Source organism: Mus musculus, chromosome 7, assembly GCF_000001635.26.
Source record: "Mus musculus strain C57BL/6J chromosome 7, GRCm38.p6 C57BL/6J".
Taxonomy (NCBI): Eukaryota; Metazoa; Chordata; class Mammalia; order Rodentia; family Muridae; genus Mus; species Mus musculus.
This window is the reverse complement of record NC_000073.6, coordinates 5,779,735-5,851,823: the sequence shown is the minus strand read 5'-3', so window position 1 is coordinate 5,851,823 and position 72,089 is coordinate 5,779,735. Positions and strand designations below refer to the sequence as shown.

General features: G+C 40.4%; 1 protein-coding gene and 1 pseudogene across 2 annotated transcripts; both read left to right on the top strand.

Moving 5' to 3' along the window:
* Positions 25,595-49,479, top strand: Vmn1r63 (vomeronasal 1 receptor 63). 2 transcript variants are annotated; one of them, XM_017312405.1, is made up of 2 exons: positions 25,595-25,652; positions 48,176-49,095. In XM_017312405.1, the coding sequence occupies exon 2, from the start codon at positions 48,193-48,195 to the stop codon at positions 49,093-49,095; it is 903 nt and encodes a 300-aa protein (XP_017167894.1). In that variant the 5' UTR covers positions 25,595-25,652; positions 48,176-48,192. The 2 variants fall into 2 exon arrangements, with proteins under 2 accessions (XP_017167894.1, NP_109667.1); NM_030742.1 differs by lacking the exon at positions 25,595-25,652 and adding an exon at positions 46,379-46,523 and having other exon boundaries at positions 47,453-49,479.
* Positions 25,647-26,180, top strand: Vmn1r-ps44 (vomeronasal 1 receptor, pseudogene 44; annotated as a pseudogene).
* Positions 49,480-72,089: the final 22,610 nt, after the last annotated feature.

The following is a 72,089-nucleotide window of genomic DNA, read 5'->3' as shown; positions in this document are numbered from 1 at the left end:
GACATAGACTAACAGACTGGCTACACAAACAGGACACAACATTCTGCTGCTTACAGGAAACCCATCTCAGGAAAAAGACAGACACTACCTCAGAGTGAAAGGCTGGAAAACAATTTTCCAAGCAAATGGTCTGAAGAAACAGGCTGGAGTAGCCATTCTAATATCAGATAAAATCGACTTCCAACCCAAAGTTATCAAAAAAGACAAGGAGGGACACTTCATACTCATCAAATGTAAAATCCTCCAAGAGGAACTCTCAATTCTGAATATCTACGCACCAAATGCAAGGGCAGCCACATTCATTAAAGACACTTTAGTAAAGCTCAAAGCACACATTGCACCTCATACAATAATAGTGGGAGACTTCAACACACCACTTTCATCAATGGACAGATCGTGGAAACAGAAAGTAAACAGTGACACACTGAAACTAACAGAAGTTATGAAACAAATGGACCTGACAGATATCTACAGAACATTTTATCCTAAAACAAAAGGATATACCTTCTTCTCAGCACCTCACGGGACCTTCTCCAAAATTGACCATATAATTGGTCACAAAACAGGCCTCAATAGATACAAAAATATTGAAATTGTCCCATGTATCCTATCAGACCACCATGGCCTAAGACTGATCTTCAATAACAACATAAATAATGGAAAGCCAACATTCACATGGAAACTGAACAACACTCTTCTCAATGATACCTTGGTCAAGGAAGGAATAAAGAAAGAAATTAAAGACTTTTTAGAGTTTAATGAAAATGAAGCCACAACGTACCCAAACCATGGGACACAATGAAAGCATTTCTAAGAGGGAAACTCATAGCTCTGAGTGCCTCCAAGAAGAAACGGGAGACAGCACATACTAGCAGCTTGACAACACATCTAAAAGCCCTAGAAAAAAAGGAAGCAAATTCACCCAAGAGGAGTAGACGGCAGGAAATAATCAAACTCAGGGGTGAAATTAACCAAGTGGAAACAAGAAGAACTATTCAAAGAATTAACCAAACGAGGAGTTGGTTCTTTGAGAAAATCAACAAGATAGATAAACCCTTAGCTAGACTCACTAAAGGGCAAAGGGACAAAATCCTAATCAACAAAATCAGAAATGAAAAAGGAGACATAACAACTGATCCTGAAGAAATCCAAAACACCATCAGATCCTTCTACAAAAGGCTATACTCAACAAAACTGGAAAACCTGGACGAAATGGACAAATTTCTGGACAGATACCAGGTACCAAAGTTGAATCAGGATCAAGTTGACCATCTAAACAGTCTCATATCCCCTAAAGAAATAGAAGCAGTTATTAATAGTCTCCCAGCCAAAAAAAGCCCAGGACCAGGCAGGTTTAGTGCAGAGTTCTATCAGACCTTCAAAGAAGATCTAATTCCAGTTCTGCACAAACTATTTCACAAGATAGAAGTAGAAGGTACTCTACCCAACTCATTTTATGAAGCCACTATTACTCTGATACCTAAACCACAGAAATATCCAACAAAGATAGAGAACTTCAGACCAATTTCTCTTATGAATATCAATGCAAATGTCCTTAATAAAATTCTCGCTAACCGAATCGAAGAACACATTAAAGCAATCATCCATCCTGACCAAGTAGGTTTTATTCCAGGGATGCAGGGATGGTTTAATATACGAAAATCCATCAATGTAATCCATTATATAAACAAACTCAAAGACAAAAACCACATGATCATCTCGTTAGATGCAGAAAAAGCATTTGACAAGATCCAACACCCATTCATGATAAAAGTCTTGGAAAGATCAGGAATTCAAGGCCCATACCTAAACATAATAAAAGCAATCTACAGCAAACCAGTAACCAACATCAAAGTAAATGGAGAGAAGCTGGAAGCAATCCCACTAAAATCAGGGACTAGACAAGGCTGCCCACTTTCTCCCTACCTTTTCAACATAGTACTTGAAGTATTAGCCAGAGCAATTCGACAACAAAAGGAGATCAAGGGGATACAAATTGGAAAAGAGGAACTCAAAATATCACTTTTTGCAGATGATATGATAGTATATATAAGTGACCATAAAAATTCCAACAGAGAACTCCTAAACCTGATAAACAGCTTCAGTGAAGTAGCTGGATATAAAATTAACTCAAACAAGTCAATGGCCTTTCTCTACACAAAGAATAAACAGGCTGAGAAAGAAATTAGGGAAACAACACCCTTTTCAATAGTCACAAATTATATAAAATATCTCGGCGTGACTCTAACTAAGGAAGTGAAAGATCTGTATGATAAAAACTTCAAATCTCTAAAGAAAGAAATTAAAGAAGATCTCAGAAGATGGAAAGATCTCCCATGCTCATGGATTGGCAGGATCAACATTGTAAAAATGGCTATCTTGCCAAAAGCAATCTACAGATTCAATGCAATCCCCATCAAAATTCCAACTCAATTCTTCAACGAATTAGAAGGAGCAATTTGCAAATTCATCTGGAATAACAAAAAACCGAGGATAGCAAAAACTCTTCTCAAGGATAAAAGAACCTCTGGTGGAATCACCATGCCTGACCTAAAGCTTTACTACAGAGCAGTTGTGATAAAAACTGCATGGTAATGGTATAGAGACAGACAAGTAGACCAATGGAATAGAATTGAACACCCAGAAATGAACCCATACACCTATGGTCACTTGATCTTCGACAAGGGAGCTAAAACCATCCAGTGGAAGAAAGACAGTATTTTCAACAATTGGTGGTGGCTCAACTGGTTGTTATCGTGTAGAAGAATGCGAATTGATCCATACTTATCTCCTTGTACTAAGGTCAAATCTAAGTGGATCAAGGAACTTCACATAAAACCAGAGACACTGAAACTTATAGAGGAGAAAGTGGGGAAAAGCCTTGAAGATATGGGCACAGGGGAAAAATTCCTGAACAGAACAGCAATGGTTTGTGCTGTAAGATCGAGAATTGACAAATGGGACCTAATGAAACTCCAAAGTTTCTGCAAGGCAAAAGACACCGTCAATAAGACAAAAAGACCACCAACAGATTGGGAAAGGATCTTTACCTATCCTAAATCAGATAGGGGACTAATATCCAACATATATAAAGAACTCAAGAAGGTGGACTTCAGAAAATCAAATAACCCCATTAAAAAATGGGGCTCAGAACTGAACAAAGAATTCTCACCTGAGGAATACCGAATGGCAGAGAAGCACCTGAAAAAATGTTCAACATCCTTAATCATCAGGGAAATGCAAATCAAAACAACCCTGAGATTCCACCTTACACCAGTCAGATTGGCTAAGATCAAAAACTCAGGTGACAGCAGATGCTGGCGTGGATGTGGAGAAAGAGGAACACTCCTCCATTGTTGGTGGGATTGCAGGCTTGTACAACCACTCTGGAAATCAGTCTGGTGGTTCCTCAGAAAACTGGATATAGTACTACCGGAGGATCCAGCAATACCTCTTCTGGGCATATATCCAGAAGATGCCCCAACTGGTGAGAAGGACACATGCTCCACTATGTTCATAGCAGCCTTATTTATAATAGCCAGAAGCTGGAAGGAACCCAGATGCCCCTCAACAGAGGAATGGATACAGAAAATGTGGTACATCTACACAATGGAGTACTACTCAGCTATTAAAAAAATGAATTTATGAAATTCCTAGACAAATGGATGGACCTGGAGGGCATCATCCTGAGTGAGGTAACACATTCACAAAGGAACTCACACAATATGTACTCACTGATAAGTGGATATTAGCCCAAAACCTAGGATATCCAAGATATAAGATACAATTTCCTAAACACATGAAACTCAAGAAAAATGAAGACTGAAGTGTGGACACTATGCCCCTCCTTAGAAGTGGGAACAAAACACCCTTGGAAGGAGGTACAGAGACAAAGTTTGGAGCTGAGATAAAAAGATGGACCATGTAGAGACTGCCATATCCGGGGATCCATCCCATAAGCAGCTTCCAAATGCTGACACCATTGCATACACTAGCAAGATTATGCTGAAAGGACCCTGATATAGCTGTCTCTTGTCAGAGTATGCCTGGGCCTAGCAAACATAAAAGTGGATGCTCACAGACAGCTATTGGATGGATCACATGGCCCCCAATGAAGGAGCTAGAGAAAGTACCCAAGAAGCTAAAGGGATCTGCAACCCTATAGGTGGAACAACATTATTAACTAACCAGTACCCCGGAGCTCTTGACTCTAGCTGCATATGTATCAAAAGATGGCCTAGGCGGCCATCACTGGAAAGAGAGGCCCATTGGACACGCAAACTTTATATGCCCCAGTACAGGGGAACGCCAGTGCCAAAAAAGGGGAGTGGGTGGGTAGGGGAGTGGGGGTGGGTGGCTATGGGGGACTTTTGGTATAGCATTGGAAATGTAAATGAGCTAAATACCTAATAAAAAATGGAAAAAAAAGAACTAAAAAAAAAATAAAGAAACTCAGCTGAGCACAATGTAGAGAGAAAAATGATCTTGGCATATCCAGTTCCAATGGATACATCTAAAATACATCTGTACCTAAAGCTCAAAGAACAAGTGGAAAGAAGGAACAAAAAAAGAAAAAGAAAAAGAAAGGAAGGAAGGAAGGAAGGAAGGAAGAAAGAAAGAAAGAAAGAAAGAAAGAAAGAAAGAAAGAAAGAAAAGAAGGAAGGAAAGAAGGAAGAAAGAGAGGGGTTGGAGGAAGGAAGAAAAGAAGGAAGAAAGAAAGGAAGAAAGAAAGCAGTGCTAAGAGGAAAGTTCATAGCACTAATTGCCCTGTTAAAGAAACAGGAGAGATCTTACATGGACAACTTAACAATACACCTGAGAGCTCTAGAACAAAAAGAAACCATCTCATCCAAGAAGAGTAGAAGGGAAGAAATAGTCAAACTAAGGCCCAAATCAACCAAATAGTAACAAAGAAAACAATACAAAGAATCAGCAAAACTAAAAGCTGGTTCTTTGAAAGTATCAACAAGATAGATGAACCCCTAGACAAACTAACCAAAAGGCCAGGAAGCAGTATCCAAATTAATAAAATCAGAAATGAAAAGGGAGATATAACAACAGAAATGGAGGAAATTCAAAAAGCATCGATGCCACTATAAAAGCCTATCCTCAAAAAACCTTGAAAATGTAGATGAAATTGATGGTATGTCACATACCAAAGGTAAATCAAGAGCAGGTAGACTATCTAAACAGGCCCATACCACACAAGGAAATAAAAGAAGCCATTAAAAACCTCTCAACCAAAAAAAAAAAAAAAAAAAAAAAGCCCAGGGCCAGATGGATTTAGTACAGAATTTTACCAAACCTTCAAAGGGCCTAATAGCAATTTTCCACAAATTATTCCTTGAAATAGAAACAGAAGGAGCACTACCTAACTCATTCTATGAAGCCACAATTACTCTGCTACCTAAACAACACAAGGACCAAACCAAAAAAGATAACTCCAGACCAATCTCGCTTGTAAATATCAATGCAGAAACTAAAAAAAAAAAAAAAAAATCTTGCAATCCAAATCCAAGAACACATCAAAACCATCATTCACGATGATCAAGTAGGCTTCAGCCCACAGATTCAACTTTGGTTTAATATATGAAACTCCATTAATGTAATCCACTATATAAACAATCTCAAAGGAAAAAAAATCACATGATCATCACCTTAGATGCAGAAAAAGCATTTGACAAAATACAACACTCCTTCATGTTAAAAGTATTGGTGAGATCAGGAATTCTAGGCTGATAGCTAAACATAATAAAAGCAATTTACTGCAAACAAAGAGCCAATATCAAATTAAATGGAGAAATACTTGAAGCAATCCCACTAAAATCAGGGACAAGACAAGGAGGCCCACTCTCCCCATTCTATTCAATATATTACCCAAAGTACTAGCTAGAATATTGAGACAACAAAAAGATATCAATGGGATACAAATTGGTAAAGAAGAACTAAAGTTATCACTATTTGCTGATGAGATGATAGTATACATAGGAGACCCCAATAATTCTACCGGAGAACTTCTCCCACTGATAAACAACTTCAGCAAAGTGGCTGGACTTAAAATTAACTCAAACAAATCAGTAGCCTTCCTTTATACAAATGCTAAACAGCTGAGAAAGAAATTAGGGAAACAATTCCTTTCACAAAATCCCACAAATAGTACAAAATCTCTTGGGGTAACTCTAACTAAACAGGTGAAAGACGTGTATGACAATAACTTTAAGTGTCTCAAAAAAGAAATTGAAGAAGAGCTCAGAAAACAGAGAGGTCTCCCATGCTTATGGATTGGCACAATTAACAGTAAAAATGGCAATCCTACCAAAGGAAATCTATACATTCAATGCAATCCCCACCAAAATCCCAACACAATTCTTCAAAGACATGGAAAGAGCAATTCTCAAATCTATCTGGAAAGGCCACAAAACCAAAATAGTGAAAATAATTCTTAACAATAAAAGAACAGCTGGGGGAATCACCATCCCTGACCTCAAGCTTTACTACAGATTAATAGTGATAAAAGCTGAATGGTCTTAGTACATAGACAGACATGTTGATCAATGAAACTGAATAGAAGTCTGAGAAATAAAACCACACATGTATAGTCACTCAATTTTTTGACAAAGATGTCAAAAATGTACAATGGAAAAAGGAAAACATCTTCAATAAACGGTGCTGACCTAACAGGCTGTCTTTATGTAGAAGAATGAAAATAGATCCATATTTGTCACCTTGTACAAAGCTCAAGTCCAACTGAATTAAAGACCTCAACATAAAACTAGATACACTGAATCTAGTAGAAGAGATAGTGGGAAAGAACCTTGAACAAACTGACACAGTGGGAAATTTCCTAAACAAAACTCAAATGGCTCCTGCTCTAAGATCAAGAATTGATAAATGGGACCTATGAAACTGGAAAGCTTCTGTAAAGCAAAGGACACAGCCGATAAAACAAATAAGCAGCCTACAGATTGGGAAAAAACTTCACTAAGCCCACATTCGATAGAGGGCTAATATCCAATGTATATAAAGAACTCAAGAACCCAATCACCAAAAACCCAAACAACCCAATTGAAAAGTGGGGTCTACAGATTTAGCTGTCTCTTGTGAGACTAGGCAGGGGCCTAGCAAACACATAAGTGGATGTCACAGTCAGCTATTGGATGGATCACAGGGTCCCCAATGGAGGAGCTAGAGAAAGTATCCAAGGAGCTAAAGAGATCTACAACCCTGTAGGTGCAACAACATTATGAACTAACCAGTACCCCGGAGCTCTTGACTCTAGCTACATATGTATCAAAAGATGGCCTAGTTGGCCATCACTGGAAAGAGAGGCCCATCGGATACACAAACTTTATATGCCCCAGTACAGGGGAACGCCAGGGCCAAAAAAAATGAGAATGGGTGAGTAGGGAAGTGGGGGGGAGGGTATGGGGGACTTTTGGGATAGCATTGGAAATGTCATTGAGGAAAATATGTAATAAATAAAAATAAAAATAAGATTTAGGAAAAAAAAGTGGGCTCTAGATCTAAACTGAGAATTCGCAACTGAGGAATCTTAAATGGCTGAGAGGCTCCTAAAGAAAAGTTCAAAGTCCTTAGTTATCAGAGAAATGCCAATTAAAACAACCATGAGATTCCACCTCACACTATGCAGAATGGCTAAGATCAAAACCTCAGGTGACAACACAAGTTGGAGAGGATGTGGAGAAAGAGGAACACTCCTCCATTGCTGGTGGGATTCCAAACTGTTGCAATTACTCTCGAAATCAATCTGGAGGTTCCTCAGAAAATTGGAAATAGATCTACCTGAAGACTCAGCTATACCTCTCTTGGGAATATACTCAAAAGATGCCCCACCATGCCATAGGGCCACATGTTCTACTATTTTCAAAGTGGCCTTATTTTTGATAGCCAGAGGTCTGAACCCAGATGTCCCAAGACAGAAGAATGAATATGCAGGGTCATGGGTGTGGGGGAAATAGGAGAGTGAAAGAGAACCCGTGTCCTGCCAGAGTTCTGGTGCTCTGGGTAGGCAGGTGTAGGAGGACCATGCATGCTTTCCACGCAGCCCCAGGTGTGTGTCTGGCTGTTTTGAGCCACTTATCCCACACAGTGGGTGCTGGACAAGGGGCAGCCCCATGTACCAGGTTCTCAGTGTCCGGCATCCCACACTAGATAAGGTGGACGAGCTGAGAACAGAATAGGGGCCCCACGGTAGCATTCTGCCCTGGGGATGAACGGAGGAGAGGGCAGGGGGAGAGGAGGATGCACTGAATGGTTGCAGCACAGGAAGGCCTCCTGGGGGGAGGTCAGACACTGCTTGATAGGAGAAAGCCTATCCCATTGTTCAAGCACAGCAGGCCTTGATGATCAGAGACAGTCTATGGTTTTAGAGCTTTAATGTAGAAAGGCAGGGAGAAAGGAGAAGGTAGAACGAGAAAGAGACTGGTTATGGCCATGTGGAGAGAGGGGGAAGGGAAAGAGAGAAGGAAGGCTAGAAAGTAAGAAAGGGGAGGACTTAAAACAGCGAGAAGGGGCCAAGCAGCTCCTCTTATAGTGGACTGGGATATCTTGCTGTTGCCAGGTAAATGTGGGGAGGAACATACATGGCTCTAGTCAGGTAACTGTGTGGGTGCCAGAATGCCAGAAGCTTGGAATATTTTCTGTATGACTGAGTCACAGAATTATGGACAGGCACCTGATTCTGGAAACGTGGCTGACCTTTCTGTCCCTTGTAGAGTTCTCTATTGGGTCACCAGAGCAAGCCCCATTCAACCAACATAGGCTGCCTAACACAGTCCCACATGGATACAGAAAATGTGGTTCATTTCACAATTGAATACTACTCAGCTATTAAGAACGATGATATCCTGAGTGTTGCAAGCAAATCGATGGAACTTGAAAATATCTTAAGTGAGGTAACTCAGACCCAAAAGAACATACATGGTATCTACTCACTGATAAGTGGATATGAGCAAAACACAAAACAAAACAAATCACTATGGGACAGTATACTGAAGATAGAGTCCACAGAATTAAAAAAAAAATCTCAACAAGGTGAAGTGCCCAAGTGAGGATGCCTCAATCCCACTTGGGAGAGAGAAGAAAGCATTCACAAATGGGGAGGGAGGGAGGAAAGTGGGAGGGAAAGTGGACAGGGTAGGTTGGGGTTGGGGGGAAAGGGGAACATGATCTGGTATTGGGTGAGAAAAAAGGACTGAAACACTGAGGGTCAACAAAAAGTGTAAGCAGGAAACCTCAAGAAATAGGAGGTTGGGGGGACCCCCACAAAGTGCACCAGAGACCTGGGAGATGAGAGACTTCCAGGACTCAAAGGGAGAGACCTTATATGGAACACCTGACAGTAGGGAGAGGGAACTTATAGAACCCAGTTCCAGCAGGAAGACAGGACATAAAGTGAGGGATGGGGCTGCCGCCCCAAGTCACATCTCTGACCCATAATTGTTTCTGTCTGAAAGAATTACAGGGATGGAAATGGAGAGGAGCCTGAGGAAAAGAAGGTCCAGTGACAGGCCCAAAGTGGGATCCAGCTCAATGGGAGATTCAAGGCCTGACACTTTTACTGGGGCAATTGAGCACTCAAAAAAAAGGATCTATCATGACTGCCCCCTCCAAAAGACCAAAAACAACAGCTGAGTCAGATGCAGGTATTTGCACCCAACAAATGGACAGAAGCAGTTGACCCTGTTGTTGAATTAGGGAAGGCTGAAAGAAGCTGAGGAGAAGAGCAATCCTGTAGAAGGACCAGCAGTCTCAATTAATCTGGACCACTGAGATCTTTCAAACACTAGAACCCCAAACAGACAGCATACACCAGCTGATATGAGGCCCCCAACACACATACAGTAGAGGACTGCTGGGTCTGTGTTCATTCAGATATGGTGCACCGAACCCTCAAGAGACTGGAGGCCTTAGGGAGTTTTGAGGTCAGGTGGGGCAGGGAGTGGGCGAATCCACGTTAAGACAGGGCTCGGGTGGGGAGGTGGTGTGAGATATCGAGCAGTCAGAGGGTGGATGGGGGGGCGTGGGAATGGAACATGGAGTGTGAAAAATAAATTAAAAATAAAATAAAATAAAATAAAAAAAAAGAAAAAAGCTGGGGGATTCAGCCTATAGCTGAACCCAAACTGAACTCAAGTATCACGAAAAACCCCGAAGCTTGTTCTTGGCCCATACAAAAGGGTTACTCCCTAGCCACTTCCTAACAATATCGAATCAAAGATTAGTCTAATTGGTTTAGATGTATTTACAGACTGTTTGTGATTGTTGGAGTTCTTGCTTAAATAGTCATTCAGTTAGCTTCTTTTTTTTTTCTTTTTTTTTTCCATTTTTTTATTAGGTATTTAGCTCATTTACATTTCCAATGCTATACCAAAAGTCCCCCATATCCACCCACCCCCACTCCCCTGCCCACCCACTCCCCCTTTTTGGCCCTGGTGTTCCCCTGTACTGGGGCATATAAAGTTTGCAAGTCCAATGGGCCTCTCTTTCCAGTGATGGCCGATTAGGCCATCTTTTGATATATATGCAGCTAGAGTCAAGAGCTCCGGGGTACTGGTTAGTTCATAATGTTGTTCCACCTATAGGGTTGCAGATCCCTTTAGCTCCTTGGCTACTTTCTCTAGCTCCTCTATTGGGAGCCCTATGATCCATCCATTAGCTGACTGTGAGCATCCACTTCTGTGTTTGCTAGGCCCCGGCATAGTCTCACAAGAGACAGCTACATCTGGGTCCTTTCAATAAAATCTTGCTAGTGTATGCAATGGTGTCAGCGTTTGGATGCTGATTATGGGGTGGATCCCTGGATATGGCAGTCTCTACATGGTCCATCCTTTCATCTCAGCTCCAAACTTTGTCTCTGTAACTCCTTCCATGGGTGTTTTGTTCCCAAATCTAAGGAGGGGCATAGTGTCCACACTTCAGTCTTCATTCTTCTTGAGTTTCATGTGTTTAGCAAATTATATCTTATATCTTGGGTATCCTAGGTTTGAGGCTAATATCCACTTATCAGTGAGTACATATTGTGTGAGTTTCTTTGTGAATGTGTTACCTCACTCAGGATGATGCCCTCCAGGTCCATCCATTTGGCTAGGAATTTCATAAATTCATTCTTTTTAATAGCTGAGTAGTACTCCATTGTGTAGATGTACCACATTTTCTGTATCCATTCCTCTGTTGAGGGGCATCTGGGTTCCTTCCAGCTTCTGGCTATTATAAATAAGGCTGCTATGAACATAGTGGAGCATGTGTCCTTCTTACCAGTTGGGGCATCTTCTGGATATATGCCCAGGAGAGGTATTGCTGGATCCTCCGGTAGTACTATGTCCAATTTTCTGAGGTACCGCCAGACTGATTTCCAGAGTGGTTGTACAAGCCTGCAATCCCACCAACAATGGAGGAGTGTTCCTCTTTCTCCACATCCACGCCAGCATCTGCTGTCACCTGAATTTTTGATCTTAGCCATTCTGACTGGTGTGAGGTGGAATCTCAGGGTTGTTTTGATTTGCATTTCCCTGATGATTAAGGATGTTGAACATTTTTTCAGGTGCTTCTCTGCCATTCGGTATTCCTCAGGTGGGAATTTCTTTGTTCAGTTCTGAGCCCCATTTTTTAATGGGGTTATTTGATTTTCTGAAGTCCACCTTCTTGAGTTCTTTATATATGTTGGATATTAGTCCCCTATCTGATTTAGGATAGGTAAAGATCCTTTCCCAATCTGTTGGTGGTCTTTTTGTCTTATTGACGGTGTCTTTTGCCTTGCAGAAACTTTGGAGTTTCATTAGGTCCCATTTGTCAATTCTCGATCTTACAGCACAAGCCATTGCTGTTCTGTTCAGGAATTTTTCCCCTGTGCCCATATCTTCAAGGCTTTTCCCCACTTTCTCCTCTATAAGTTTCAGTGTCTCTGGTTTTATGTGAAGTTCCTTGATCCACTTAGATTTGACCTTAGTACAAGAAGATAAGTATGGATCAATTCGCATTCTTCTACACGATAACAACCAGTTGTGCCAGCACCAATTGTTGAAAATGCTGTCTTTCTTCCACTGGATGGTTTTAGCTCCCTTGTCGAATATCAAGTGACCATATGTGTGTGGGTTCTTTTCTGGGTCTTCAATTCTATTCCATTGGTCTACTTGTCTGTCTCTATACCAGTACCATGCAGTTTTTATCACAACTGCTCTGTAGTAAAGCTTTAGGTCAGGCATGGTGATTCCACCAGAGGTTCTTTTATCCTTGAGAAGAGTTTTTGCTATCCTAGGTTTTTTGTTATTCCAGACAAATTTGCAAATTGCTCCTTCCAATTCGTTGAAGAATTGAGTTGGAATTTTGATGGGGATTGCATTGAATCTGTAGATTGCTTTTGGCAAGATAGCCATTTTTACAATGTTGATCCTGCCAATCCATGAGCATGGGAGATCTTTCCATCTTCTGAGATCTTCCTTAATTTCTTTCTTCAGAGATTTGAAGTTTTTATCATATAGATCTTTCACTTCCTTAGTTAGAGTCATGCCAAGATATTTTATATTATTTGTGACTATTGAGAAGGGTGTTGTTTCCCTAATTTCTTTCTCAGCCTGTTTATTCTTTGTATAGAGAAAGGCCATTGACTTGTTTGAGTTTATTTTATATCCAGCTACTTCACCGAAGCTGTTTATCAGGTTTAGGAGTTCTCTGGTGGAATTTTAAGGTCACTTATATATACTATCATATCATCTGCAAAAAGTGATATTTTGACTTCATCTTTTCCAATTTGTATCCCCTTGATCTCCTTTTGTTGTTGAATTGCTCTGGCTAGGACTTCAAGTACTATGTTGAAGAGGTAGGGAGAAAGTGGATAGCCTTTTCTAGTCCTTGATTTTAGTGGGATTGCTTCCAGCTTCTCACCATTTACTTTGATGTTGGCTACTGGTTTGCTGTAGATTGCTTTTATCATGTTTAGGTATGGGCCTTGAATTCCTGATCTTTCCAATACTTTCATCATGAATGGGTGTTGGATCTTTTCGAATGCTTTTTCCGCATCTAACGAGATGATTATGTGGTTTTTGTCTTTGAGTTTGTTTATATAATGGATTACATTGGTGGATTTTCGTATATTAAACCATCCCTGCATCCCTGGAATAAAACCTACTTGGTCAGGATGGACGATTGCTTTAATGTGTTCTTGGATTCGGTTAGCAAGACTTTTATTGAGGATTTTTGCATCTATATTCATAAGGGAAATTGGTCTGAAGTTCTCTATCTTTGTTGGATCTTTCTGTGGTTTAGGTATCAGAGTAATTGTGGCTTCATAGAATGAGTTGGGTAGATTTCCCTCTACTTCTATTTTGTGGAATAGTTTTTGCAGAACTGCGATTAGATCTTCTTTGAAGGTCTGGTAGAACTCTGCACTAAACCCATCTGGTAATGGGCTTTTTTTTTTTTTTTTTTTTTTTTTGGTTGGGAGACTATTAATGACTGCTTCTATTTCCTTAGGGGATATGGGACTGTTTAGATCGTTAACTTGATCCTGATTTAACTTTGGTACCTGGTATCTGTCTAGAAATTTGTCCATTTCATCCAGCTTTTCCAGTTTTGTTGAGTATAGCCTTTTGTAGAAGGACCTGATGGTGTTTTGGATTTCTTCAGGATCTGTTGTTATGTCTCCCTTTTCATTTCTGATTTTGTTAATTAGGATGTTGTCCCTGTGCCCTCTAGTGAGTCTAGCTAAGGGTTTATCTATCTTGTTGGTTTTCTCAAAGAAATAATGGAAAGCCCAAGTGTTTGTTAGATCATTATTCGTAGCTGAGCAGAAATGGAAATAAATTTTCCATGTTTTCTTTGAGAGATTATAAGTTCTGAATTGGTTTATTATCAGGCACGAAGAAGTGCACTCCAGGGGAGATCGAAGGATGTGTTACATGTATTTTCAAGGGGTGCATTATACCATATGGTTTTACACTTACAAAATTCGGATGACATGAAGTCTTTCCAGAATGCTATAATCTTTTCATTTGGAGTTTTGTATTTTCCCATGTGTGGACAAAAACATCTTAGTCTGACGAATCAAACAACTAAAGCCTGCATTTCCCCCCATGAATCCTTTGATTGTTTCAATGTCCATTTGTTTTAAGGCAGATCATGACTCATTGTCTTAGACACTAAGTGACTTATTAGTAGTATAACTTACCGTGCTTCTTTCTGTTGAGTTTTATAGGTAAAAAACCAATTCTGTATATACAGACAAGGATATGTATTGTGCAATCATTAACTAATATAGAGAACTATCCATGTTCATTATTACTGAATTCTAAATAGCTCTTAGATAGATGCTTATATGTCCATCAGGTGATGAATGGATAGGAATAATGTGGTATATTTATACCATGTAATAATATTCATGTGTTAAGCAAAATGAAATTATGATGATTGTACGTATGGTAATTCACAACTTAAGACAAAACTTGCTCATTCCCCTAGTTTGTAGATATTATCGTTAAATCTTAAATGATGTGTGTTCTATTTGTAATACTTCTATAAAGACCAAAAGTCAAATAAACAACTTAGGGTTAAGGAACTTTGGATAGTACACAGTTGTTTAAAGCATTAAAGGGGATAATGGAACATGCAGAGTGAAATTATAGTGAGGGGATGTAAAGACAGTGTATAGAAGAGAATATGGAATTCCGGTCCACTCCAGCAACAGGGTGACTTGCCAGCAGAGTCTCTGGACACCTGCAAGGACCCACAGAGGATTCCCCACGGGATCCTAAGACCTCTGGTGATTGGAACACAGCATCTGCTCCAATTCAATTGTGCGGGACCTGAGACTGCATTAACTAGGGAAGCAGATAACCTGGCCTGATCAGGGGCACAAGTCCCATCCGGGCCACTCCAGCACCGGGGTGCCTTGCCCCTGGAGTCTCCGGACACTCACAAGGACCCACACAGGATCTCCCACGGGATCCTAAGTCCTCTGCTGAGTGGATCACAAATTCTGCCAGGAGGCAGATTCGAACACCAGATATCTGGGCACCTTCCCTGCAAGAAGAGAGCTTGCTTGCAGAGAATACTCTGACCACTGAAACTAAAGAGAGAGGTAGTCTCCCAGGTCTGCTGATAGAGGCTAACAGAGTCACCCGAGGAACAAGCTCTAACCAGAGACAACTATAACAACTAGTCAGAGATTACCAGATGGAGAAAGGCAAATGTAAGAATGTTGGGAGCCGCCCCCACATTCGCCGTCACAAGATGGCGCTGACATCCTGTGTTCTAAGTGGTAAACAAATAATCTGCGCATGTGCCAAGGGTATTTTACGACTACTTGTACTCTGCCTTTCCCGTGAACGTCAGCTCGGCCATGGGCTGCAGCCAATCAGGGAGTGATGCGTCCTAGGCGAAATATAACTCTCCTAAATAGGGAAGGGGTTTCGGTTTTGTTAGTGGGGTGGCTTTCGCTTTTGGGGCTGGGGGTTTGCGCTCCTGGCTCCTGAAGATGTAAGCAATAAAGTTTTGCCGCAGAAGATTTTGGTTTGTTGTGTTCTTTCCTGGCCGGGCGTGAGAACGCGGATAAGAATTGGTGCTGAAATCCGGGACGAAAAAATACAAGAAAACTCGGGACCGGCGCAAGGAAGATCCCTCATTCCAGAACCAGAACTGCGGGTCGCGGTAATAAAGGTTCCCGTAAAGCAGACTGTTAAGAAGGATTCAACTGCATGAATTCAGAACTTTTCAGCTGGGGGAACAGAGTACCAGTGAGTACAGCTTTACAAGGTAAGTCTGGTCTTGAACTTTCTAAGGAAATTCAAGACAGTCTATCAGAAGTAAAGTGGAAAATGGCTTTACAAGGTATGTTTGGCCTTGAATTTTTTCTAGTGTTAGGAGCCCTTTTGTTCCTTTTCACATGTTATCAGGTGATTAAGATAGGGCTGAAAATTCTGGATGAAATTCAGGGCAATCTATCAGAAGTAAAGCGGGGAGAGAGAGTAGGAGCAAAGAGAAAATATGGTACACAAAATAAGTATACAGGCCTTTCCACGGGTCTTGAACCTGAGGAAAAGTTTAGGTCAGGTAAGAATACCTGGGGAGAGATTAGAAGGAAGGAGAAGGAAAAAGAAAAGAAAAAAGATCAATCAGCGGAGGCTTCTAGGAGAAGGAGCCTCTACTCATCACTAGGTGAGCTCAAGGAGCCAGTTTTTAATAGTTCTGAATCAGATGAAAAGGCTATTAGGGCCTGGAAGACGCTCTCCCGAGCAGGTGAAGCCACTGGACAATAATGACAGAGGCAGGCTCTTGCAGCCTACAAGGTCTTATTGTCTACCCTGGAGTTGTAGATCAAGATTGTAAAGGGGAACTTCAGGTTCTCTGTTCTTGTCCTCAAGTTGTCTTTTCTATATCACAAGGGGACAGAATAGCTCAACTAATAATTTTGCCAAGCCTACATGGCTGTTTTTTCTTCCTCTGGTATTCCTAGAGCTGCAAGAGGGATTGGTTCTACTGAAAATGATTCTGATTACTTAATAATGCCTTTAGATTGTTGTCAAATTTTATCTACTCACGTAGGGGTAAACCCTCGTGGCGTCAGGCCATTACAGGTCTGACAAATGGATGTCACGCATATTTCCTCCTTTGAGAGAAATCAATATTTATATGTTTAGATAAGAAGAGATCACCTCCATACCTTAAATGATTTTCAAAAGCTGTTGGGAGATATTAATTGGCTCAGACCTTTTTTAAAGATTCCTTCCGCTGAGTTAAGGCCTTTGTTTGGTATTTTAGAAGGAGATCCTCATATCTCCTCCCCTAGGACTCTTACTCTAGCTGCTAACCAGGCCTTACAAAAGGTGGAAAAAGCCTTACAGAATGCACAATTACAACGTATTGAGGATTCGCAGCCTTTCAGTTTGTGTGTCTTTAAGACAGCACAATTGCCAACCGCAGTTTTGTGGCAGAATGGGCCATTGTTGTGGATCCATCCAAACGTATCCCCAGCTAAAATAATAGATTGGTATCCTGATGCAATTGCACAGCTTGCCCTTAAAGGCCTAAAAGCAGCAATCACCCACTTTGGGCGAAGTCCATATCTTTTAATTGTACCTTATACTGCTGCACAGGTTCAAACCTTGGCAGCCACATCTAATGATTGGGCAGTTTTAGTTACCTCCTTTTCAGGACAAATAGATAACCATTATCCAAAACATCCAATTTTACAGTTTGCCCAAAATCAATCTGTTGTGTTTCCACAAATAACAGTAAGAAAACCACTTAAAAATGGGATTGTGGTATATACTGATGGATCAAAAACTGGCATAGGTGCCTATGTGGCTAATGGTAAAGTGGTATCCAAACAATATAATGAAAATTCACCTCAAGTGGTAGAATGTTTAGTGGTTTTAGAAGTTTTAAAAACCTTTTTAGAACCCCTTAATATTGTGTCAGATTCCTGTTATGTGGTTAATGCAGTAAATCTTTTAGAAGTGGCTGGAGTGATTAAGCCTTCCAGTAGAGTTGCCAATATTTTTCAGCAGATACAATTAGTTTTGTTATCTAGAAGATTTCCTGTTTATATTACTCATGTTAGAGCCCATTCAGGCCTACCTGGCCCCATGGCTCTGGGAAATGATTTGGCAGATAAGGCCACTAAAGTGGTGGCTGCTGCCCTATCATCCCCGGTAGAGGCTGCAAGAAATTTTCATAACAATTTTCATGTGACAGCTGAAACATTACGCAGTCGTTTCTCCTTGACAAGAAAAGAAGCCCGTGACATTGTTACTCAATGTCAAAGCTGCTGTGAGTTCTTGCCAGTTCCTCATGTGGGAATTAACCCACGCGGTATTCGACCTCTACAGGTCTGGCAAATGGATGTTACACATGTTTCTTCCTTTGAAAAACTTCAATATCTCCATGTGTCCATTGACACATGTTCTGGCATCATGTTTGCTTCTCCGTTAACCGGAGAAAAAGCCTCACATGTGATTCAACATTGCCTTGAGGCATGGAGTGCTTGGGGGAAACCCAAACTCCTTAAGACTGATAATGGACCAGCTTATACGTCTCAAAAATTCCAGCAGTTCTGCCGTCAGATGGACGTGACCCACCTGACTGGACTTCCATACAACCCTCAAGGACAGGGTATTGTTGAGCGTGCGCATCGCACCCTCAAAGCCTATCTTATAAAACAGAAGAGGGGAACTTTTGAGGAGACTTTACCCCGAGCACCAAGAGTGTCTGTGTCTATGGCACTCTTTACACTCAATTTTTTAAATATTGATGCTCATGGCCATACTGCGGCTGAACGTCATTGTTCAGAGCCAGATAGGCCCAATGAGATGGTTAAATGGAAAAATGTCCTTGATAATAAATGGTATGGCCCGGATCCTATTTTGATAAGATCCAGGGGAGCGGTTTGTGTTTTCCCACAGAATGAAGACAACCCATTTTGGATACCAGAAAGACTCACCCGAAAAATCCAGACTGACCAAGGGAATACTGATGTCCCTCGTCTTGGTGATGTCCAGGGCGTCAATAATAAAGAGAGAGCAGCGTTGGGGGATAATGTCGACATTTCCACTCCTAATGACGGTGATGTATAATGCTCAAGTATTCTCCTGCTTTTTTACCACTAACTAGGAACTGGGTTTAGCCTTGATTCAGACAGTCTTGGCTCTGTCTGGACAGGTCCAGATGACTGACACCATTAACACTTTGTCAGCCTCAGTGACTACAGTCATAGATAAACAGGCCTCAGCTAATGTCAAGATACAGAGAGGTATCATGCTGGTTAATCAACTCATAGATCTTGTCCAGAAACAACTAGATGTATTATGGCAAATAGCTCAGCTGGGGTGTAAACAAAAGTTTCCGGGATTGTGTGTTACTTCCATTCAGTATGTTAAATTTACTAGGGCAGCTAATTTGTCAAAAAGTCTTTTTCAGTATATGTTACAGAATTGGACGGCTGAATTTGAACAGATCCTTCGGGAATTGAGACTTCAGGTCAACTCCACGCGCTTGGACCTGTCCCTAACCAAAGGATTACCCAATTGGATCTCCTCAGCATTTTCCTTCTTTAAAGAATGGGTGGGATTGATATTATTTGGAGATACACTTTGCTGTGGATTAGTGTTGCTTCTTTGATTGGTCTGTAAGCTTAAGGCCCAAACTAGGAGAGACAAGGTGGTTATTGCCCAGGCGCTTGCAGGACTAGAACATGGAGCTTCCCCTGATATATCTATGCTTAGGCAATAGGTCGCTGGCCACTCAGCTCTTATATCCCATGAGGCTAGTCTCATTGCACGGGATAGAGTGAGTGTGCTTCAGCAGCCCGAGAGAGTTGCACGGCTAAGCACTGCAATAGAAGGGCTCTGCGGCATAAAATGAGCCTATTCTAGGGAGACATGTCATCTTTCAAGAAGGTTGAGTGTTCAAGTGTCCTTCCCCCAGGAAAAACAACACGGGACCAGACCAGGACCCCTCTGGGTGATGAGCCTGGGAGGAGGTTATGTGTACGGCTCCTTTACCTACACACTGGGGATTTGACCTCTATCTCCACTCTCATTAATATGGGTGGCCTATTTGCTCTTATTAAAAGAAAAGGGGGAGATGTTGGGAGCCGCCCCCACATTCGCCGTCACAAGATGGCGCTGACATCCTGTGTTCTAAGTGGTAAACAAATAATCTGCGCATGTGCCAAGGGTATTTTACGACTACTTGTACTCTGCCTTTCCCGTGAACGTCAGCTCGGCCATGGGCTGCAGCCAATCAGGGAGTGATGCGTCCTAGGCGAAATATAACTCTCCTAAATAGGGAAGGGGTTTCGGTTTCGTTATTGGGGTGGCTTTCGCTTTTGGGGCTGGGGGTTTGCGCTCCTGGCTCCTGAAGATGTAAGCAATAAAGTTTTGCCGCAGAAGATTTTGGTTTGTTGTGTTCTTTCCTGGCCGGTCGTGAGAACGCGAGTAAGATAAGAATCCTGCTAAAAGAAATCAAGACCACTCACCATCACCAGAACGCAGCACTCCCACCCCACCTAGTCCTGGGCACCCCAACACAACCGAAAAGTTAGACCCGGATTTAAAAGCATATCTCATGGTGATGGTAGAGGATATCAAGAAGGACTTTAATAACTCACTTAAAGAAATACAGGAGAACACAGCTAAATTGCAGGAAAACATGACCAAACAGGTGATGGAATTGAATAAAACCATCCAAGACCTAAAAAGGGAAGTGGACACAATAAAGAAAACCAAAAATGTGGCAACGCTAGAGTTAGAACCCTAGGAAAGAAATCTGGAATCATAGATGCAAGCATCACCAACAGAATACAAGAGATGGAAGAAATAATCTCAAGTGCAGAAGATTCCATAGAGAACATCAGCACAACAATCAAAGAAAATACAAAACGCAAAAAGATCCTAACTCAAAACATCCAGGAAATCCAGGACACAATGAGAAGACCAAACCTACGGATAATAGGAGTTGATGAGAATGAAGATTTTCAACTTAAAGGGCCAGCAAATATCTTCAACAAAATTATAGAAGAAAACTTACTTCCCAAACGTAAAGAATGACATGCCAATGAACATACAAGAAGCCTACAGAACTCCAAATAGACTGGACCAGAAAAGAAATTCCTCCAGACACATAATAATCAGAACAACAAATGCACTAAACAAAGACAGAATATTAAAAGCAGTAAGGGAGAAAGGTCAAGTAACATATAAAGGCAGGCCTATCAAAATTACACCAGACTTTTCACCAGAGACGACAAGGGCCAGAAGAGCCTGGGCAGATGTTATACAGACACTAAGAGAATACAAATGCCAGCTCAAGCTACTGTATCCGGCCAAACTCTCAATCACCATAGATGGAGAACCCAAAGTAATCCACGACAAAACCAAATTCACACATTATCTTTCCACGAATCCAGCCCTTCAAAGGATAATAACAGAAAAAAAAAAAAACAATACAAGGATGGAAATCACGCCCTAGAAAAAGCAAGAAAGTAATCCCTCAACAAACCAAAAAGAAGACAGCCACAAAACAAAATGCCAACTCTAAAAACAAAAATAATAGGAAGCAACAATTACTATTCCTTAATATCTCTTATATCAATGGACTCAATTCCCCAATAAAAAGATAGACTAACAGACTGGCTACACAAACAGGACCCAACATTCTGCTGCTTACAGGAAACCCATCTCAGGGAAAAAGACAGACACTACCTCAGAGTGAAAGGCTGGAAGACAATTTTCCAAGTAAATGGTCTGAAGAAACAAGCTGGAGTAGCCATTCTAATATCGAATAAAATCAACTTCCAAACCAACATTATCAAAAAAGACAAGGAGGGACACTTCATACTCATCAAAGGTAAAATCCGCCAAGAGGAACTCTCAATTCTGAATATCTATGCTCCAAATACAAGGGTAGCCACATTCATTAAAGAAACTTTAGTAAAGCTCAAAGCACACATTGCACCTCACACAATAATAGTGGGAGACTTCAACACACCACTTTCATCAATGGACAGATCGTGGAAACAGAAACTAAACAGGGACACAGTGAAACTAACAGATGTGATGAAACAAATGGACTTAACAGATATCTACAGAACATTTTATCCTAAAAGAAAAGGATATACATTCTTCTCAGCACCTCACGGGACCTTCTCCAAAATTGACCATATAATTGGTCACAAAACAGGTCTCAACAGATACAAAAATATTGAAATTGTCCCATGCATCCTATCAGACCACCATGGACTAAGACTGATCTTCAATAGCAACATAAATAATGGAAAGCCAGCATTCACGTGGAAACTGAACAACACTCTTCTCAATGATACCTTGGTCAAGGAAGGAATAAAGAAAGAAATTAAAGACTCTTTAATGTTTAATGAAAATGAAGCCACAACATACCCAAACTTATGGGACACAATGAAAGCATTTCTAAGAGGGAAACTCATAGCTCTGAGTGCCTCCAAAAAGAAACTAGAGAGAGCACACACTAGCAGCTTTACAACACATCTAAAAGCTCTGGAAAAATGGAAGCAAATTCACCCAAGAGGAGTAGAAGGCAGGAAATAACCAAACTCAGGGGCGAAATCAACCAAGTAAAACAAGAAGAACTATTCAAAGAATCAACCAAACAAGGAGCTGGTTCTTTGAGAAAATCAATAAGATTGATAAACCCTTAGCCAGACACACTAGAGGGCACAGGTACAGCATTGTAATCAACAAAATCAGAAATGAAAAGGGAGACATAACAACAGATCCTGAAAAATTCCAAAACACCTCTACAAAAGATCCTCTACAAAAGTCTATACTCAACAAAATTGGAAACCCTGGACGAAATGGACAATTTTCTAGACAAATACCAGGTACAAAAGTTAAATCATGATCAAGTTAACGATCTAAACTGTCCCAGATCCCCTAAAGAAATAATAGAAGCATTCATTAATAGTCTCCCAACCAAAAAAAGCCTAGGACCATATGGGTTTAGTGTAGACTTCTATCAGACTTTCAAAGAAGATGAAATTCCAGTTCTTCACAAACTATTCTACAAAATAGAAGTAGAGGGTAATCTACCCAACTCATTCTATGAAGCCACAGTTACTCTGATACCTAAACCACAGAAAGATTCTACAAAGATAGAAAACTTCAGACCAATTTCCCTTATGAATATAGATGCAAAAATACTCAATAAAATTCTCACTAACCGAATCCAAGAACACATTAAAATAATCATCCAATCAGAAAAAGTTGGCTTCATTCCAGGGATGCAGGAATGGTTCAATATGTGGAAATCCATCAACGTAATCCATTATATAAATAAACTCAAAGACAAAAACCACATGATCATCTCCTTAGACATGGAGAAAGCATTTGACAAAATCCAACACCCATTCATGATAAAAGTCTTGGAAAGATCAGGAATTTAAGGACCATTCCTAAACATGATAAAAGCAATCTACAGCAAACCAGTAGCCAACATCAAAGTAAATGATGAGAAGTTGGAAGCAATCCCACTAAAATCAGAGACTAGACAAGGCTGCCCACCTTCTCCTTACCTATTCAACATTGTACTTGAAGTCCTAGCCAGAGCAATTCGACAACAAAAGGAGATCAAGGGGATACAAATTGGAAAAGAGAAAGTCAAAATATCACTTTTTGCAGATGATATGATAGTATATATAAGTGATCTTAAAATTAAACCAGAGAACTCCTAAACCTGATAAACAGCTTCAGTGAAGTAGCTGGATATAAAATTAACTCAAACAAGTCAATTTCCTTCTCTAGACAAAGAATAAACAGGCTGAGAAAGAAATTAGGGAAACAACACCCTTCTCAATAGTCACAAATAATATAAAATACCTTGGTGTGACTCTAATTAAGGAAGTGAAAGATCTGTATGGTAAGAACTTCAAGTCTCTGAAGAAAGAAGTTAAAGAAGATCTCAGAAAATGGAAAGATCTCCCATGCTCATGGATCAGCAGGATCAACATTGTAAAAATGGCTATCTTTTCAAAAGCCATCTACCGATTCAATGCAATCCCCATCAAAATCCCAACTCAATTCTTCAACGAATTAGAAAGAGCAATGTGCAAAATCATCCAGAATAACAAAAATCCAAGGATAGCAACACCTTTTCTCAAGGATAAAAGACCCTCTGGTGGAATCACCATGCCTGACCCCAAGCTGTACTATGGAGCAATTGTGATTAAAAACTCCATGGTACTGGTACAGCGACAGACAAGTAGAATTATGGAATAGAATTGAAGACCCAGTAATGAACCCACACACCTATGGTCACTTGATCTTTGACAAGGGAGTTAAAGCCATTCAGTGGGAAAAAGACAGCATTTTCAGGAACTGATGCTGGCACAACTGGTGGTTATCATGTTGAAGAATGCAAATTGATCCATTTCTATCTCCTTGTATTAAGGTCAAATCTAAGTGGATCAAGGAACTCCACATAAAACCAGAGACACTGAAACTTATAGAGGAGAAAGTGCAGAAAAGCCTCAAAGATATTGGCACAGGGGGAAAATTCCTGAATAGAACAGAAATGGCTTGTGCTGTAGGATTGAGAATTGACAAATGGGACCTCATAAAAAGGGAAAAGACACCGTCAATAAGACAAAATCTCCACCAACAGATTGGGAAATGATCTTTACCTATCCTAAATCAGATAGGGGACTAATATCCAATATATATAAAGAATTCAAGAAGGTGGACTCCAGAAAATCAAATAACCCCATAAAAACTGTGGCTCAGAGCTAAACAAAGAATTCTCATCTGAGGAATATCGAATGGCTGAGAAGCACCTGAAAAAATGTTCAGCATCCTTAATCATCAGGGAAATGCAAATCAAAACAACCCTGAGATTCCATCTCACACCAGTCAGAATGGCTAAGGTAAAAAATTCAGGTGACAGCAGATGCTGGTGAGGATGTGGAGAAAGAGGAACACTCCTCCTTTGTTGTTGGGATTGCAAGCTTGTACAACCACTCTGGAAATCAGTCTGGCAGTTCCTCAGAAAACTGGACATAGTACTACCAGCAATAGGTCTCCTGGGCATATATCCAGAAATTGTTCCAACTGGTAAGAAAGACACATGCTCCACTATGTTCATAGCAGCCTTATTTATAATAGCCAGAAGCTGGAAAGAACCCAGATGCCCCTCAATAGAGGAATGGATACAGAAAATGTGGTACATTTACACAATGGAGTACTACTCAGCTATTAAAAATAATGAATTTATGAAATTCCTAGGCAAATGGTTGGACCTGGAGGGCATCATCCTGAGTGAGTTAACCCAATCACAAAAGAACTCAAATGATATGTTCTCACTGATGAGTGGATATTAGCCCAGAAAGTTAGAATACACATGATAAATGATACAATTTGTGATACACATGAAACTCAAGAAGAACGAAGACCAAAGTGTGGACACTTTGCCCCTTTTTAGAATTGGGAACAAAATACCCATGGAAGGAATTAGAGAGACAGAGTTTGGAGCTGAAACAAAAGAATGGACCACCTAGAGACTGCCATATCCAGTAACCCATCCCATAATCAGCCTCCAAACACTGACACCATTGCATACACTAGCAAGATTTTGCTGAAAGGACCCTCATAAAGCTGTCTCTTGTGAGACTATGCCGGGGCCTAGCATACACAGAAGTGGATGCTCACAGTTAGTTATTGGATGGATCACAGGGCCCCCAATGGAGGAGCTAGATTAAGTACCCAAGGAGCTAAAGGGAACTGCAACCCTATAGGTGGAACAACAATATGAACTAACCAGTACCCCGGAGCTCGTGTCTCTAGCTGCATATGTATCAAAAGATGGCCTAGTCGGCCATGACTGGAAAGAGAGGCCCATTGGTCATGCAATCTTTATATGCCCCAGGGCCAAATAGTGGGAGTGGTTGGGCAGGGGAGTGGGGGAGGGTATGGAGGACTTTAGGTATAGCATTGGAAATGTAAATGAGGAAAATACCTAATTAAAAATATTTAAAAAGAAAAAAAAAGATTTTAAATTATTTGAAATTCTCAGACAATTAAGAATATTCTTGAAGACTGTATTATCCAACGTGATCCTTACACCACTGTGCTATAAAGCCATCTCCATATTGTCTCAGAATAAAAACCATGGAAGTGTTGGCACTTCAGAAGGTTTTGCTTTGTCATGTTGTGGTTGGAACTGTGGGCAACATCCTTGTGTTTGTCCAAAATTTCTCTCCAATCTTAACTGACTCCCAACTGAGTCCCATTTTATGCACCTTGTCTGTGGCCAATACATTCAATCTACTTTTATTATCATTTCCATACGATGTGTAGTTTTTGATCCAAAAACCCAGAACTGGGGCTTCAGGCACAAATATGTGCTTCACTATGCCTGGGACTAATCAGGACCAAAAAGACCATGCTGAGACCAGAGCAGTCCAAACCACCCTGATGCTGGTTGTCACATGTGAGCTTTTATATTCAGAATTTTATTTGTCCACTCCTTCACATTGCTTTTGTGTACTCTCACCTCTGGTTGAGGCATGCCAAAGAACTTCTGTGTGTAAGCTTCCCTAACATTTCTCCATCACTATTAATCCTAAAGGTCCTTGTTGTATGCTATTCACTGATGGGCCAGAAATCCAGGTGACTATGAGTGCTAATTCAGAGCAACAGTGAACTTAAAATGTGTTCAAACACCAAAGATCCCATTCTTAGACCTGCAGGAATGAGACTGTTCCTGCCTTATTCTAGTTGGGATCTACCTGTGCACATAGCTTTTACATGTCCTAGTTCTGTCACCCTTGGAGTAGTTAGGTATGCTCTTGCTCAGTTTTCAGGCTAAACTTACTAACTCATTATAAGAACTTCTCTCTCTAGCACCAGGATTATGTCTTTATGTAAATGAAGCATTCCCAGCACTCCAGCCTCTACCAAAGATGTGTGTCAACCCCAAATACCCCCACCCTAACTGCAAAGTTTATGTAGCCCTTGTTTACCCACAATACATACATCTGTTTCCCTGAAATCCATGTCCAGAAATGGCTGTTTCTCTTAGCGTCTCACTGGCCACAGGCTTTGCTAACTCACCAGCCCATCTAAGATTCATTCCTTACAGTCCAGCTTCGTGTGCAATTGTGTCTGGATAACTAAGGGCAGAGGCTGATTCAGAGTGACAAATGGCACACAATGAAGAATCAACAAGACTGTTGGTTAACACACGATAGGGAGAGTGTGCACTCCTAGCCTTTGTCATCATTGGAAAGGCCCTAAACCTCCTCACTCTGTGGGCTTGCACTCTGTTTTTACTTCTTTTGATTTTCATTCAAACCATCAAATTGCATTCCGACACACTGAAAGGACACCTGTAACCTGTGGGTCTGACTCTCCCTAGCGTTGGTAGGAGTTTATCAACTCTTGGCCTGAACTCTGAGAGGCCACCGAGCATTGGCCAAAACCTTGTATCTTTTTCTCCTTAAGAAAGAAAACACTGCTTTCACATCAATCAATAAGTACTGCTAGCATAGTTGCTGGAGTTCTTAAACATGTAGCCAGGCTGATGTTCTAAGGCATTGCTGAAACCCCTGACAGTTACAAGGCTGCAGGAACATTCAATGTGTTTCCTTTCCTTTTGTATCCTGGGAAACAGCTCATCACTGTTTTTAAAAAAATTCAAATTAGGAAAATACATGGCCTCTTAAATTCCTCTGGTATAAAACTCAAAACCAGGCTCTTCCTTTTGGGAGGAAACTTTACAATAGCACCATTTATGGCCAGTGGTAATACAATTCTGATTCATGGGAAAGAGTCACTTATCTAACTCAACACAGAAACACAAAAGAGGGCAAAATTCCTTCCCTCCATTTTTGCCTATCATTGCTTATAGGGATGATGCTTTTTATACACTATTGTATCTCTGTCCATCCTTGCCTTCATCTTCTGATAGGTTAAAATAAAATGAGTATGGTCCATTTCAAAAGCAAGAATACTAAGGTATACCTTGGCACAGAGAGAGGAACTCTGGGAAAGAATCAGGTGTTGGGAGATTCACCAATGGGACGCAGAGGAAGTCTGATTTGAAACTGTGCAGAGGTAATGAGCCCTGTGGCAGAACATAGATCAGTGTAAAAGGGATAAGTGAATTGTGAGCCAGTGGAAACAAGCCTATCTTAAGGTCTAGGAACTACAACTCTCTGTGTCATTATTTGGGAGCTGCTGTGGGGATGAAAATGCACAAGGTTACATCTGGTGGCCAATATAAGGGCTCATAAAATCCAAGCTTAGTACCTAAGAAAGCCATGGGTGGAAAAGCAGGGAAGAAGCACTCCCTAGGAACAAGAGTTTCCTTTAGAGCCCATATTGTACAACAAAGCTGGCTGCTTAGGAGAAACAGGGAGCTGAAATCTCAGGCATGTGTCAATAGTTTCCAGAGCTGTGAAGTGGAGTGGGATTGGGACAGACTTCCTCATACACCCGAAAATAAGCCATGTCCATTGTGACAACTGCGCAGGAGTACCATGGCACAAGATCAGGCCATTTGACGAAGGCCAATGAACTGAGATTACACAGACTGGGCTGATTGGGCGTGATTGAGGGGTTATATAAGGGATTGCAGTCAGGGGCTAGAGAGAGACTCCTGCTTGCATGTTGAAAGGTTCCTGAAAAACTTCTTTGAGAAGAACGCTGTGTCATTGCTCTTTTCTGCTGGTCGGAGACATAAGCGACAAGGCAGCTGCTGTGTAGAGCCTCTCATAGGACAGTTATGGTAGTCAGCAAGAATAACAGAGTATCAGAATATCATTAATAGTGTCAAGGATAAGTGCTTGCCCATAATGATTCCCCCTGAAGTTCTTTTGTTTTATAAGAATAGTCAAAACAATGACTTCGTGAAAATTGCAGGCAAATGAATGGAATTAGAAAATATCATCCTGACTGAGGTAACCGAGACACACACACACACACACACACACACACACACACACACACACACACACACACACAAAAAAAAAAAAAAAAAAAAAAAAAAAAACAGACATGATCTATACTCATTGACAAGTGGATATTAGCCCAAAAGCTCAGAATACCCGTGATACAACCTGAAAATCATATGGAGCTTAAGAAGAAGGAAGTCCAATGTATGCATGCTTCAATCCTACATATAAGGGAAAAAATTAATCACAGGAGATAGAAGGAGGGAAAAACCTGGGAGGGAGAAAGGTGGGCAAGAGACAAAGGGGTGAGAGAATAAGGTAAAAGAAAGGACAGGAGAGAAGTACAAAGGGTCAGGAAATTGCATAGAAATATGTAGCAGTGAGGGATGGGGAACTGGAGGTGGTCACAAGAAATTCCCAGATGCCAGGGAAGTGAGAGGCTCCTAGGACCCAACAGGGATGACTTTAGCTAGAATACTGTCTTAGTCAAGGTTTCTATTCCTGCACAAACATCATGACAAAGAAGCACTTGGGGAGGAAAGGATTTATTCAGCTTACTCTTCCACATTGCTGTTCATTACCCAAGGAAGTCAGGACTGGAACTCAAACAGGTCAAGCAGGAGCTGATGCAGAGGCCATGCAGGGATGTTCTTTACTGGCTTGCTTCCACTGACTTGTTCAGCTTGCTTTCTTATAGAACCCAAGACTACCAGCCCAGAGATGGCACCACCCACAAGGTGCCCTACCCCCTTGATCACTAGTTGAGAAAATGCCTTGCAGCTGAATCTCATGGAGGCATTTCCCCAACTGATGCTCCTTTCTCTGTTATAACTCCGGCTTTGTCAAGTTGACACAAAACTAGCCAGTAAAATTTGACCCCTTTTCAACTTGACACACAAACACATCACTAGTAAGCCTCAACCTTTAGTTCTTATTCATCCCCAAGATCTAAATAACTTTAAAAGTCCCACAGTCTTTGCATATTAAAATTTCAATACCTTTAAAATATCCAGTATCTTTTAAAATACAAAGTACTTTAAAATTTAAAGTCTCGTAACTGTGGGCTTCACTAAAAAACTTCCTTGAAGAGGGAAAAATATCAGGGCACAGTCACAATCAAAAGCAAAATTCAATCTCCAACCATCCAATGATGGGATCCAACTCACGATCTTCTGGGCTCCTCCAAGGGCTTGGGTCACTTCTCCAGCCATGCCCTTTGTAGCACACATGTTGTCTTCTAGGCTCCAGTTGCCTGTACTCCACTCCTGCTGCTGTTCTTGGTAGTCATCTCATGGTACTGACATCTCCAAAATGCTGCTGTCTTCCACTGTAACCTGGCTTTAACAATAGCCTCTCAGAGGCTCTCTTCATGGTGCTAAGCCTCAAATGCTTTGCATGACCCCTTCACTCCTGGGCCATCAATTGCAACTGAGGATGCACCTTCACCAATGGCCTTCCATGGCCCCTCACAGTGTGGAGTTTTAGGTGCTCTGCATGACCCCTTCATGCCTTCAAAACCAGTACCACCTGGGTGACTCTTACACATTACCAAGTCCCACTGTAGCATGAGGCACAACTTTGGTTATCTCTGGAACACAGCCTCTGTGCTCTCAAAAAACACTTCCCAGAAAATGTCACCTCAATGATGCTGGTCTCTTCTTAATCACCACTAATTTCTTAGCTCAAGCTAACCAGCATCAATAGTCCCAGTAGTGCAAAGTTTTTGCCTTAGTAGTTCTGGTATCTTGTTCATCACAGCTAACCAGAACCACAGAATCTTCACAATTTTTACAATCCAAAATAGCAATGGCCCTGAAAAGAGTCTTTAATTTTCCCTCTGAAATCTCACAAGCCAGGCCTCCATTTTCTGCACTGTTCTCAATATTATCTTCCAAGGTCCTACACAACATCTCACAGAGCTCTTAACACCAAATGGATCTTCTGGCCCAAAGTTCCAAAGTTCTTCCTTAGTCCTCCCCAAAACACGGTCAGGTTGTCACAGGAAAACCCCACTTCTGGTACCAATTTGTCTTAGTCAGGGTTTCTATTCCTGTACAAACATCATGACAAAGAAGCACTTGGGGAGGAAAGGGTTTATTCAGCATACTCTTTCACATTGCTGTTCATCACCAAAGGAAGTCAGGACTGTAGCTCAAACAGGTCAAGCAGGAGCTGATGCAGAGGCCATGCAGGGATGTTCTTTACTGGCTTGCGTCCACTGGCTTTTTCAGCTTGCTTTCTCATGGAACCCAAGACTACCAGCCCAGAGATGGCACCACCCACAAGGTGCCCTCCCCGCTTGATCACTAGTTGAGAAAATGCCTTGCAGCTGGATCTCATGGAGGCATTTCCCCAACTGATACACCTTTCTCTGTGATAACTCCAGTTTTTTCAAGTTGACACAAAACTAGCCAGTACAAATATCAAATAAAGGGGAGATATATCCTATAGAAAGCAACTCCAGTAGATAAGCACAAACCCAGATGAGGGATGCGGGGCACACACCCATTGAAAAATTTTCAACCCAGAGTTGTACCTGTCCAAAGGGAAGACAGGGACAAAACAAATGGAGCAGAGACCGAAGGAAAGGCCATTCAGAGCCTGCCCCACCAAGGGAACCATCCCATCTGCAGACACCAAACACCCAGACTATTTCTGAGGTCAAGAAGCACTTGCTGACAGAAGCCTGGTTCCTTAAAGGCTCTGCCAGCACCTGAGCAATGCAGATGCAGATACTCATAGGCAACCATCAGACTGAGCCCAGGTACCCCAGTGGTCGAGCTAATGGAAGGACTAAAGAAGCTGAAGAGGATTGAAACACCATAGGAAGAACAATACCAATTAACCAGACCACCTAAAGCTTACAGGAACTAAACCACCAACCAAAGAATATACCTGGATGGCTCTACATCTGCAGATACATATGTAGCAGAAGATGGCTTATCTTCCATCCATAGGAGGGAAAGACATTTGCCTGCAGAGGCTCAGTGGCCCAGCATAGGAAAATGCTAGAACAGTGAGGCAGGGTTGGATGAATAGCTGTAGTTGAATTCTCATAGGCAAAGGGGAAGGGGGAGAGGGAGAATGGAATGAAGGGCTTGTGGAGAAGAAACGGGGAAGGAGGATATCATTTGAAATGTAAACAAATAAAATGATTAATAAAAAAAGAAATGTTCAACGTCCTTAGTCATTGGGGAAATGCAAATAAACAACTCTGAGACTACATTTGAAACTGGTCAAAATGGCCAAGATCAAAAATTCAAGTGACAGCATATACTGTGAAGATGTGAATCAAGGGAAATACTCCTCCATTGCTGGTTGGAGTGCAAACTTTATAATCAATTTGGAAATCAAGGTGACAGTTTCTAGAACACTGGGAATTTTTCTCCCTCAGTACCTAATATGCCACTTCTGGCCATATTCCCAAAAAATATTCCACCATGCCACAAAGATACTTGCTCAACTATGTTCATAGCAGCCTTATTTGTAATAGCCAGCAACTGGAAATAACCTAGAAGAATGGATTAAAAAAAGTGGTATAGCTACACATATGAACACTAAAGGCTATTACAAAAAAATTAAAGATATCACACATGGTAAAAATCTTCACTAAGTCAACATCTAATAGAGGGCTAATATCCAAAATATATAAAGAACTCAAGAAGCTAATCACCAAAAACCCAAAAAACACAAGCAAAAACTCCGGTATAGATCTAAACCGGGAAATCCCAACTGAGGACTCTCGAATGGCTGAGGGGTTCCTAAATAAATGTTCAAAGTCCTTAGAGATCAGAGAAATGCAAATTAAAACAACACTGACAGTCCACCTCACACTATTCAGAATGGCTAAGATCAAAACCTCAGGTAACAACACATGTTGGAGAGGATTTGGAGTAAGAGGATCACGACTCCATTGCTGGTGGGATTGCAAACTGGTACAACCACTCTGGAAATCAATCTGTAGGTTCCTCAGAAAACTGGAACTAGATCTACCTGAAGACTCAGCTATACCACTCTTGGGAATATACCCCAAAATGTCCCATCTTGCCACAGGGGAATGTGTTCAACTATGTTCATAGTGGCCCTATTTGTAATAGCCAGAGACTGGAAACAACCCAGATGTCCAAGACAGAAGAATGGATTTAGAATATGTGGTTCATTTACACAATGGAATAGTATTCAGCTATTTAAGAATGAGGACATTCAAACTTCTCTACAGTGTCTCTATAAGGTGGGTCCACTCAGGAGCACACAGGCTGCAGAAACAGCAGAACACCTGGGACAGGGTCTTACGGGTCTATATCTGCATCCATGAGGTTGGGAACCCTCTGTGCACCTTCCCTGCCAGAGGACAGCTTGCCTCCAGATAGTGTCTGACCCTAGGACTCAGGTGAGATCCATATTTTCTCTCTGGTGACTCTCTAAGGCCAGTCCACTCAGGAGCACACAGCTGAAGATGCAGCCAAGCAGCTGGGGCAGGATCCTACAGGCTTATATCCACAGCCAGTAGGTGGGGTTGTCCCTTAGCCCTCTGGGCACTAGTCTTGCCTGGAGAGAGCTGTTCTCCAAGGAGTGCTGATACAGGCTTACAAACCTGCAGCAGGAACAATTTCCAGCCAGAGACATCAAGATTATCCAACACCAGAGATTACCAGATGGCAAAAAAGCAAGAATCTTTCCAACAGAAACCAAGACTACTTGGCATCCTCAAAACCAGAACTCCCAACATAGTGAGTCCTTGATACCCCAACACAACTGAAAAGCAAGATTCAGATGTAAAATCATATACCATGGGGCTGGTAGAGGATTTAAAGAAGGACATTAATAACTCTCTTAAAGAAATACAGGAGAACACAGCTAAACAGGTAGAAGCCCTTTAAAAGGCAACTCAAAAAATGCCTTAAGGAATTACAGGAGAACATAGGTAAACATGTAGAAGCCATTAAAGTAGAAACACAAAAAAACCCTTAAAGAACAAAGGAAAACACAACCAAACAGGCAAACAGGTGAAGGAATTGCATAAAACTATCCAGGATCTAAAAATGGAAGTAGAAACAATAAAGAAATCACAACAGGGGGCATTTCTCGAGGTAGAAATTCTAGGGAAAAGAAAACAGGAGCCATAGTTTCAAGCATCAACAACAAACTACAAGACATTGAAGAATCAATCTCAGATGCAGAAGATTCCATAGAAAACAGGGACCCAAAGATCAAAAAAAAAAAATGCAAAATACAGAAAGATCCTAACTCAAAACATCCAGGAAATCCAGTACACAATGAGAAGACCAAACCTTTAGATAATACACGTAGATAAGAATGAACATTTTCAACGTTAAGGACAAAAAAATATCTTCAACATGATCTAAAAATGGAAGTAGAAACAATAAAGAAATCACAAAGAGAGAAAACTCTGGAGATAGAAATCCTAGGAAAGAAATCAGGAACCATAGCTGCAAGCATCAGCAACAAAATACAAGAGATGGAAGAGAGAATCTCAGGTGCATAAAACTCCATAAAAAACATAGGCACAACAATCAAAAAAATGCAAAATGCAAAAAGATCCTAACTCAAAACATCAAGGAAATCCAAGACACAATGAGAAGTCCTACAGATAATAGGAGTAGATGAGAATGAAGATTTTCAACTTAAAGAGTCAGCAAATAACTTCTTCAAAATTATAGAAGAAAACTTCCTATACCTAAAGAAAGAGATGCCCATGAACATACAAGGAGCCTACAGAAATCCAAATAGACTGGACCAGAAAAGAAATTTCTCTCAACACATAATATTCAGAACAACAAATGCACTAAATAAAGACAGAATATTAAAAACAGTAAGGGAAAAAGGTCAAGTAACATAGAAAGACAGACCTATTCAAATTACACCAGACATCTAACCAGAGACTATGAAAGCCAGAAGATCCTGGACAGATGTTATACAGACATTAAGAGAACACAAATGCCAGCCCAGGCTACTACACCCACCAAACTCTCAATCACTATCGATGGAGAAACCAAAGTTTTCCATGACAAAACCAAATTCACACATATCTTTCCACGAATCCAGCCCTTCAAAAGATAATAAAGGGTAAACACCAAAACAAGGATGGAAATTATGACCTAGAAAAATCAAGAAAGTAATCCTTCAACAAACCTAAAAGAAGACAGCCACAAGATCAGAATCCCAACTTTAACAACAAAAATAACAGGAAGCAACAATTACTTTTCCTTAATATCTCTTAATTTCAATGGACTCAATTCCCTAATAAAAAGACATAGACTAACAGACTGACTACACAAACAGGACCCAACATTTTGCTGCTTACAAGAAACCCACCTCAGGGAAAAGACAGACACTACCTCAGAGTGAAAGGCTGGAAAACAAATTTCCAAGCAAATGGTCTGAACAAAGAAGCTGGAGTAGCCATTCTAATATTGAATAAAATTGAATTACAAAACAAACTTATCAAAAAAAGAGAGGAAGGAAGGAAGGAAGGAAGACAGACAGAAAGAGAGGGAGAGAGAGAGAAAGAAAGAGAGAGAGAGAAAGAAAGAGAGAGAGAGAGAGAGAGAGAGAGAGAGAGAGAGAGAGAGAGAGAACAAGGAGGGCACTTCATACTCATCAAAGGTAAAGTCTTCCAAGATGAACTCTCAATTCTGAATATCTATGCTCTAAATGCAAGGGCAGCCACATTCATTAAAGTAATTTTAGTAAAGCTCAAAGCACACATTGCACCACACGATAATAGTGGAAGACTTCAACACCAGACTCTCATCAATGGACAGATACTCAAAACAAAAACTAAACAGAGACTCAGTGAAACTGACAGAAGTTATGAGACAAATGGATTTAACAGATATCTACACATTTTATCCTAAAACAAAAGGAAATACCGTCTTCTCAGAACCCATGGTACCTTCTCCAAAATTGACCATATAATTGGTCACAAAACAAGCCTCAACTGATACAAAAATATTGAAATTGTCCCATGCATCTTATCTGATCAGCACAGACTAAGGGTGATCTTAAATAACAACATAAATAACACAAAGCCAACATTCACATGGAAGCCGAACACTACTAAACTGAATGATACCTTAGTCAAGGAAAAAATAAAGAAAGAAATTAAAGACTTTTTAGAGTTTAATGAAAATGAAGCCACAACATACCCAAACTTATGGGACACAAAGAAAACATTCCTAAGAGGAAAACTCATAGCTCTGAGTGCCTCCAAAAAGAAACTAGAGAGAGCATAGACTCGCAGCTTGACAGCACACCTTAAATCTCTAGAACAAAAGGAAGCAAATTCACCCAAGAGGAGTAAACTACAGGAAATAATCAAGCTCAGGGCTGAAATCCACCAGGTGGGGAAAAAAAAAAAAGAACTATTTAAAGAATCAACTAAACCAGAAGCTGGTTCTTTGAGAAAAATCAACAAGATAGATAAACCCTTTGCCAGACTCACTAGAGGGCACAAGGACAGTATCCTAATTAATAAAATCATAAACGAAAAAGGAGACATAACAATAGATCCTGAGGAAATCCAAAACACCATCAGATCCTTCTACAAGAGACTATACTCAACAAAACTGGAAAACCTGGATGTAATGGACAACTTTCTAGACAGATACCAGGTACCAAAGTTAAATCAGGATCAGATTAACGAACCAAAAAGTCATATATTTTCTAAAAAAATAGAAGCAGTCATTAATAGTCTCCCAGCCAACCAACCAACCAACCAACCAACCAACCAACCAACAAAGAAACAAACAAACAAATCCCAGGACCAGAAGAGTTTAGTGCAGAGTTTTATCAAACCTTCAAAGAAGACCTAATTCCAGTTCTTCTCAAACGATTCTACAAAAGAGCAACAGAAGGTACTCTAATTCATTCTATGAAGCCACAATTACTCTGATACCTAAACCACATAAAGACCCAACAAAGATAAAAAACTTCAGACAAATTTCCCTTATGAATATTGATGCAAATATACTAAATAAAATTCTCTCTAGCCGAATCCAAGAACACATCAAAATGATCATTCATCATGATCAAGTAGGCTTCATCCCAAGGATGCAGTAACTGTTTAATATACGGAAATCCAACAATGTATTCCACTATATAAACAAACTCAAAGAAAAAAACTACATGATCATCTTGTTAGATGCTGAGAAAGTATTTGACAAAATCTAACATCCATTCATGATAAAAGTCTTGGAAAGATCAGGAATTCAAGGCCCTTGCCTAAACATAATAAAAAAATTTCATGGTAAACCAGTAGCCAACATCAAAGTAAAGGTAGAGAAGCTGGAAGCAATCCCACTAAAATCAGGGACTAGACAAGGCTGCCCAGTTTCTCCCTACCTATTCAATATAGTACTTGAAATCTTAGCCAGAGCAAGTAGACAACAAAAGGAGATCAAGGGGATACAAATTGGAAAGGAAGAAATAAAAATATCACTATTTGCAGATGATATGATAGTATTCATAAGTGACCATAATAATTCCACCAGAGAACCCCTAAACCTGATAAACAGCTTCAGTGAAGTAGCTGTATATAAAAGTAACTAAAAGAAATCAATGGTCTTTCTATACAAAAAGGATAAACAGGATGAGAAAGAAATTAGGGAAACAACATCCTTCACAATAGTCACAAATGATATAAAAGACCTTGGTGTGACTCAAACTAAGGAAGTTAAAGATCTGTATGATAAGAACTTCTAGTCTCTGAGAAATAAATCAAAGAAGAACTCAGAAAATGGAAAGATCTTCCTTTCTCATGGATTGGCAGGATCAATATAGTAAAAATGGGTATCTTGCCAAAAGCAATCTACAGATTCAACGCAATCCCCATCAAAATTCCAACTCAATTCTTCAACGAATTAGAAAGGGCAATTTGCAAATTCATCTGGAATAACAAAAAACCTAGGATAGCAAATTCTCTTCTCAATGATAAGAGAATCTCTGGTGGAATCAACATGCCTGACCTAAAGATGTACTACAGAGTAATTGTGATAAAAAAACACAAAAACTCCATGGTACTGGTATACAGAGAAACAGGTAGACCAATGGAATAGAATTGAAGACCCAGAAATGAAGCCACACACCTATGGTCACTTGGTCTTTGACAAGGGAGCTGAAACCATCCAGTGGAATAAAGACAGAATTTTCAACAAATGGTACTAGCACAACTGGAAGTTATCATGTAGACGAATGTGAATTGACCCATTCTAATCTACTTGTATTAAGGTCAAGTCTAAGTGGATCTAGGATCTCCACATAAAACTAGAGACACTGAAAACTATAGAGGAGAAAATGGGGAAAAGCCTCAAATATATGGGCACAGGGGGAAAATTCCCGAATAGAACAGCAATGGTTTTTGCTATAGGATCAAGAATTGACAAATGGGACCTAATAATATTGCAAAGCTTCTGTAAGGCAAAAGACACTGTCAATAAGACATAAAGGCCACCAACAGATTGGGAAAGGATCTTTACTGATCCTAAATCAGATAGGGGACTAATATCCAATGTATATAAAGAACTCAAGATGGTGGACTCCAGAAAATCAAATAACCCTTTTCAAAAATGGGGCACAGACCTAAACAAAGAATTCTCAACTGAGGAATATCGAATGGCTGAGAAGCGCCTGAAAAAATGTTCAAAAGTCTTAATCATCAGGGAAATACAAATCAAAACAACCTTGAGATTCCACCTCAAACCAGTCAGAATGGCTAAGATCAAAAATTCAGGTGACAGCAGATGCTGGTGAGGATGTGGAGAAAGAGAAACACTCCTCCATTGTTGGTGGGATTTCAAGCTTGTACAACCACTCTGTAAATCAGTCTTGTGGTTCCTCAGGAAATTGGACAGAGTACTACTGGAGGATTCAGCAATACCTCTTCTGGGCATATTCCAAGCTAGTATCTCACCAGCAAGAATTCACTTGGACAACCGGATTCTTCTAAGGCAAAGCTTTATTGCTTCATCTATAGGAAGAGCCCAAACAAGGAAAATGGTGCTGCTTATATACCCCTCCGTGTGACGTGTCAGCTCCTGATTAGCTACTCACTCATCACCCCACTACCAAGCCCCGGGATGGGCAGTGACTTGGCATGAATTTACTCTGGCACCTGCGCACATTACTTGTTTACCAGTTAGGCACAGCAGAGGCTCATGATGGCGATTGCTCACGGCTCTCCACATCTCCCCCTTTTTATTTTATTAAAATGCAAGCCACTCTTTAGTGGATGAAGATCGAGTTCAAATCTGTAGTGTGCAGAAATAGGGACCATGTACAGGATTGGCTCTTAGGCTCACAGGCTTTTACCCAGAGCAAACCTGACCTGCTCCCGTGCCATTTTTCCTAGGGGAGGGACACTTGGACACTCAACCCTCTTGCAAATCGACTTGTCTTCTAGGAGTGCCAAAACCTCTGAGCGACTCCTATGCGGTGCTTAGCCCAACAATCCATAAGAGTCAACGACCTACTCACTCATCCCTGTGCAATGAGTCTAGCCTCTAGGGGTGAAAGAGCCGAGTATGGCCTAGGGCGAGCCTTAATTGAGTCTCTCTCATTTTCCGCAGAACCGAGGAGTGCAAGAGCAGAGAACTCAGATGCCAATTAAGTCTTAAGCATGGATAGCCAAATTTCAGGGGAGGCCCCTTGTTCAATGGCTGCAAGTGCTTGAGGAATAACGACCTTGTCACGGTTTTGTTGGGTTCTGAGCTTGCAGACCAACCAGAGCATGGACACAAGCCCACAGCAGATGGCAGCACCTAACAAAATTATCCCCACCCATTCCTTAATGTAAGAAAAAGCAGAGGTAAGCCAAGAGGTAAAATTTCCAACAATGATGTGTTCTATTCGAGTTCCATTAAGGCTTAAAATCTGGCATTAGATGTAAAGAATTGAGGAAACACCCGAATGTGTCAATGGCATAGGTTTCAGGAACACAGAGCTCTTCAGTTCTCACTAGCGGGAGCACCTCCAGCCACAGGAACATCCATGTCCTCACAACTCCACCTGCCCTGAATTGCTTTGGTCAGCCGCTCTGAGACCTGCAGCTGTTGTCGATGATCTTGAGGAAACACAAACAAACAGACCCTCTTGCCCAAACCAATTGAGAGCACTCCTCTCTTACCTGATTCAGTGCCTCATTGTCTCTCTGGAGTTCTACAATACTGTCAACACTGGTGGGTAATGATTTCCACGCCCTTATGGCAATCTGATTCACCTGCTCAATCACCTGCACTGGATATCCTGTCTGTTGTTGTGCAAAGCAACCTTGACCAAGCAGCATATCCCTATCCCATGCTGGATTTCCTGCAGCAACTTTAGCCACCACCTGTTCATTTGTAAATTCAATAAAGAAGGCTTTCCAATCTAAATACTGCCCAGGTAAAAGGCATGCCTTTACCAAGCCTGCCCAATCGGACAGCATCATGCAGTGTCTATTCAAGGCCTCTACTTGAGCCACAGTATAGGAGGCAATTAAGCCATACGTCCACATGGACTCAGCCAAATTCCTGATTACTTTGAAATCTAGAGGCCCATGATATCTCTGCCCTGCTTGGTCAGTGAAAATAGGACATCCTAGCAAGGAGAATCTAATCTCTCTCCAAATCTCCAAACAGAAGGTCCGACTATATGCGGCTGCCTGCCCTTTTAAGAGCTCCATTTGCAATCGGCCCTCAGCAGGGCTTTTTCAGCTGGACCTGACTCCCAGCCACAGTGATTTTATCACTTTCTGCTGTGCAAATTGAGGTTGCTTTTCAAACAAGTTAAAGGATGGACAGCCAGCAGATAAAGTTTTAACCAATTATATTTTTCAACATGAAACACAGAACAATAATCATTCAAACAACAAAACAAAAACAAACATGAATTGACAGACATATGGACAATTTTGTGCACCAAAACCAGACAATAGACAGACAGGGAATAGACCTTGGTGTCTCAAAGGGACACAGATATCCTAACCAGAGCTAAGAATATCTCCATAGGAGCCAGAGAGGAAGCAGGACGTCTCCCATTTTCCTTCTGTTCCCAGGAGAGCTCTGAAATAGCTTATTTTCATTTTTTCTCTTTTTTGCTAAAAGATCCCAAACAGGGGATAACTGCTTTTCTAAAACTTATTTTCTCTCTCTCTCTCTCTCATGTTCAGACTCTACTTCCTTATCTCCTTCTTCTGGGAGTACTGCCAGAGAAGGGAGAGGAGGCACAGTGGCCCTGAGAGCTATCTTTAAGCCTTTGATGAAGGCTGCCTCTTTAGTCAAAGTCCTCGAGAGGAGGGTAAATTGACTCTTCTTTTTTATATTATCCTTTGTATCTTTATATTTTATATTATCTTTTGTATCTTTATATTTTAGTTTCTTTTCTTTTTCTCTTTTTATATTTCTTCTTTTTTCTCTCTCCCTTCTCCTTTTGCTCTCCCAGGGCATACTTTCCCTTGTTTCTCTTTTCCTTGGGCTCAAGGTCCGTGGAAAGGCCTGTTTTCTTCTTAGGTGCACCTTGTTTCCTCTTAACTCCTAATCTCTCTCCCCGCTCTGTCTCTGAGAGACTGTCTGGGACTTCCTCAAGGATCCTCTGCCCCCCTTAAAAGGCCTCTAACGCTGGAGAAAGTTCAAGACTGAATGTACCTTACAGAGATTTAGTGTCCCGTAGTTCTGAATCCGCCCCGTGAAATGGGGGTCCCATTTTCAGTGCCTGGTGATGGTATGGTCCCGGGTTTTCAGCGCCACTTATCCCAAGCTAGTATCTTGCCAGCAAGAATTCACTCAGACAACCGGATTCTTCTAAGGCAAAGCTTTATTGCTTCATCTAAATGAAGAGCCCGAACAAGGAAAATGGTGCTGCTTATATACCCCTCCGTGTGACGTGTCAGCTCCTGATTAGCTGCTCACTCATCACCCCACTACTATGCCCCGGGATGGGCAGTGACTTGGCACGAATTTACTCTTGCACCTGCGCACATTACTTATTTACCAGTTAGGCACAGCGGAGGCTCATGATGGTGATTGCTTACGGCTCTCCACATGGGCATATATCCAAAAGATGTTCCAACTGGTAATATGAACACATGCTCCACTATGTTCATAGCAACCTTATTTATAATAGCCAGAAGCTGGAAAGAACCCAGATGTCCCTTAACAGAGGAATGGATACAGAAAATGTTGTACATTTACACAATGCAGCACTACTCAGCTATGAAAAACAATGAGTTTGCCAGGCGGTGTTGGCATACGCCTTTAATCTCAGCACTTGTGAGGTAGAGGCAGGCAGATTTCTGAGTTCGAGTCCAGCCTGTTCTACAGAGTAAGTTCCAGGGCAACCAGGGATGCACAGAGAAACACTGTATTGAAAACAAACAAACAAACAAACAAAACAATGAATTTATGAAATTCCTATGCAAATGGGTGGATCTTGAGGATATCATCCTGAGTGAGGTAACCCAATCGTAAAAGAACATGTATTATATGCACTCACTGATAAATGGATATTAGCCCAGAAACTTAGCATACCCGAGATACAATTTCAAAACATACGAAAATCAAGAAGAAGGAAGAACAAATTCTGTATACTTCAAACCCTCTTAGAATTTGGAACAAAATACCCATGGAAGGAGTTACAGAGACAAAATTTGGATCTAAGATGAAATGATGGATCATCTAGAGACTGCCCCACCCAGGGATCCATCCCATAATCAGCCATCAAACAAAGACACTGATACATATGCCAGCAATATTTTGTTGAAAGGACCCTGATATAGCTGTCTCTTGTGAGGCTATGCCAGTGCCTGGAAAACCTTGTAGTGGATGCTCACAGTCAGCTATTGAACAGAACACAGGGCCCCCAATGGAGAAGTTAGAGAAAGTACCCAGGGAGCTGAAGGGGTCTGCAACCCTATAGGTGGAACAATAATACGAACTAGTCAGTACCCCCAGAGCTCGTGTCTCTAGCTGCATATGTAGCAGAAGATAGCCTGGTTGGTCATCACTGGGAAGAGAGGGCCCTTGGTCTTTCTATCTGTATATGCCCCAGTACAGGGGAACACCAGGGCCAAGAAGTGGGAGTGGTGGGTAGGTTAGCAGGGGGGGTAGTATATAGGGGACTTTCAGGATAGCATTTGAAATGTAAATGGAGAAAATTCCTAATAAAAAACCTGAAATTAAAAAAAAAACAATGAATTTATGCAATTCTTAGACACATGAATATATCTGGAGGATATCATCCTGAGTGAGGTAACCCAATAGTAAAAGAACACATATTATATGCACTCACTGATATGTGGATATTAGCCCAGAAACTCAGAATCCTTAGAAGTTGTTACAAAATACCCATGGAAGGAGTTACAGAGACAAAGTTCAGAGCTGAGTCTAAAGGAATGACCATCCAGAGACTGTCCCACTTGGGGATCCATCCCATAAACAACCACCAATCCTAAAAATTATAGCAGATATCAACAAGAGCCTTCTGACAGGAGCCTGATATAGCTATCTTCTGAGGGCCTCTTCCTGCCATATACAGAAATGGATGCTCATAGTCATGCATTGGACGGAGCACAAGGCCCCAAAGAAGGAAGTACCCAAGGAGCTGAAAGGGTCTGAAGCCCCATAGGAGTAACATCAATGTGAACTAACCAGTATCCCCAGAGCTCCTTGGAACTAAACCACCAATCAAAGAAAACACATGGTGGAACTTGTGGTTCTAGCTATATATATAGCAAAGGATGGCCTAGTCAATCATTAATGGGAGGAGAGTCCCTAGGCCCTGAGAAGTTTCTATGTTCCAGTATAGGGGAATATTAGGACTGGGAATGCGTGTAGATGGGTTGGGGAGCAAGGGGTGGGGGGAGGTGATAGAGGATTTCCGGAGGGGAAACAAGGAATGGGGATAACATTTGAAATGTAAATAAAGAAAATATCTAATAAAAAAGAAAAATAAAGAAAGAGGAAATGAATGGGATATAAAGTGAATTAGTATATAATAATAATAACAATAATATTAATAATAATAATAAATATTAGGGTATCCCATGGATATCCGATTGCTTTTTCCTCAGGTAATCACTAGTTTCAAGGAGAACCCAGTCTTTGGTCTCACTAATCCATTCCACAGAGATAATAGTGCATTGAGCAGGATTTTGAATGGCCTTTGTTCTAGGTCAATGTGATCTATATATAAGAAATATGGGAATGAAGACTGGGATGAAATGTCTATAATATCACATTTAATGGACAGAGATCCTACAGGACTCAGCAGCAATTCTAAGGTGAGTGATAATATATTACAAAGAGTAATATATCTCTTACTCTCCCTCTAACCACTTCTCTCTCTGTCTCTTTCTGTCTCTCTGTCTCTTTGTCTCTCTGTCTCTTTGTGTAAGCTAGAGATAGAAAATATAGCTTCTCGTATATGCACACAAAACCAGATTTAGCATAGGTGAATTTGCTTTTTAAATTCTCTCCATATTCTTCCTGAATGATTGACAACTTCTGTTGAAATGGTAATAAAATAATAAGTTGAAAAGATTATTATTTTATTGAAAATGTCTTTTGTAAAATCACAACATTTGTAAGCTTAAGAAGTGGAGAGATATCTCAAAATGTCATGTAAAGCAATGTTGTTGTTCATATTAATCTGTTTAAAGATGGTATGATTTACTCTAGCACACTTAACACAGATCATAGGTACATGTTACATTAGAAGAAATTATGTTAATATATCCCTTCATTTTCCCCAGAGAATATTTATAAAGAGAAATGAGTTTTGTATGTATGTATGTATAGGAAAAACCATAGAAGAAAAGAAAGAAAAATTAGAACTAATAGATGTATCCTGTCCCAACCCATGCATTCTTAGCAGGAACTTAAGATGGGAAAGAAAATAAAAGCAAGAGAAACTGTTGTTTCTTGGCTTCATTCAGCTGTGGCGATTTAGTTATCATTTTTGGAAGCATGGCAGAGACACCGCATTTAAGAGGAAGACATTCTGCCATTGAAGAGGATGCTGTTGGTCTTGCTGTGCTTAATGAAGAGTAGGAACAGATGATCACAATAGAATTCTTCTCTAATCTGTAAAGATAAATTACGGGATTTCACCCCTGTGGCAGCAGCAGCTTCTGTTCCCTCTTCATTTACCTCCACAAAGGACTTTTGTAAAACTTTAGAGACCACGACCTGTATTGCTGCTCATGCTAAAAAAGTCAGCCTTCTGTGGAACAAAGGCGTTGACCATCCCCATGTGTTCCAATGGAACTGGGAGATCATACTACTCTTCCACTTTGAACTGAGGCAAAGATAAATACAACCCCGTCATATGCATGTTTTCTACTCATGTCCACTCTAGTAACTTGTCAGCAGTGAGTTGTTCTTCAAACTTTAAAAGTGGAAGAACAGAGACTGCCATGATTAACTGAAAGACTGTAACTTACATGAACAATGAATTAAAGTGAAACCTTTAGCAATAATTAAGTACTGGTTTTTTGGTTTAGAAATAATTAGATAATTGAAAGTTAGATTTTATTTCCAATATACAAAAACTAGAATCATTGTTTTATAGAGAATAATCTAAATACATTATTGTTTATGCTCCCAGCCAATTATATTATTTTTAATAGATGTTTCTTTATATTTTCATGTACATAGTATTACATTTATCATTATCATATAATGTTCTATGTTTTTCTTTTCATTAAAAATATTTATAAACAGTAAAAAGAAGAAAATATAGTTTCTAAATTTCTTCATTGATATATTTCCATGAAGCCTATTTAATTGGTGCTTAGTATTATTAAATCTCCCCATATTCTCTCCTCATCCCCTCAACATAATTTAATTAATCACTTTCCATTAGTTCCTTTAGTCCTTAAATGACTTTGTTCTATCACAAGACCCTTAATCCTATGTTTTTTACTTTTATAGAAGTATTCCAAATTAAAGACATATAACTCAAGATTCAAAGTTAATGTCTACAAACTAAGGAAAATAAGCAATATTTGTCTTAATTTGTGGGTTACCATATAAAGAAAGTTTGCTTCTCAATGATCCATTTATCTACAAAGTTCTTAATATTATTTTGCTTAGCAGATAAATAGTATCCCATGGTGTAAATGTACTTCATGATCATTTTCCATTCATTATCTGATGTATATTTAAACTGTTTCTATATCATGGCTATAGTGAATATGGCAGCCATGAAAATGGGTGATTGCCTATATTATTAACTGATTCCTCAATCCATTTTCTTGAGTGTAATTACGGAATTTGTTTTTTTCCAAGTAAATTTCTCTAAAATCTGGTACAGTCTAATATAATAATAAACTTCCATGGAGAATTCAGAAAATGAGTCATGACCTATCTCAAACCACATAAACCTTGGAATAACCCAAGAAATCATGGTGGAGAATACAGGCTCAGTTGTTTGATTTGTCAGACTAAAATGCCCTTGTCCACACATGAGAAAATACAAGATTCCAGACTGCCTGGTGATGATATGTCTGGAAGGAATTGATTTCAGCCAGATTTTACAAGGTGAAAGCATATTATGTAATGCACACACACACCCCTGGATATAAACCTAACATATCTCTTGATCTCCCCTGAAGAGCACCTCTTTATACCTGATGACAACACCACTTTACCACCTAAATACTCCCTAAGGAAACAAGGAAAACTTCTTGTAACTTCGGCTCTACTACTCATTATGATATCACAAAATCTTGGGCATCATCAATAATTACCAGGAAGTGAAAATGGTGATGTGCCTTTGGGATCAATGCATTTTCTTTCATTAAAAGTTTTCCAATATACCCATACAGTCACATTCAATAACACGACAGATGACAAGGGAATGGACTCTCAGAAGTATTTCAGGACCTGGCACTCCCCCTTTATGAGCTCTGATTCATTCAGCAATCTGCACAGGACTTTAGGGGAGAGGTAGGCACTTCTTTGAGTCTGTCTTAGGAAATGGATACAAAAAGATGTTCTTCAAAGGGAGAGGAACTCAGAGCTATATTTCTTCAGTAACTACTCAGGAGCTGGCCTACATTTCTGTGAGCAACACCATATTTGCTGGTCCTAAGCAGGTGAGAAATCTGCAAGTTTAAATTACTACTTAAATTCTCTTCTCCCTCCTAAAATCCAAGGTGTCCTTTAAAGTGAACATTAGTCATTACAATGCTTTTGTCTTTCTCTCCCTAATTTACCTAATTATGTCAATGTTTTCATTTGTCTAAAGACATGTCTATTTCATGGCTCAGCATGTATATGTAAATGTACTTTAAAGTGACATGTATCCATTAGATAACTGGTTTTTAGTTGTTAGATGGAGGCTTATTCTTCCTATAGGGGAATAAATAAAGTCAGGTCCAGAAAAAGCGTAAGCTATATAAAATAAGTATACAAATAGTCTGTGTGTGCAAAGCATTTAATAGTGATGGTGTTAATGTTTTTTATTGTGGTTCACAAAAAAGGAGATGACTCAGATACGTGTCCAGCATCAAATTCCTCAGAAAAACAAATACAACTCAGACTGTTATGAATCAACAGAATGCTAGGATCCCTCAGAATTTTTTTTCCCAAATGAATGATACAAGTGAAATTCAAGGTTCTTCTGTGTGAACATAAAACTAGCAAATTTTAAAAATAATAGAATGGTTTTTATCATCATGATGAGTAGTCTGAAAATATATCAACATTATATGAATTAATTTGGGGAGAATATTTTATTCACTCTTTTTTAATAGATTTTATTTGCTTGGTTTTTTATTTATTTAATGTATGTGAGTACACTGTAGCTGTCTTCAAACACACCAGAAGAGAGAATCTGATCCATTACCGATGGTTGAGAGCCACCATTGGTTGCCTTGAATTGAACTCTTTTGAAAAATCAGTCAGTGCCCTTAATTACTGAGTCACCTTCTCAGTTCCTCATTCATATTTGATATAAACCATGGATTTTAATTTTGTGCTACATTTTTAAAGATTTCTTTCTTTATTTTTATTTTATGTGCAGTGGTGTTTTGCCAGCATGTATGACTTGGAAGGTCCAAATGCCTTGGAATTGGAGATAAATACAGTTCTAAGTAGCCATTGCAGTGTTAGAAATAGAATATGGTAATCTGGAAGCACTCAACTCCTGAGAAATCTCCCCAACACTTGATCAAATATGTAAAAGACATACTTATTTTATGTTATGCCTATTACTGTTTTGCTTGTGTGCATGAGTAGAAATATATGAATAAAGTGCCACGAAGCTGAGTAGAGGTCATTAGATCGAGAATCATCTCTCCAACAACAAATTTGAATTTCTTAACACATTGTTATAACATGAGGGATGATGTCAGTTCTCATGAGGCAAAAATGCACTCCTGTCTACAGACATTCACGTATACATATGCAGAGCCCATGTTGTGTTAAAATGTGTGTCATCCTGTTGAACAAGAGATATACAGTTGCATTACACACACAAACACACACACACACACACACACACACACTTACATCATGAGTGAAGGGAAAGGAAAATAAGTCTGAAGTTGATATTCTGGATCAATGTCCAATCATTGTTTTCCAGAAAAATCTCCTGTAGTGTGTCAAAGCAGTGGTAGCTTCTCAAAAAAAAAATAATACAAATCAATTGAAAAACAATTGAAAATCTTAGATAATTGAGAAGATTCTTGAGGACAGCACTGTCTAACCTGATCCTTACACCACTGTGCTATGAAGCCATCTCCAGGTTGTCTCCTGAAAACCATGGAAATGTTGGCTCTTCAGATCCTTTTGCTTTGCCATGTTGTGGTTGGGACTGTGGGCAACATCCTTCTGTTTGTCCATAACTTCTCTCAAATCTTGACTGACTCCAGACTGAGGCCAATACAGGTCATTCTAATCAACTTGGCTGTAGCCAATGCATTCATGCTCCTTCTCTTTGCATATTCATATGATCTTACTGATATTGTTCCCAGGAAGCCTCCAACTGACCTCAAATGTAAACTTGCATACTTCTTTCACCTGGTGGCTCGAGGCACAATCATGTGCTCCACCTGTGTCCTCAGTACATACCAGTTTGTCACTCTTGTTCCTGGTACCTGGGCTAGGGTCATGTTCAGCGAAATATCCCCCAAGGTTGTAAGCTATTGTTGTTACAGCTGCTGGTTGTTCAGTGTCTTAAATAATGCTTACATGCTAATGAATGTCAGTGGTCCACAGAAATCACACAATGACTCTGATTCTAAAGGCAATTCAATATGCTCCATCTCTGGGGTCAGTGTAGACATGAATTTCTTGCGGTTTTCCCATGACATCATATTCCTAAGCATCATGGCCTGGACCAGTGTCTCCATGGTGATTCACCTAAACAGACACCACCAGAGAATGAACCACATACATAAGGTCAATCAAAACAACAGAGGCCATGCTGAGACCAGAGCAGCCCACACCATCCTGATGCTGGTGGTCACATTTGTGAGCTCATATACTCTAAATTGTATTAGTATTTCATTTCACATTTCCTTTGTGGAATCTTGTCTCTGGTTGAGGTATGTCACAAAACTCCTGGCTCTAAGCTTCCCCACCATTTCTCCCTTACTGTTGATATTTAGGGATTGTAAGGGTCATTGTTCTCTGCGCATCATGTCAGTATGGAAATCTATTTGACAGGGGGAGCCATTACAGAGGGACAGTAAGGTCAAAACATGTCCAAACCCTGAAAAAAATCTCATCCTGATACCAGCAGAAGGACTGATCCTGCCTTGCTCTAGGACTGCATCTTACAGGTACACACAGAGCCAGTCCATCCCCCAGCTCTGCCACCCTGTGATAGTCATGTAACCTACTGGCCAGGATGCAGGGTAAACTTCCTATCTCCTCATAAGAACATGTCCAGCTAGCACCAGGAATTCCTAATCATGCAAATGAAGCAGTCCCAGAAACTGGACCACTGCCAATGATGTACACTCATCCCAAAAAACCCTAACCTCATTTCATGTGTTGTATAGACAATGCCACCCCCAATAAAGATGTCTGTTTCATGGAAAAAAATCTTGAGAGAAGGATGTTTCTCCTGGAATCAATACTGGCTGAGATTCTGATAACATGCCTGAACAAATATGCCTGTTTATTGGTTTTATAAAGGAAAGCTACTTATTCCTTTGAGATACTTTTTTATACAACCACTTTGTGGAAGTTATTTATGAGCTCTAGGAGTTCTAAAATATAATACATAGGGTTGCATATATATATATATATATATATATATATATATATATATATATATATATTCATATCATCTATGAATGGTGGTACTTTGATTACTTCCTTTCCAATTTGTATCCCATTGATTTCCTTTTGTTCTCTTATTGCTCTAGTTAGTACTTCAGTTCTGTATTGAATAGAAAGGGAAAGAGTGCCAGGCATGGTGGTTCACACCTTTAACCCCAGCACTTGGGAGGCAGAGGCAGGCAGATTTCTGAGTGCAAGACCAGCCTGATCTACAAAGTGAGTTCCAGGACATCCAGGGCTAAACAGAGAAACCCTGTCTCAAAAAACAAACAAACAAGAAAGAAAGAAAGAAAGAAAGAAAGAAAGAAAGAAAGAAAGAAGGAAAAAAGAAAGAAAGAAAGTAAGAAAGAAAGAAAGAAAGAGAGAGAGAGACTGAGAGAAAGGAAGAAAGAAAGAAAGAAAGAAAGAAAGAAAGAAAGAAAGAAAGAAAGAAAGAAAGAAAGAAAGAAAGGGAAGGAGTGGGCAGTCTTGTCTTTTCCCTGATTTCAGTGTTGTTGCTTTCATTTTCTCCCCATTAAATTTGTTATTTGTTATTGGCTTTCAGTATATTACTTTTATAGTTTGGGGTATGTGCCTTGTATTTCTGAACTCTCCAAAACTTTTAACATAAAGGGGTTTTCAATTTTGTCAAAGACATTCTCACCATCTAATGGGATGATATTGTGAATTTTTTTCTTTCAGTTTGTTTATATGGGGATTATATTGGTGAATTTATATATATATTGAGCCATCCCTGCATCTAAAAGATGAAGCCTATTTGGTCATGGTGGATGATGTCTTTGATGAGTTCTTGGACTTGATTTGTGAGTATTTTATTGAGCATTTTTGCATCTGTGTTCATACGAGAAATTAGTCTGAAATTGTATTTCTTTGTTGAATCTTTGTGTGGTTTAGATATCAGGTAACTATGGCCTTGTCAAATGAATTTGGCAATGTTGCTTCTGTTTCAATTTTGTGGGATAATGTGAGGAGTATTGTTATTAGTTCTTCTTTAAAGGCCAATTTACTTCTGCCTAAAGCCATCTGGCTCTGGGCTTTTATTTTACTTTAAACTTTAGATGATTGCCTCTAATTCTTTAGTGGTTATAGGGCTTTTTAGTTTATTTACCTGATCTTCATTCTACTGATAAATGGAATCTATCAGGAATACCATCCATTTCATTTAGATTTTTCAATATTTTGAACTACATGCTTTTAAAATAAGACCAAATGATTCTTTGGATTTTCTCCATGTCTGTTGTTATGTCTCCCTTTTCATTTCTGACTTTTCTTCTCTGGATATTGTCTTTCTGCCTTTTACTTAGTTTGACTAAGGGCTTGTCTATCTTGTTGATTTCCTCAAAGAGCCACCTCTTGGATTTGTTGATTCTTTCAGTCACTTTCTTTGCTTCCAGTTTATTGAATTCAGCCATGAGCTTTGTTATTTCCCGGCATCTACTCTTCTTTGGTGTGTTTCTATCTTTTATCTAAAGGTTTCAGGAGTACTATTAAGTTGCTAGTATTAATCTTTCTAGTTTGGGGCTGAGACAGAAGGAAGGACCATCCAGAGACTGCCCCACCCGGGGATGCATCCCCTAAACAACCACGAAAACCCAGACACCAACAAGATTTTGCTGACAGGACCAAGATATAGCTGTCTCCTGTGAGGCTTTGCCAGTGCATACAGAAGTGTATATTCACAATCACTGGATGTAAAACAGGGTCCCCAGTGAAGGAGGTAGAGAAAATACCCAAGGAGCTGAAGGGTTCTACAGCCCTATAGGAGGAACAACAATATTAACTAACCAGTACTCCTAGAGCTCCTGTCTCTAGTTGCATATGTAGCAGAAGATAGCCTAGTTGGCCATCAGTTGGAGGAGAGGCCCTTGGTCTTTCAAAGAATCTATTCCCCAGTATAGGGGAATGCCATGGCCAGGAAGCAGGAGTGGGTGCATTGGGGACCAGGGAAATGAAGAGGGTATAGTGGATTTTCAGAGAGAAATCTAGAAAAGGGGATAGCATTTGAAATGTAAATGAAGAAAACATCTAATAAGAAATAAATCTGAAACATATAAAAAGAATAATCACACTACAATTCACAGAGAGAAGGAAGCTTAGAAAAAAAGGGAGCTTAAAGCATGGGGCATAAGGGTTTGCATTGATCCTCCTGTAGAGGGAAATAGTAGAGATTGTGCATTTGAACTATAGGCAAGTATACAGGGGAAAATGGGGAATCATATGGGAGAAAGATGACTGAAGAGAGAGACAGAGACAGACAGAGACAGAGAGTAAGGGATAGAGACAAATGGATGGAATTGGGGGAATTTGGGGAGTGATGTAGAAAGCTATTACAATGGAAAGTTCTTGGAATTTGGGAGTATGGCCCTAAGTAGTACTTCAAGCAATGGATGACTCACAGTGTGTTATGACAATTCTTTCTGTAACCAGAAAAATCTTCTAGGGGTGGAACTTGTCCACCAACCCAGCCACAAAGCATTCCAAATACAACATGCCTTGTCTTCAAGTTATGGTGCAGCAATGATGGCTCAGAGCTTGTGAATGTGAGCAACCAATGACTGATCTATCTTGAGGCCCACACAACACTAAGGAGCCCATGTATGACACTGCCTAGATGCCCAGAAATTTGAAACTTGATAGCCCAAAGACCTAGTAACTACTGATAAAACAAACAACTCAAGTATGATGAAAACATTCCTAATGATATTCTGTGATCACACAGGCTTTCTCCAGCATCTGTTGGTACCAGAGGCAGAGGCACATAGCAAAATAGTAGATGGAGCTTGAAGAACCCTGAGGAAGATGGGTAGGAAAAACTATAGGAATCAGAGTGGAAAAGGACACCAAGAGAACATGGCACATAAAATCAACTAAGCAAGGCTTATAGGGGCTCATAGAGTGAATTCAATCATGGAGCCAGCATGGGTCTGACCTAGGACTTCTGCAAAATAAATTAGAATTAGAATTTTTGTAGAACTCCTAAGATAGGAAGTGGGGCTGTCTCTGACATTTTGCCTACCCTGAGGATCCACATACTCCTACTAGACTACCTCATCCAGCCTTGATAGGAATAACGTGTGAAATAGTTCATTTGCTAAGATCAGTTTCTATCATGCACAAAAAACCAAATTCTATTCCCAGCACCCTCTTGACAAATAACAACTATTGATAACTACAATTTCAGAGGGCCTGATGCCTTTTTATGGCTTTCATGAGCACTGCACACATGTGGTACACTGACACACAGTATATCATATATAAACGTAAAATATAAATAAATAAATCTTTTTTTGGATCTGGCTCTTGAGTTTTTACTTTTTGTCTTTGAAATGCAGAATGAATAACCTTGATTCATAACTTACCTGTTTGTCTTTTCTAATTTCTCCTGACAATTTTCATGACTTTATTTTCTATTGCTTTCTAGTATTCAGCCATTTCAATATTTAAGTTAATGGTGTTAAAACATGTGAAAATTAGTATTTGCTTTTGCATTGTACTATGAGCTCAAAAGACTGATATTTTACTTAGAATCATTGTTAGGAACTTCATAGAGTATTTAGTAATGACATGGTAATTCTGTATGAGTTAAGGAAGGTCACACACTATTATAAGCTATGTAGCTGTCACCATGAACAAACAAAGATGGGTAGATTCCAGGCCTTATATATTAATAGGTGGCACATATACTGAGCAAAATTCTCTGCTAAAAACATGGACATTTTCTACTTAGTAACAATATTCCTTAAAAAAAAAAAGGAGGTTGGGCAACTCAGCCCCCCTGGTTAAAGGTCATTTCTTCACTAGATCCATGTCAATGGCTTGTGACTCCTAGAGCGAAAACATATTACTACCTTTGAATAAATAACTCGTACCATCTGTAATGATTTTGAAGTACCTGGCACTTCAAAATTTTTAAGGATTTTGAAGGAAGTGGGGCTACTAGGAAGTGAGGCCCCTTTGGAATATGTGTGGGCATTTTGGAGGAAGTCACTGTGGGCATGGACAATGAGATCCTCCTCCTAACCACATGGGAGTCTGTCTTCTGCTAGAAGACTTTAGATGAAGAGGTAAAACTCTCAGCACCTCCAGTACCATGCCTGCCTAGAAGGTGCCATTCTTATGCTTTTATGACAGTCGGCTGAACCTCTGTACCTGTAAGCAAGCCCCAACTAAATCTTTTCCTTATTAAAGTTGCCTTAGTCATGGTGTCTGGTCAAAGCACTGAAACCTTAACGAAGACACCATTAGAATGCACTAAGCTTGGTTGTCTTTCCCAAATCCTTCTTATTTACATATTGTCATTGTTGGAACAAGATTGCCACTAATTCCAACTCAGTTCTTCATAGAGTTAGAAAAGGCAATTCTCAAATTCATCTGGGGCCAGAGGATAGGTGTCTGCCCGGCCCAAGAGGGCTGTGCCTGAGCATCAGCGGGAGACATCTTGGCTAAGGGACTCCATCGAGACTAGTCTTCACAGGTGAGAGTGTGGACTACAGAAGCTAACAGCTTCTGGGACAGGCGGGAGCCACAGAGCTTCTGAGGCAGTCCCGTTTTTGGTCTCCAGACATCTGGGCACCTTCCCTGCCAGAAGAGAGGTTTCTGCCCTGCCCAGGAGGGCTTTGCAGGACCACCTGAGGGAGTCATCTTAGTTCCCGGATCCCTCTGAGTCTAGTCTGTACAGTTGAGAGTGTGGACTACAGAAGCTAACAGCTTCTGTGACAGGTCCTGTTTTGGGCCTCCATCTTCCACCAGGGGGGAGGTTGGAACACCAGATATCTGTGTACCTTCCCTGTAAGAGGAGAGCTTGCCTGCAGAGAGTGCTCTGACCACTGAAACTCAGAGGAGAGAGCTAGTCTCCCAGGTCTGCTGATAGAGGCTAACATAATCACCTGAGGAACAAGCTCTAACCAGAGACAACTATAACAACTAACTCCAGAGATTACCAGTTGGCAAAAGGCAAACATAAGAATATCACTAACAGAAACCAAGACCACTCACCATCATCAGAACCCAGCACTCCCACCTCTCCCAGTCCAGGGCACCCCAATACACCCGAAAAGCTAGACCCGGATTTAAAAGCATATCTCATGATGATGGTAGAGGACATCAAGAAGGACTCTAATAACTCACTCAATGAAATACAGGGGAACACTGCTAAACAGGTAGAAGACGTTAAAGAGGAAGAACAAAAATCCCTTAAAGAATTGCAGGAAAAAACGACCAAATAGGTGATGGAATTGAATAAAACCATCCAAGACATAAAAAGGGAAGTAGACACAATGAAGAAAACCCAACGTGAGGCAATGCTGGAGATAGAAACCATAGGAAAGAAATCTGGAACCATAGATGTGAGCATCAGCAACAGAATACAAGAGATGGAAGAGAGAATCTCAGGTTCAGAAGATTCCATAGAGAACATCGGCACAACAATCAAAGAAAATGCAAAATGCAAAAAGATCCTAACTCAAAACATCCAGGAAATCCAGGACACAATGAGAAGACCAAACCTATGGATAATAGGAGTAGATGAGAATGAAGATTTTTCAACTCAAAGGGCCAGCAAATATCTTCAACAAAATTATAGAAGAAAACTTCCTAAACCTAAAGAAAGACATGCCCAGGAACATACAAGAAGCCTACAGAACTCCAAATAGACTGGACCAGAAAAGAAATTCCTCCCGACACATAATAATCAGAACAACAAATGTACTAAATAAAGATAGAATATCAAAAGCAGTAAGGGAAAAAGATCAAGTAACATATAAAGGCAGGCGTATCAGAATTACACCAAATTTTTCACCAGAGACTATGAAAGCCAGAAGAGCCTGGGCAGATTTTTTTTCTTTCAGTTAATAATTTAATCAATTTCCTGAGACCATGACAGGGATCAGAGACAATGGGTGACATTTAATGCTACTGTATTTATGTCTCATTAAACATTGACCATTTTGTGAGAGTTTTCTGAACAAAGTACAACAATATCTCCTAGTCTAGAGGATGACTCAGTCGTTTGAATAAGAATGGCTCTCATTGATTCATGTTTAAATCCATGAACAAACATTCAAATACAACCAGTTCGGGGAACCTGGAAGAATGTGGCCTTGTTGGAGAATGCATAACCTAGAGGTTGGAATTTGATGTCTCAAAAGATTCCCTGTATTCCCAGTTCTCTCTCTCCCTCTCCCTCTCCCTCTCCCTCTCCCTCTCCCTCTCCCTCTCCCTCTCCCTCTCCCTCTCCCTCTCCCTCTCCCTCTCCCTCTCCCTCTCCCTCCCCCTCCCCCCTCTCTCTTTCTCTCTCTCTCTCTGCCTTGTGATTGTTGATGAAGATATATGCTCTCAGTTGCTCCTGCTCCTATGCCTTTGCTCCACCATCATGGATTCTAACACTCGCAAACCATAAGCCCAATTAAACACTTTGTTTTTGTAAGTCACCTTTGTCATGGTTTTCTTATCACACTACTAGAAAAGTAATGAATACAAGACCAAACTTCTTAGCAAAACCTACAATCGTTCCCTAGAGAGTTCTCTGTCTGGGTTTTTGATAGTGTGTGTGTGTGTGTGTGTGTGTGTGTGTGTGTGTGTGTGTGTGTTTATGAGTGACATGTGTGGGTTTTCTTCTTAGCAGGGACCTTAGACCCTGACTAAGGACTATTGGTAAAAGAATACATGGATTGAATGCTTACATCTGAGATGAAGCTGTGCTCAGGGATAGATGGAAATTTTTAGAACTAAGTCATGGGACAAAGTATGATGGATCCTGAGGCTGTTCCTAGTGGGCTTCCAGGGTAACTAGGCATTGTCTGTGGGCACAGTACATCTCTATTTTTACACATTTACCTCTTCAACTTACGCCCTCTTTAATTTATGCTTCAACTAACCTAACTGTACTGAGAAAATGTATTGAGATCCAGTGATCCTAATTCTTCTTTTTTTCTCTTTACCTTCAACATTATTACTATATGTCTTAGTTACATTTCTAGCAAAACATTATGCCCAAGGCAAGTTTTAAAAGAAACATTTAAATGGAGGCTTACTCTTCAGAAGGTGAATCTCTGACCTTCATGATGGGGAGTATAGCAGGATGCTGGCAGGCATGGTGCTTGAGCAGTAGCTGAGAGTTCGTATCTCTTTCCAAAAGTAGCAAACAGAGAGAAAGAGACTGGGCCTGACATGGACTTTTGAAATCACAAAGTCCACCTCCAACAACAGACCTCCTCCAACAAGCCTGTGTCTCCTAATTCCTCCCAGTTTCACCAATTGGGGACTAAACATTTAAACATATGAGCCTATGGGGGCCATTCCTTTTTTTCCTTTAAATCACTTTTTATTATTTTTTAAGTGGTATGTATTTCATTTACATTTCCAATGCTATCCCAAAAGACCCCCCATGCTCCCCCATCCACTCCTCTACCCACCCACTCCCAATTCTTGGCCCTGGCATTAACCTGTACTGAGGCATATAAAGTTTGCCTCTCTTTCCACTGATGGCCAACTAGGCCATCTTCTGATTCATATGCAGCTAGAGACACGAGCTCCGGGGGTGGGGGTGGGTATTGGTTAGTTCATATTGTTTTTCCACCGATAGGATGGCAGATGCCTTCAGCTCCTTGGGTACTTTCTCTAGCTCCTCCATTGGGGGCCCTGTGATCCATCCAATAGTTGACTGTCAGCATCCACTTCTGTGTTTGCTAGGCCCAGGCATAGTCTCACAAGAGAAAGCCATATCTGGGTCCTTTCAGCAAAATTCTTAATAGTGTATGCAATGGTGTCAGCATTTAGAAGCTGATTATGGGATGGATCCCTGGATATGGCAATCACTAGATGGACCATCCTTTCATCACAGCTCCAAATTTTGGCTCTGTAACTCCTTCCCATTTCTAAGAAGGGGCAAAGTGTCCACACTGTGGTCTTCATTCTTCTTGAGTTTCATGCGTTTAGCAAATTGTATCTTATACCTTGGGTATTCTAAGTTTCTGAGCTAATATCCATTTATCAATGAGTAATATTGTGCCAGTTCTTTTGTGATTGGGTTACCTCACTCAGGATGATGCCCTCCAGGTCCATCCATTTGCCTAGGAATTTCATAAATTCATTCTTTTTAATAGCTGAGTAGTACTCCATTGTGTAGATGTACCACATTTTCTGTATCCATTCCTCTGTTGAGGGACATCTGGGGTCTTTCCAACTTCTGGCTATTATAAATAAGGCTGCTATAAATATAGTGGAGCATGTGTCCTTCTTACCAGTTGGAACATCTTCTGGATATATGCCCAGGAGAGGTATTGTGGGATCCTCCGGTAGAACTATGTCTAATTTTTTGAGGAACCACCAGACTGATTTCCAGAGTGGTTGTATAAGCTTACAATCCCGCCAAAAATGGAGGAGAGTTCCTCTTTCGCCAAATCCTCGCCAGCATCATCTGTCACCTGAATTTTTGATCTTAGCCATTTTGACTGGTATGAGATGGAATCTCAGGGTTGTTTTGATTTGCATTTCCCTGGTAATTAAGGAAGTTGAACATTTTTTTCATGTGCTTCTCAGCCATTCGGTATTCCTCAGTTAAGAATTCTTTGTTTAGCTCTGAGCCACAGTTTTAATGGGGTTATTTGATTTTTGGAGTCCAACTTCTTGAGTTCTTTATATATATTGGATATTAGTCCCCTATCTGATTTAGGATAGGTAAAGATCCTTTCCCAATCTGTTGGTGACCTTTTTGTCTTATTGATGGTGTCTTTTGCCTTACAAAACTTTGCAGTTTTAGGAGGTCCCATTTGTCAATTCTTGATCTTATAGCACAAGCAATTGCTGTTCTATTCAGGAATTTTTTCTCTGTGCCCATATCTACGAGGCTATTCCCAACTTTCTCCTCTATAAGTTTCAGTGTCTCTCGTTTTATGTGGAGTTCCTTGATCCACTTAGATTTGACCTTAGTACAAGGAGATAGGAATGGATCAATTCGCATTCTTCTACATGATAACCACCAGTTGTGTCAGCACCATTTTTTGAAAATGCTGTATTTTTTTTTAACTGGATGGTTTTAGCTCCCTTGTCAAAGATAAAGTGACCATGGGTGTGTGGCTTCATTTCTGGTTCTTCAATTCTATTCCATTGGTCTACTTGTCTGTCGCTATACCAGTACCATGCAGTTTTTATCACAATTGCTCTGTAGTACACATTTAGGGCAGGCAGGGTGATTCCACCAGAGGTTCTTTTATCCTTGAGAAGAGATTTTGCTATCCTAGGTTTTTTGTTACTCCAGATGAATTTGCAGATTGCCCTTTCTAATTCGTTGAAGAATTGAGTTAGAATTTTGATGGGGAATGTATTGAATCTGTAGATTGCTTTTGGCAAGATAGCCATTTTTACTATATTGATTCAGCCAATCCATGTGCATGGGAGATCTTTCCATCTCCTGAGATCTTTAATTTCTTCCTTCAGAGACTTGAAGTTCTTATCATACAGATCTTTCATTTCCTTAGTTAGAGTCACGCCAAGTTATTTTATATTATTTGTGACTATTGAGAAATGTGTTGTTTCCCTAGTTTCTTTCTCATCCTGTTTATCCTTTCTGTAGAGAAAGGCCATTGACTTGTTTGAGTTAATTTTATATCCAGCTACTTCACCGAAGCTGTTTATCAGGTTTAGGGGTTCTCTGGTGGAATTTTTAGGGTCACTTATATATACTATCATATCATCTGCCAAAAGTGATATTTTGACTTCTTCCTTTCCCATTTGTATCCCACTTGATCTCCTTTTGTTGTCGAATTGCTCTGGCTAGAACTTCAAGAACAATGTTGAATAGGTAGGGAGAGAGTGTGCAGCCTTGTCTACTTCCTGATTTTAGTGGGATTGCTTCCAGCTTCTCACCATTTACTTTGATGTTGGCTACTGGTTTGCTATAGATTGCTTTTATCATGTTTAGGTATGGGCCTTGATTTCCTGACCTTTCCAAGACTTTTATCATTAACGAGTGTTGGAAAATGTCAAATGCTTTCTCCACATCTAAGGAGATGATCATGTGGTTTTTTTCTTTCAGTTTGTTTATATAATGGATTATGTTGATTGATTAACATATATTAAACCATCCCTGTGTCCCTGGAATGAAGCCTACTTGGTCAGGATGGATGATTGTTTTAATGTGTTATTTGATTCGGTTAGCGAGAATTTTATTGAGTATTTTTGCATCGATATTCATACAGGAAATTGGTCTCAAGTTCTCTATCTTTTCTGGAATCTGTCTGTGATTTAGGTATCAGAGTAATTGTGGCTTAATAGAATAAGTTGGGTAGAGTACCTTCTACTTCTATTTTGTGGAATAGTTTGTGAAGAACTGGAATTTGATTTTCTTTGAAGGTCTGATAGAACTCTGCACTAAACCCATCTGGTCCTGGGCTTTTTCTGGTTGGGAGACTATGTATGACTGCTTCTATTTCTTTAGGGGATATGGGACTGTTTAGATCATTAACTTGATCCTGATTTAACTTTGGTACCTGTTATCTGTCTAGAAATTTGTACATTTCATCCAGGTTTTCCAGTTTTTTTGAGTATAGCCTCTTGCAGAAGGATTGATGGTGTTTTGGATTTCTTCAGGATCCAGTGTTATGTCTCCCTTTTCATTTCTGATTTTGTTAAATAGGATGCTGTCCCTGTGCCCTCTAGTGAGTCTGGCTAAGGGTTTATCTATCTTGTTGATTTTCTCAAAGAACCAACTCCTCCTTTGGTTGATTCTTTGAATAGTTCTTCTTGCTTCCACTTGGTTGATTTCGAACCTGAGTTTGCTTATTTCCTGCTGTCTACTCCTCTTGGGTGAATTTGCTTCCTTTTTTCTAGAGCCTTTAGGTGTGTTGTCAAGCTGCTAGTGTGAGCTCTCTGTAGTTTCTTTTTGGGGACACTCAGAGCTATGATATTCCCTCTTAGAAATGCTTTCATTGTGCCCATATGTTTGGGTAAGTTGTGGCTTCATTTTCATTAAACTCTATAAAGTCTTTAATTTCTTTCTTTATTCCTTCCTTGACCAAGGTATCATTGAGAAGAGTGTTGTTCAGTCTCCATGTGAATGTTGGCTTTCCATTATTTATGTTGTTATTGAAGATCAGCCTTAGTCCATGGTGGTCTGATAGGATACATGGGACAATTTCAACATTTTTGTATCTGTTGTCGCCTGTTTTGTGACAAATTATATGGTCAATTTTGGGGAAGGTACAATGAGGTGCTGAGAAGAAGCTATATCCTTTTGTTTTAGGATAAAATGTTCTGTAGATATCTGTTAAGTCCATTTGTTTCATCACTTCTGTTAGTTTCACCGTGTCTCTGTTTATTTTCTGTCCATTGATGAAAGTGGTGTGTTGAGGTCTCCCACTATTATTGTGTGAGGTGCAATGTGTGCTTTGAGCTTTACTAAAGTTTCTTTAATGAATGTGGCTGCCCTTGCATTTGGAGCATAGATATTCAGAATTGAGAGTTCATCTTGGAATATTTTACCTTTAATGAGTATGAAGTGTCCCTCCTTGTCTTTTTTGATAATGTTGGTTTGGAAGTCGATTTTATTCGATATTAGAATGGCTACTCCAGCTTGTTTCTTCAGACCATTTGCTTGGAAATTTGTTTTCCAGCCTCTCACTCTGAGGTAGTGTCTGTCTTTTTCCCTGAGATGGGTTTCCTGTAAGCAGCAGAATGTTGGGTCCTGTTTGTGTAGCTAGTCTGTTAGTCTATGTCTTTTTATTGGGGAATTGAGTCCATTGATATTAAGAGATATTAAGGAAAAGTAATTGTTGCTTCCTATTATTTTTGTTGTCAATGTTGCCATCTGTTCTTTTTGATGTTTTCTTTTAGGTTTGTTGAGGGATTACATTCTTGCTTTTTCTATGACGTGGTTTCTGTCCTTCTATTGGTTTTTTTTCTGTTATTATCCTTTGAAGGGCGGGATTGGTGGAAAGATAATGTGTAAATTTGGTTCTGTCGTGGAATACTTTTGTTTCTCCATCTAAGGTAATTGAAAGTTTGCCTGGATTTAGTAGCCTGGGTTGGCATTTGTGTTCTCTTAGTGTCTGTATAACATCTGTCCAGGCTCTTCTGGCTTTCATAGTCTCTGGTGAAAAATCTGGTGTAATTCTGATAGGCTTGCCTTTATATGTTACTTGATCTTTTTCCCTTACTGCTTTTAATATTCTACCTTTATTTAGTGCATTTTTTGTTCTGATTATTATGTGTCAGGAAGAATTTCTTTTCTGGTCCAGTCTATTTGGTGTTCTGTAGGATTCTTGTTTGTTCATGGGCATGTCTTTCTTTAGGTTTGGGAAATTTTCTTCTATAATTTTGTTGAAGATATTTGCTAGCCATTTAAGTTGAAAATGTTCATTGTCATCTACTCCTATTATCTGTGGTTTGGTCTTCTCATTGTGTCCTGGATTTCCTGGATGTTTTGAGTAAGGTTCTTTTTGCATTTTCTATTTTCTTTGATTGTTGTGCCGATGTTCTCTATGGAGTCTTCTGCACCTGAGATTCTGTCTTCCATCTCTTGTGTTCTGTTGCTGATGCTCACATCTATGGTTCCAGATTTCTTTCCTAGGGTTTGTATCTCTAGTGTTGCCTCACTTTGGGTTTTCTTTATTGTGTCTACTTCCCTTCTTAGGTCTTGGATAATTTTATTCAATTCCATCCCCTGTTTGTTCATTTTTTCCTGCAATTCTTTAAGGGATTTTTGTGCTTCCTCTTTAACGTCTTCTACCTGTTTAGCAGTGTTCTCCTGTATTTCTTTGAGTGAGTTATTAGAGTCCTTCTATCTCATAATGCTGGTAGAGGATTTTAAGATGGACATTAATAACTCATTTTAGGAATACAGGAGAACACTGCTAAACAGGTAGAAGGCCTTAAAGAGGCAACACAAAAATCCCTTAAAGAACTACAGGGAAAAAAACTGCTAAACAGGTAGAAACCCTTAAAGAAGAAACACACACACACACACACACACACACACACACAAAAACTCCTGAGGCGGCGCCATCTTCGGCTCCAGACAACCGGCCACCTTCCTGGCAACCGGCCACCTTCCTGGTGAGAGCACAGGGGTCCGACAGCCCGAGAGGTTTGTGCCTCAGGCCCCGGCGGGAGCCTTGGCTCCGGGACTCTGCGGAGGGCAGGCTGCACGGGTGACGGTGTGGAATACAGAGGCCAGCCATTTCTGGGACAGGCGAGAGCCACAGAGCTTATGAGGCGGCGCCATCTTCGGCTGAGGCAACCGGCCACCTTCCTGGTGAGAGCACAGGGGTCTGCCCGGCCCAAGAGGTTTGTGCCTCAGGACTCGGCGGGAGCCTCCTTGGCTCCGGGACTCTGCAGAGGGCAGGCTGCACAGGTGATGGTGTGGAATACAGAGGCCAGCCGTTTCTGGAACGGGCGAGAGCCACAGAGCTTCTGAGGCGGCACCATCTTCGGCTCCAGACAACTGGCCACCTTCCTGGCCAAAGCAACACAGCTTCTGGGAAAGATCCTGTTTTGGGCCTTCATCTTCAGCCAGGAGGAGGTCCAAACACCAGATAACTGTGCACCTTCCCTGAAAGAGGAGAGCTTGCCTGCAGAGACTGCTCTGACCACTGAAACTCATAGGAGAGAGCTAGTCTCCCATGTCTGCTGATAGAGGGTAACAAAATCAACAGAGGAACAATCTCTAAACAAAGACAAGAATAACAACTAACTCCAGAGATTGCCAGATGGCGAAAGGTAAACGTAAGAATCCTACTAACAGGAACCAAGACCACTCACCATCATCAGAACCCAGCACTCCCACTTCGCCCAGTCCAGGGCATCCTAACACACCTGAAAAGGTAGACCTGGATTTAAAAGCATTTCTTATGATGATGGTAGAGGACATAAAGAAGGAATTTAATAACTCACTTAAAGAAATACAGGAGAACACTGCTAAAGAGTTACAAGTCCTTAAATAAAAACAGGAAAACACAACTAAACAGGTAGAAGTCCTTATAGAAAAACAGGAACACACATCCAAACAGGTGATAGAAATGAACAAAACCATACTAGACCTAAAAAGGGAAGTAGACACAATAAAGAAAATCCAAAGTGAGGCAACGCTGGAGATAGAAACCCTAGGAAAGAAATCTGGAACCATAGATGCCAGCATCAGCAACAGAATACAAGAGATGGAAAAGAGAGAATCTCAGGTGCAGAAGATTCCATAGAGAACATCGGCACAACAATCAAAGAAAATGGAAAATGCAAAAAGATCCTAACTCAAAACATCCAGGAAATCCAGGACACAATGAGAAGACCAAACCTACTGATAATAGGAGTGGATGAGAATGAAGATTTTCAACTCAAAGGACCAGCAAACATCTTCAACAAAATTATTGAAGAAAACTTCCCAAATCAAAGAAAGAGATGCCCATGAACATACAAGAAGCCTACAGAACTCCAAATAGACTGGACCAGAAAAGAAATTCCTCCTGACACATAATAATCAGAACATCAAATGCACTAAATAAAGATAGAATACTAAAAGCAGTAAGGGAAAAAGGTCAAGTAACATACAAAGGCAAGCCTATCAGAATTACAACAGATTTTTCACCAGAGACTATGAAAGCCAGAAGAGCCTGGACAGATGTTATACAGACACTAAGAGAACACAAATTCCAGCCCAGACTACTATAAACAGCCAAACTCTCAATTACCATAGATGGAGAAACCAAAGTATTCCACGACAAAACTAAATTCACCCATTATCTCTCCACGAATCCAGCACTTCAAAGGATAATAACAGAAAAAAACCAATACAAGGACGGGAACCACGCCCTAGAAAAAACAAGAAGATAATCCCTCAAAAAAGTAAAAGAAGACAGCCAAAAGAACAGAATGCCAACTTTAACAACAAAAATAACAGGAAGCAACAATTACTTTTCCTTAATATCTCATAATATCAATGGTCTCAACTACCCAATAAAAAGACGTAGACTAACAGACTGGCTACACAAACAGTTCCCAACATTCTGGTGCTTACAGGAAACCCATCTCAGGGAAAAAGAAGGACACTACCTCAGAGTGAAAGGCTGGAAAACAAATTTCCAAGAAATGGTGTGAAGAAATAAGCTGGAGTAGCCATTTTAATATCGGATAAAATCTACTTCCAACCCAAAGTTATCAAAAAAGACAAGGAGGGACACTTCATACTCATCAAAGGTAATATCCTCCAAGAGGAACTCACAATTCTGAATATCTACGCTCCAAATGCAAGGGCAGCCACATTCATTAAAGACACTTTAGTAAAGCTCAAAGCACATGTTGCACCTCACACAATAATAGTGGGAGACTTCAACACACCACTTTCATCAATGGACAGATCGTGGAAACAGAAACTAAACAGGGACACAGTGAAACTAACAGAACTTATGAAACAAATGGACCTGACAGATATCTACAGAACATTTTATCCTAAAACAAAAGGATATACCTTCTTCTCACCACCTCACGGGACCTTCTCCAAAATTGACCATATAATTGGTCACAAAACAGACCTCAACAGATACAAAAATATTGAAATTGTCTCATGTATCCTATCAGACCACCATGGCCTAAGACTGATCTTCAATAACAACATAAATAATGGAAAGCCACAATTCACGTGGAAACTGAACAACACTCTTCTCAATGATACCTTGGTCAAGGAAGGAATAAAGAAAGAAATTAAAGCCTTTTTAGAGTTTAATGAAAATGAAGCCACAACGTACCCAAACATATGGGACACAATGAAAGGATTTCTAAGAGGGAAACTCATAGCTCTGAGTGCCTCCAAGAAGAAAAGGGAGAGAGCACATACTAGCAGCTTGACAACGCATCTAAAAGCTCTAGGAAAAAAGGAAGCAAATTCACCCAAGAGGAGTAGACAGCAGGAAATAAGCAAACTCAGGGGCGAAATCAACCAAGTGGAAACAAGAAGAACTATTCAAAGAATTAACCAAACGAGGAGTTGGTTCTTTGAGAAAATCAACAAGATAGATATACCCTTAGCTATACTCACTAAAGGGCACAGGGACAAAATGCTAATTAACAAAATCAGAAATGAAAAGGGAGACATAACAACAGATCCTGAAAAAATCCAAAACACAATCAGATCCTTCTACAAAAGGCTATACTCAAAAAAACTGGAAAACCTGGATGAAATGGACAAATTTCTGGACAGATACCAGGTACCAAAGTTGAATCAGGATCAAGTTGATCATCTAAACAGTCCCATATCCCCTAAAAAAATAGAAGCAGTTATTAATAGTCTCCCAGCCAAAAAAAGCCCAGGACCAGACGGGTTTAGTGCAGAGTTCTATCAGACCTTCAAAGAAGATCTAATTCCAGTTCTGCATAAACTATTTCACAAAATAGAAGTAGAAGGTACTCTACCCAACTCATTTTATGAAGCCACTATTACTCTGATACCTAAACCACAGAAAGACCCAACAAAGATAGAGAACTTCAGACCAATTTCTCTTATGAATATCGATGCAAAAATCCTCAATAAAATTCTCGCTAACCGAATCCAAGAACACATTAAAGCAATCATCCATCCTGACCAAGTAGGTTTTATTCCAGTGATGCAGGGATGGTTTAATATACGGAAATCCATCAATGTAATCCATTATATAAACAAACTCAAAGACAAAAACCACATGATCATCTCGTTAGATGCTGAGAAAGCATTTGACAAGATCCAACACCCATTCATGATAAAAGTTTTGGAAAGATCAGGAATTCAAGGCCCATACCTAAACATGATAAAAGCAATCTACAGCAAACCAGTAGCCAACATCATAGTAAATGGAGAGAAGCTGGAAGCAATCCCACTAAAATCAGGGACTAGACAAGGCTGCCCACTTTCTCCCTACCTTTTCAAGATAGTACTTGAAGTATTAGCCAGAGCAATTCGACAACAAAAGGAGATCAAGGGGATACAAATTGGAAAGGAGGAAGTCAAAATATCACTTTTTGCAGATGATATGATAGTATATATAAGTGACCTTAAAAATTCTACCAGAGAACTCCTAAACCTGATAAACAGCTTCGGTGAAGTAGCTGCATATAAAATAAACTCAAACAAGTCAATGGCCTTTCTCTAAACAAAGAATAAATAGGCTGAGAAAGAAATTAGGGAAACAACATCCTTCGCAATAGTCACAAATAATATACAAAATCTTGGCGTGACTCTAACTAAGGAAGTGAAAGATCTGTATGATAAAAACTTCAAATCTCTGAAGAAAGAAATTAAAGAAGATCTCAGAAGATGGAAAGATCTCCCATGCTCATGGATTGGCAGGATCAACATTGTAAAAATGGCTATCTTGCCAAAAGTAATCTACAGATTCAATGCAATCCCCATCAAAATTCCAACTCAATTCTTCAACGAATTAGAAGGAGCAATTTGCAAATTCATCTGGAATAACAAAAAACCTAGGATAGCAAAAACTCTTCTCAAGGATAAAAGAACCTTTGGTGGAATCACCATGCCTGACCTAAAGCTTTAATACTGAGCAATTGTGATAAAAACTGCATGGTACTGGTATAGAGACAGACAAGTAGACCAATGGAATAGAATTGAAGACCCAGAAATGAACCCACACACCTATGGTCACTTGATCTTTGACAAGGGAGCTAAAACCATCCAGTGGAAGAAAGACAGCATTTTCAACAATTGGTGCTGGCACAAATGGTTGTTATTGTGTAGAAGAATGCCAATTGATCCATACTTATCTCCTGTACTAAGGTCAAATCTAAGTGGATCAAGGAACTTCACATAAAACCAGAGACACTGAAACTTATAGAGGAGAACGTGGGGAAAAGCCTTGAAGATATGGGCACAGGGGAAAAATTCCTGAACAGAACAGCAATGGCTTGTGCTGTAAGATCGAGAATTGACAAATGGGACCTAATGAAACTCCAAAGTTTCTGCAAGGCAAAAGACATCGTCAATAAGGCAAAAAGACCACCAACAGATTGGGAAAGGATCTTTACCTATCCTAAATCAGATAGGGGACTAATATCCAACATATATAAAGAACTCAAGAAGGTGGACTTCAGAAAATCAAATAACCCCATTAAAAAATGGGGCTCAGAACTGAACAAAGAATTCTCACCTGAGGAATACCGAATGGCAGAGAAGCACCTGAAAAAATGTTCAACATCCTTAATCATCAGGGAAATATAAATCAAAACAACCCTAATTCCACCTCACACCAGTCAGAATGGCTAAGGTTAAAAATTCAGGTGACAACAGATGCTGGCGAGGATGTGGAGAAAGAGGAACACTCCTCCATTGTTGGTGGGATTGCAGGCTTGTACAACCACTCTGGAAATCAGTCTGGCGATTCCTTAGAAAATTAGACATAGTACTACCGGAGGATCCAGCAATACCTCTCCTGGGCATATATCCAGAAGATGCCCCAACTGGTAAGAAGGACACATGCTCCACTATGTTCATAGCAGCCTTATTTATAATAGCCAGAAGCTGGAAGGAACCCAGATGCCCCTCAACAGAGGAATGGATACAGAAAATGTGGTACATCTACACAATGGAGTACTACTCAGCTATTAAAAAGAATGAATTTATGAAATTCCTAGCCAAATGGATGGACCTGGAGGGCATCATCCTGAGTGAGGTAACACATTCACAAAGAAACTCACACAATATGTATTCCCTGATAAGTGGATATTAGCCCCAAACCTAGGATACCCAAGATATAAGATATAATTTGCTAAACACATGAAACTCAAGGAGAATGAAGACTGAAGTGTGGACACTATGCCCCTCCTTAGATTTGGGAACAAAACACCCATGGAAGGAGTTACAGAGACGGAGTTTGGAGCTGAGATGAAAGGATGGACCATGTAGAGACTGCCATAGCCAGGGATCCACCCCATAATCAGCATCCAAACGCTGACACCATTGCATACACTAGCAAGATTTTATTGAAAGGACGCAGATGTAGCTGTCTCTTGTGAGACTATGCCGGGGCCCAGCAAACACAGAAGTGGATGCTCACAGTCAGCTAATGGATGGATCATAGGGCTCCCAATGGAGGAGCTAGAGAAAGTAGCCAAGGAGCTAAAGGGATCTGCAACCCTATAGGTGGAACAACATTATGAGCTAACCAGTACCCCGGAGCTCTTGACTCTAGCTGCATATATATCAAAAGATGGCCTAGTCGGCCATCACTGGAAAGAGAGGCCCATTGGACTTGCAAACTTTATATGCCCCAGTACAGGGGAATACCAGGGCCAAAAAGGGGGAGTGGGTGGGCAGGGGAGTGGGGGTGGGTGGATATGGGGGACTTTTGGTATAGCATTGGAAATGTAAATGAGTTAAATACCTAATAAAAAATGGAAAAAAAAAAGAACAGAATCCCAACTCTAACAACAAAAATAACAGGAAGCAACAATTACTTTTCCTTAATATCTCTTAATTTCAATGGACTCAATTCCCCAATAAAAAGACATAGACTAAGAGACTGGTTACACAAACAGGACCCAACATTCTGCTGCTTACAGGAAACCCACCTCAGGGAAAAAGACAGACACTACCTCAGAATGAGAGGCTGGAAAATTATTTTCCAAGGAAATGGTCTGAAGAAACAAGCTGGCATAGCCAGCCATTCTAATATCGAATAAAATCGTATTACAACCCAAAGTTATAAAAAAAAACAAAAAAACAAAAAACAAAACAAGGCGGGGGCACTGCATACTCATCAAAATTAAAGTCTTCCAAGTTTAACCCTCAATTCTGAATATCTATGTTCCAAATGCAAGGGCAGCCACGTTCATTAAAGAAACTTTAGTAAAGCTCAAAGCTCACATTGTACCACATAATAATAGTGGGAGACTTCAACACCCCACTCTCATCAATGGACAGACCCTGGAAACAGAAACTAAACAGAGACTCAGTTAAACTAGCAGAATTATGAAACAAATGGATTTAACAGATATCTACAGAACATCTTATCTTAAAACAAAAGTATAAACCTTCTTCTCAGCACCACATGTTACCACCTCCAAAATTGACCATATAATTGGTCACAACAGGCCTCAACAGATAAAAAAAAACTATTGAAATTGTCCCATGCACCCAATCAGATCACTGCAGAGTAAAGCTGATCTTAAATAAAAACATATATAATAAAAAGCCAACATTCACGTTGAAGCTGAAGAACACAATTTTTATTAGTTATTTTCTTTCTTTACATTTCAAATGTTATCCCAAAAGTTCCCTATACCCTCCCCCTGCCATGCTCCCCTACCCACCCACTCCCTCTTCTTGGCCCTGGTGTTCCATTGTACTGGGGAATATAAAGTTTGCAATACCAAGGGTCCTACCGGAGGATCCCGCAATACCTCTGCTGGGCATATATCCAGATGTTCCAACCGGTAAGAAGGACACATGCTCCACTATGTTTATATCAGCCTTATTTATAATAGCCAGAAGCTGGAAAGAACCCAGATGCCCCTCAACTGAGGAATGGATATAGAAAATGTGGTACATTTACACAATGGAGTACTACCCCTGTGAGCAGCTTTCCTCAGCAGGTGTCCCCCGGTTCTGGCACCTTGAACATCTTGCATATCTAAAGTAATTTTCAAGTTTACAGCTTCTTGTTTCGGGGTGTCTAGGATCCACGCATGATCTTCTGGTCTCCAAAGGGCTTTGGTGACTTCTCCAGCTTACCCTATGTAGCATCCTAGGTTGTCTGTGGAACACAGCTTCTTCATGCTGTTAGAAAACACTTCCCAGGAGATTTCACCTCAGTGATGCTTGCCTCTTGTCAATCACTGCGAAATTCTTAGCTACAACTAACCATCATCAATTGTTCCGGTAACCCTTTCTATTCTTGACTCTAAAGAACCACATGCCCCAATCTGCAGAGGTCTGTAGCTTGCTGAGGCTGGAAAAGGTCACCCATTGCTCTATTACATCTTCACCAGATTTCTGTTTAAATGATTTTATTCAGTGCCTAAACTTTGATGCCCTGGAACTTGCTCTGTAGATTGACCTTGAACTCAGGGATCTGCATGGCTCTGTCTTCTGAATGCTGGGACTAAAACTGTACACCACCATGCCTGGTCTTGCTCTAAGCTTTTCTTCACCTAGAACTTGGTCTGTCCTAGGCTGACCTAGAACTCAGTGAGCTGCTTCCTTTTGCCTTTATCCCATGGGATTAAAGGTATGTATCACCATGCCTTGGCCTAATCTTTTTAAGGCCAATATTCCACCAGATCTGGATCAAAAGCCTGTGTCTTCCAGCCTCAAGATCTGGATCACAAGTGTGCCCTCCATTTCTGGGTTGTAATTCTTTCCAGACTAAATGTCCAACTATACCTTTTCAACTACAAACACAAACAATAAGCTAAGCTCAGTGTGATCTTGCCCTGAGATGCCCACTCCCTTAATCTGTTTATCTCCTTGAACACTGGATCTAGCTACATTTCACTTCCTGGTTCCCCTTTATTGCTTGAACCATACATTTGTTTTATTCTGTTTTATCTAATTATATTATTTAGTTATTCACTTTTCATCTGGCTCACTGCCCCCTCCTGGTAACCCCCTCCCACAATCCTTCCCCCTTCTCCTCTCTCCTCCTCTGAGTGGGTAGAGGACCCTAGATATCTCTCTGTTGGACCATGAAAGGCAGCCTGTTTTGGTTGTGTGAGGCTTGCTCCAGAGACCCAGTAGAAAATTCTACAAAGGACAGAACACTGAGCCACATTCCCAGAGACAGGTGCCTGACACCACACAGCACCCAACTCCATAATCCTGTTACTATAAGTCACAGAGACAATGTCCCAAGTTCCTGGCATTCTGGCTAGACTTCATCCCCATTGTTGCCTGACAATAGCCAGGTATGCTCCTATCCACAGATAACTGGCAACAACTAGGTAGCACAGTCAACTATAAAAAGATCTGCTTGCCCCCCCCCCCCATGCTCTTAATCTCTTACCTTTCTTACTCTCATTTCTAGCTCTCCTTCTCTCCCTCTCTTCCCCCTCTGTCCACGTGGCCATGTCCAGTTTCCCTATTTTCCATTCTCTCTTTCTTCCTGCCTTTCTACAATAAAGTTCTAAAATCATAGACTGTCTCTGCTCATCAAGGCCCGCTGTGCTTGACCAGTAGCACAGGCTTTCCCCCAAAGAGCCTCATCCATCCTCCTGACAGAAGAACCTCCTGAGCTCCAGCCATGGACCAGACCAAAGACTTTCATCCATGGGAAAACCACCCAGCTCCCCCTCTCCTCCTGCCCTCTCCTCTCTTGGACCTAGCTTACCAGCATGTCTCCATTTTATTCTAGGCTCTCCCTTGGTGTCCAGATGTGTCTGGGATCCTGGAGACTGAGAAC

Coding starts and splice junctions, on each gene's coding strand:
- Vmn1r63 (NM_030742.1), top strand. CDS start 48,193: ATGGAAATGTTGGCTCTTCAGATCCTTTTGCTTTGCCATGTTGTGGTT.